We start from the raw sequence: 58273 nt of genomic DNA on the forward strand, positions 1-58273 counted from the left end.
CTACCTTCTCCTCCGGAGGTGGATGTTTCTTTGCTTTCACCCCTTCAAAGAAGTTCCTCACTTGTTCTCGCGTGATCTCGGCGTTCTCCTCCGGGGTCCTCTCGTATGGTAACTTCTCTGGAGTCTTCAGAGAAGGACCGAATCTGTATTTCCTCCCGCCTCTGGCTGTACTGCTAGACGCCGGCAGAGCAAACGGAGCGGCTGCGGCTGTCTTCTTTCCTTGCTTACGAGGAGGAGGAGAAGGACTACGACGCGCCGGAGCAGCCGGAGCGGCGGCGGGTCTCTTCCGCCCTTGCTGACGAGGCGGAGAAGGAGGAGGCTGGCTGCTCGGGCGCGCCGGCGCAGGCGGAGAAGGAGGTGGAGTGCCGCCACGCGCCGGAGAAGGAGGCCGAGTGCCCTGATCGTCACTCTTCGGAGGAGGAGGCGGTGGAGGAGGTGGAGTGCCCTGACTCACCGGAGGAGGAGGAGGAGGCGGAGGCGTCCAGTTCAGAAGGTTGATGAGCTCCTTCCGCCATAGGCATGGAGTCTTCAGAGCAGAACCCAACCGAGTCTCCCCTTCGCCTGTAGGGTGGTCAAGCTGGAGGTCCTCAAATCCCTCCGTTATTTCATCCACCATCACCCTAGCATATCCTTCTGCAATTGGCCGGCAGTGAAAAGTTGCGCCGGGTTTAGTAGGAAAAACAGAGCCAACAGCCGCCTTGACCTTCAAATTCATCCATTGCGTCATAAGGTGGCAATTTTAAGACTCCGTGATAGCATCCATGGGATAGCTGGCAGGAGTCGTCAAGACATGCTCCGGCTGAAGCAGCTCGGTGGAAGCCACGCTGCTTCTCCGCTGAGATGGCGGGGTAGCTTCGGGGGAAGCTTCGGCAGTTCGTTTGCTGCGATTTGCTTCTCGTTCCTCTATCGCTTGCACCCTTGCGTGCAGCGCCTGCATTTGGGTCTGTTGCACTTTTTTCCTCCTCTCCTGGCATTTGTAACCGCCTGCGTCTAGAAAACCATCCTTCCACGGAACGGAGCCTGGCGTGCCTCGTGTCCGTCCAAGGTGCTCAGGATTCCCGAGGGCCATTGTGAGCTCGTCGTTCTCTCTGTTTGGAACGAACGTCACTTGCTGCGCTGCATTGATTTAGTGCTTTAGCTTCTTGACTGGTATGTTCATTTGCTCGTCCGTCCAAACGCATTTCCCTGATACAGGGTCCACGGTTCCGCCAGCCCCGAAGAACCAAGTCCGGCAATGGTCTGGCCAGTTCATTGTCTCTGGTTCGATCCCTTTATCAAGCAGATCATTCTCAGCCTTGGCCCACTTAGGCCGGGCTTTGAGGTAGCCACCTGACCCCGTGCGATGGTGAAGCTTCTTCTTTGCAGCATTTTTCTTGTTTGTCGCCGACATCTTCTTACTCTTTTCCGATGTCTTGTAGGCCAGAAATGCGGGCCAGTGATCTCTGATCTTCTCATATCTGCCGATGAATTCTGGTGTCTCTTCGTTGTCGACAAACATTTTCAGCTCATTCTTCCACCTCCTGAATAGCTCTGCCATCTTCTTAAGAGCATGAGACTTGATTAATTGCTCTTTAACTGGCTTCTCCGGATCCTCCTCTGGCAGTAGGGTGAAATTTGCCTTCAGCTCAGTCCAAAGATCATCTTTCTGCATATCATTGACATAAGACACCTCAGGGTCTTCGTTCTTAGGCTTATACCATTGCTGGATGCTGATCGGGATCTTGTCCCTAACAAGAACCCCGCACTGAGCAGAAAATGCTTCCTTTGTCCGGATGGGTTCAATTGGCATGCCATCGCACGTGATTTATGTGATCTCAAACCTTTCGTCCGAGCACAACTTTTTCTTTGGGCCTCATCTCTGTACCGAAGTTGTGCTCGATTCGGAGGGCTAGAAAAAAGAAGAATTAGACGAGAGTTAATTAATATGTTTACATACCAAAACAATGAATGCATCAATTAGCTAGTCATCACAGGCTTAACTAATATATTTACCTGGCCGGACTCTGTTCGGTCATCGGAGCCGTCATCATGGGCTCCTTCTTGCACCAGCATTGGATCACCGGAGCCATCATAATCATGCGTTTCATCCTCCATTCTTCGATCACCGTAGCCTGCTTCTTCTTCACCTTGTTCTGCTTCCAGACCATCATTGTCGTTAAGATATGACATGACATCACCTCCGGCTAAGATTATGTCCCCCAACACCAGTTCTTGTTCCTCGTCTCGTCCGAACTCCATTGTTTCTGCAAATATTACAACATGGCAATTATTACACAAACATGACAGCATGTGGATATATTAGTGGCAAACGTAGACCTAGCTTATTCCGGGTTTGGGGTGGCCTCGGCAACGCTTCAAGGGTAGGGGCGTGGCGGGAGGGGGTAGGAGACCGACATCGTTTTGGGTTTGGGTGTCCTCGAGAGTTTTGGTCGAGCGAGAGGGTCGGGGGGTGCTCCCGTGGTATAAGTTATCGGGGAGGGGGTAGGTCGAACCCCCCCCCCTCGTGTTGAAGTTATCGGGACACGGAGTATATCGACAACGACATATCCGATAAAAAATAAGAAGACGAAGAAGAAATAAAAATAGGAGAAGAAGATATTAATAGAGGAGAAGATCAAAGAAAAAAAAGAAGAAGAAAAAGAGGAGAAGAAGAAAGAAATAGAGGAGAAGAAGAGAAAATAGAATATTCTATTTTCTCTTCTTCTCCTCTATTCCTTTCTTCTTCTCCTCTTCTTTTTCTTCTTTTTTCTTCTTCTTATTTATTTCTCCTCTTCTTCTCATTTCTTCCTCTTCTTATTTTCCTTTTTCCTCTCATTCTTTTTCTTCTTCTTCCTTTCCTAGCTAGATATATAAAACTTTTCTAAAAATGTAACTTTTGCATACATACATGGGAAAATAATATTATTGGGGAGGGGGTAGGTCGAACCCCCCCCCCCTCGTGTTGAAGTTACCGGGACACGGGGTATATCGACAACGACATATCCGATAAAAAAATAAGAAGACGAAGAAGAAATAAAAAGAGGAGAAGAAGATATTAATAGAGGAGAAGATCGAAGAAAAAATATAAGAAAAAAAAGAGGAGAAGAAGAAAGAAATAGAGGAGCAGAAGAGAAAATAGAATATTATATTTTCTCTTCTTCTCCTCTATTCCTTTCTGATACGTCTCCAACGTATCTATAATTTTTGATTGCTCCATGCTATATTATCTACTGTTTTGGGCAATATTGGGCTTTATTTTCCACTTTTATATTATTTTTGGGACTAACCTATTAACCGGAGGCCCAGCCCAAGTTTGTTGTTTTATGCCTATTTCAGTGTTTCGAAGAAAAGGAATATCAAACGGAGTCAAAACGGAATGAAATCCACTAGAGAAGTTATTTTTGGAACGAAAGCCACCGGATAGACTTGGACTCCACGTCAGGAGATACGGGAGGTGCTCACGAGGGTGGGGGCGCCCCCTCCTAGGGCGCGCCCCCTGCCTCGTGGGGCCCCCGTAGCTCCTCCGACGTACTTCCTGCACCCATATATATCGTCGTACCCTAAAACTGCCAGAACGGAGATTAGATCGGGAGTTCCGCTGCCAGAAGCCTCCGTAGCCACCGAAAACCAATCTAGACCCGTTCCGGCACCCTGCCGGAGGGGGAAATCCTTCTCCGGTGGCCATCTTCATCATCCCGGTGCTCTCCATGACGAGGAGGGAGTAGTTCTCCCTCGGGGCTGAGGGTATGTACCAGTAGCTATGTGTTTGATCTCTCTCTCTCTCGTGTTCTTGATTTGGCACGATCTTGATGTATCGCGAGATTTGCTATTATAGTTGGATCTTATGTTTCTCCTCCCCCTCTTCTCTCTTGTAATGAATTGAGTTTCCCCTTTGAAGTAATCTTATCGGATTGAGTCTTTAAAGATTTGAGAACACTTGATGTATGTCTTGCCGTGCGTATCTGTGGACAATGGGATATCACGTGATTCACTTGATGTATGTTTTGGTGATCAACTTGCGGGTTCCGCCCATGAACCTATGCATAGGGGTTGGCACACGTTTTCGTCGTGATTCTCCGGTAGAAACTTTGGGGCACTCTTTGAGGTTCTATGTGTTGGTTGAATAGATGAATCTGAGATTGTGTGATGCATATCGTATAATCATACCCACGGATACTTGAGGTGACATTGGAGTATCTAGGTGACATTAGGGTTTTGGTTGATTTGTGTCTTAAGGTGTTATTCTAGTACGAACTCTAGGGCTGTTTGTGACACTTATAGGAATAGCCCAACGGATTGATTGGAAAGAATAACTTTGAGGTGGTTTCATACCCTACCATAATCTCTTCGTTCGTTCTCCGCTATTAGTGACTTTGGAGTGACTCTTTGTTGCATGTTGAGGGATAGTTATGTGATCCAATTATGTTATTATCATTAAGGGAACTTACACTAGTGAAAGTCTGAACCCTAGGCCTTGTTTCCTAGCATTGCAATACCGTTTATGCTCACTTTTATCATTTGTTACCTTGCTGTTTTTATATTTTCAGATTACAAAAACTATTATCTACTATCCCTATTGCACTTGTATCACCATCTCTTCGCCGAACTAGTGCACCTATACAATTTACCATTGTATTGGGTGTGTTGGGGACACAAGAGACTCATTGTTATTTGGTTGCAGGGTTGCTTGAGAGAGACCATCTTCATCCTACGCCTCCTACGGATTGATAAACCTTAGGTCATCCACTTGAGGGAAATTTGCTACTGTCCTACAAACCTCTGCACTTGGAGGCCCAACAACGTCTACAAGAAGAAGGTTGTGTGGTAGACATCAAGCTCTTCTCTGGCGCCGTTGCCGGGGAGGTGAGTCCTTGAAGGTATATCTTTAGATCTTGCAATCGAGTCTTTTAGTTTGTTGTTTTAGCACTAGTTTAGTTTATAAAAGAAAACTACAAAAAAATGGAATTGAGTTTGTCTCATACGCTTCATCTTTTTAATATCTTTCGTGAGTATGATGGGAAGGAAAATTGTGCTCAAGTGCTAGAAGAAGAAATCTATAAAATGTTTGGCACTAAATATTTGAATGATGAGCATGATTGCAATGTTGTTAGTACGGATTCTTTGAATATCCATGACACTAATGATGATTGCACTAGTTATGATGAAAATGTCTCCTATAAACATGTCAATTTTTGTGGAGTGCATTGGGTTTGTAAGTACACACCAAATAGGAAAGATAGATATTGCAAGAGGCATAAGTACTTAGAAACTAAATTGTTGCAAGAAAGTCTTGATGATTGTGCTGAAAAATTCAATATTTTTCACGCCCCTTGTGAACTTTGCAATGAACATGGTCATTTAAATCTCCAATGCAAATTGTTTCATGACCGAATCGTATCCAAAAATTGTGATAATTTGATTACCCTTGAGCATCATAAAGTGCTTAGCCTTCTTTTGGGTTATGAAGAAATGAAACGTATAACTGAGGGTATTCCAAAGTTTAATCTTGATAGAGTTCTTGATTTTGATCTAGAGAATATTTATATGTATTGCGCGGTGAATTTCATTGAAAATCCTTATATTGCATATTACATAAAGAAAAGAAAAGAAATAGAAGATGAAGAGAATGCTAACGAAAGGGAAGAGACTTCCCAATATTCTCCTATTATTTCTTATGATGAATCAGGTAACGAAGAGGAGCCCTCTATTCAACCAATCTCATTAATAAGGAGCTCCAAAAAGAGGATTGAACCCACGCATGATGTGGTGAAGAAGAAGAAAAGAAAAAGGAAGAGAGGTAAAAAGATATCTCTCCCAAATAATGCTGCTCCTATTACTATTGTGCCTCATGAAAATATAATTGTGGAATATAATGATACTTCTTATGATCTTGAAAATCTTTTTGGCACTCGCTTGGAAGAATATGATAATTGCTATACTGTTGGTGATATCCATACTATTAATTATGAGAGTGATTATGCTTATGATATGAAAAGGCCCAAGCTTGGGGATGCTATGTTTAATGAAGATGATGTTTTTGAGAATATATTTGCTGCAATTAATGTTTGTCCCAAGCTTGGGGATGCTACGCTTAATGAAGATGATATTTTTAGTATCCCAAGTTTTAATATGCAAATTTATAATGATGATAGCATGCCTCCTACTTGTGATGATTATTGTGATGATATTTATGCTATAAAAAGTAGTGATTATATTTATAAAACTTGTCATGATTATGGTTACCTATTTTCTGAACATTACTCTTTTAATGTGGAAACAATTAATAGTATTCAAGTCTCTTATGATACTCCCAGTATTCCGAATGAGAAGATTTTTGCTTATGTGGAGAGTAATAAAATTTCTATGCTTGTAGATCATGAAAAGAATGCTTTAGGTGCTGGTTATATTGTTGAATTCATTCATGATGCTACTGAAAATTATTATGAGGGAGTAATATATGCTTGTAGGAATTGCAATAATATCAAGTTTCCTCTCTATGTGCTTAAAGTTTTGAAGTTATGTTTGTTTTACCTTCATATGCAAGTTGATTCTTGTTCCCAGAAGTTGTTTGCTCACAAAATCCCTATGCATAGGAAGTGGGTTAGACTTAAATATGCTAGTCATATTCTTCATGATGCTCTCTTTATGTTTCAATTCTTATCCTTTGTGTGAGCATCATTGAAATCATCATGCCTAGCTAGGGGCGTTAAACGATAGCGCTTGTTGGGAGGCAACCCAACTTTATTTTTATTCCTTGCTTTTTGTTCCTGTTAGTAATAAATAATTCATCTAGCCTCTGCTTAGATGGTTTTATGCTTTTAATTAGTGTTTGTGCCAAGTAGAACCTTTGGAAAGACTTTGGGAAAGTCTTGTTGATCATGCTGTAAAAAACAGAAACTTTAGCGCTCACGAGAATTGCTGCCATTTTTATTTGGAGAGTGTTATTTAGTTAATTCTTTTTGCAGGTGATTAATAGATAAATTAATCAGGTCCGTCAATTTATTTGAGAATTTTATGAGTTCCAGAAGTATAGGTTTTATTCAGATTACTACATACTGTTCTGTTTTTGACAGATTCTGTTTTTCATGTGTTGTTTACTTATTTTGATGAATCTATGGCTACTAAAATAGTTTATAAACCATAGAGAAGTTGGAATAAATTAGTTTTAACACCAATATAAATAAATAATGAGTTCATTACAGTACCTTGAAGTGGTGATTTACTTTCTTATACTAACGGAGCTTACGAGTTTTCTGTTAAGTTTTGTGTTGTGAAGTTTTCAAGTTTTGGGTAAAGATTCGATGGATTATGGAATAAGGAGTGGCAAGAGCCTAATATTGGGGATTCCCAAGGCACACCAAGGTAATATTCAAGGACAACCAAGAGCCTAAGCTTGGGGATGCCCCGGAAGGCATCCCCTCTTTCGTCTTCGTTCATCGGTAACTTTACTTGGAGCCATATTTTTATTCACCATGATATGTGCTTTGCTTGGAGCGTCAATTTATTTTGTTAAGATTTTCTTACTGTTATTTAGAGCAATGTTTTGAATCTTTTATTTCAATAAAAATGGCATTGATAGCCTTTACTATGCCTATTTTACTAGTATACATGTTGCTGTTTGAAAACAGAAAGTTTACCGTTGTTGCAATAATTCCCTAGAAAAGTCAGAATGTGATAAAATGTTGAAACCTTTTGCATATTAATATATGGTAAATTTACTACAGTGGGAATTTTCTTTCATAATTTTTGGATCTAGGGAAGTATGGATGTTGCTGCATTCTTTACAGACTGTCCTGTTTAGGCAGATTGCTGTTATGTTTGCATTGTTTGCATATGTTTGCTTCTTTAATGATTCTATTTGAGGATAGTACCATTAAATATGCAGAGGCATTTAGTATGAAATGTTGAATAATAATTTTAGTGATTTGCTACAGTAGAGTATGATAAGGTTTTGGCAATGGTTTATACTAACTTATCTCACGAGTCCTTGTTGAGTTTTGTGTGGATGAAGCTTTTGAGATTTAGGGAGACCGTGATATGAGAGGAATTAAGGAGACACAAAAGCTCAAGCTTGGGGATGCCCAAGGCACCCCAAGATAATATTTCAAGAAGTCTCAAGCGTCTAAGCTTGGGGATGCCCCGGTTGGCATCCCACCTTTCTTCTTCAACAACTATCGGTTAGCATCGGTTGATCCTAAGTTTTTGCTTCTTCACATGATGTTTGCTATTCTTAGAATGTCATTTTATTTTGTTTTGCTTGCTGCTTGAATAAAATACCAAGATCTGAAATTATTAAATGTTAGAGAGTCTTCACATAGTTGCATAATTATTCGACTACTCATTGATCTTCACTTATATCTTTCAGAGTAGTTTGTCATTTGCTCTAGTGCTTCACTTATATCTTTCAGAGCATGGTGGTAGTTTTATTTTGAAGAAATAGATGAACTCTCATGCTTCACTTAGATTATTTTGAGAGTCTTAAATAGCATGGTAATTTGCTTAAAATCCTAATATGCTAGGTATTCAAGAATAATAAAATTCTCTTATGAGTGTGTTGAATACTATGAGAAGTTTGATACTTGATAATTGTTTTGAGATATGGAGATGATGATATTAGAGTCATGCTAGTTGAGTGGTTATGAATTTGATAAATACTTGTGTTGAAGTTTGTGATTCCCGTAGCATGCACGTATGGTGAACCGTTATGTGATGAAGTCGGGGCATGATTTACTTATTGATTATCTTCCTTATGAGTGGCGGTCGGGGACGAGCGATGGTCTTTTCCTACCAATCTATCCCCCTAGGAGCATGCGTGTAATACTTTGCTTGGATAACTTGTAGATTTTTGCAATAAGTATATGAGTTCTTTATGGCTAATGTTGAGTCCATGGATTATACGCACCCTCACCCTTCCACCTTTGCTAGCCTCTCTAGTACCGCGCAACTTTCGCCGGTACCATAAACCCACCATATACCTTCCTCAAAACAGCCACCATACCTACCTATTATGGCATTTCCATAGCCATTCCGAGATATATTGCCACGCAACTTTCCACCGTTCCGTTATTATGACACGCTTCATCATTGTCATATTGCTTAGCATGATCATGTAGTTGACATTGTATTTGTGGCAAAGCCACCGTTCATAATTCTTTCATACATGTCACTCATGCATCAGTGCACATCCCGGTACACCGCCGGAGGCATTCATATAGAGTCATATCTTGTTCTAAGTATTGAGTTGTAATTCTTGAGTTGTAAGTAAAAAGAAGTGTGATGATCATCATTATTAGAGCATTGTCCCAGTGAGGAAAGGATGATGGAGACTATGATTCCCCCACAAGTCGGGATGAGACTCCGGATGAAAAATAAATAAAAGAGGCCAAAGAAGCCCAAATAAAAAAATAGAAAGAAAAGAGGCCATGAAAAAGAGAAAAGGCCCAAAAAATAAAAAAATGAGAGAAAAAGAGAGAAGGGGCAATGCTACTATCCTTTTACCACACTTATGCTTCAAAGTAGAACCATGATCTTCATGATAGAGAGCCTCCTATGTTGTCACTTTCATATACTAGTGGGAATATTTCATTATAGAACTTGGCTTGTATATTCCAATGATGGGCTTCCTCAAAATGCCCTAGGTCTTCGTGAGCAAGCAAGTTGGATGCACACCCACTAGTTTCTTTTGTTGAGCTTTCATACACTTATAGCTCTAGTGCATCCGTTGCATGGCAATCCCTACTCACTCACACTGATATCTATTGATGGGCATCTCCATAGCCCGTTGATACACCTAGTTGATGTGAGACTATCTTCTCCCTTTTTGTCTTCTCCACAACCACCATTCTATTCCACCTACAGTGCTATATCCATGGCTCATGCTCATATATTGCGTGAAGATTGAAAAAGTTTGAGAACATCAAAAGTATGAAACAATTGCTTGGCTTGTCATCGGGGTTGTGCATGATTTAAATATTTTGTGTGGTGAAGATGGAGCATAGCCAGACTATATGATTTTGTAGGGATAGCTCTCTTTGGCCATGTTATTTTGAGAAGACATGATTGCTTTGTTAGTATGGTTGAAGTATTATTATTTTTATGCCAATATGAACTTTTGTCTTGAATCTTATGGATCTGAATATTCATGCCACAATTAAGAAGAATTACATTGAAATTATGCCAACTAGCATTCCACATCAAAAATTATCTTTTTATCATTTACCTACTCGAGGACGAGCAGGAATTAAGCTTGGGGATGCTTGATACGTCTCCAACGTATCTATAATTTTTTATTGCTCCATGCTATATTATATACTGTTTTGGGCAATATTGGGCTTTATTTCCCACTTTTATATTATTTTTGGGACTAACCTATTAACCGGAGGCCCAGACCAGATTTGTTGTTTTATGCCTATTTCAGTGTTTCGAAGAAAAGGAATATCAAACGGAGTCGAAACGGCACGAAATCAACTGGAGAAGTTATTTTTGGAACGAAAGCCACCGGATAGACTTGGACTCCACGTCAGGAGATACGGGAGGTGCTCACGAGGGTGGGGGGCACGCCCCCTGCCTCATGGGGCCCCCGTAGCTCCTCCGACGTACTTCCTGCACCCATATATATCGTCGTACCCTAAAACTGCCAGAACGGAGATTAGATCGGGAGTTCCGCTGCCAGAAGCCTCCGTAGCCACCGAAAACCAATCTAGACCCGTTCCGGCACCCTGCCGGAGGGGGAAATCCTTCTCCGGTGGCCATCTTCATCATCCCGGTGCTCTCCATGACGAGGAGGGAGTAGTTCTCCCTCGGGGCTGAGGGTATGTACCAGTAGCTATGTGTTTGATCTCTCTCTCTCTCGTGTTCTTGATTTGGCACGATCTTGATGTATCGCGAGATTTGCTATTATAGTTGGATCTTATGTTTCTCCTCCCCCTCTTCTCTCTTGTAATGAATTGAGTTTCCCCTTTGAAGTAATCTTATCGGATTGAGTCTTTAAAGATTTGAGAACACTTGATGTATGTCTTGCCGTGCGTATCTGTGGAGACAATGGGATATCACGTGATTCACTTGATGTATGTTTGGGTGATCAACTTGCGGGTTCCGCCCATGAACCTATGCATAGGGGTTGGCACACGTTTTCGTCGTGATTCTCCGGTAGAACTTTGGGGCACTCTTTGAGGTTCTATGTGTTGGTTGAATAGATGAATCTGAGATTGTGTGATGCATATTGTATAATCATGCCCACGGATACTTGAGGTGACATTGGAGTATCTAGGTGACATTAGGGTTTTGGTTGATTTGTATCTTAAGGTGTTATTCTAGTACGAACTCTAGGGCTGTTTGTGACACTTATAGGAATAGCCCAACGGATTGATTGGAAAGAATAACTTTGAGGTGGTTTCATACCCTACCATAATCTCTTCGTTCGTTCTCCGCTATTAGTGACTTTGGAGTGACTCTTTGTTGCATGTTGAGGGATAGTTATGTGATCCAATTATGTTATTATCATTAAGGGAACTTACACTAGTGAAAGTCTGAACCCTAGGCCTTGTTTCCTAGCATTGCAATACCGTTTATGCTCACTTTTATCATTTGTTACCTTGCTGTTTTTATATTTTCAGATTACAAAAACTATTATCTACTATCCATATTGCACTTGTATCACCATCTCTTCGCCGAACTAGTGCACCTATACAATTTACCATTATATTGGGTGTGTTGGGGACACAAGAGACTCATTGTTATTTGGTTGCAGGGTTGCTTGAGAGAGACCATCTTCATCCTACGCCTCCTACGGATTGATAAACCTTAGGTCATCCACTTGAGGGAAATTTGCTACTGTCCTACAAACCTCTGCACTTGGAGGCCCAACAACGTCTACAAGAAGAAGGTTGTGTAGTAGACATCACGTTCTTCTTCTCCTCTTCTTTTTCTTCTTTTTTCTTCTCCTTATTTATTTCTCCTCTTCTTCCTCTCCTCTTCTTCTCGTTTCTTCCTCTTCTTATTTTCCTTTTTCCTCTCATTCTTTTTCTTCTTCTTCCTTTCCTAGCTAGATATATAAAACTTTTCTAAAAATGTAATTTTTGCATATATAAAACTTCTCCATGGATCATCATTTCTCATATATATATATATATATATCCATCTATAGCCACATACATATATAAATGGAAAAAATGCTATGAACAAAAATACATATATATCAATGCACACATCCATGGATCATCATTGCTCATACATCCATAGTCATATTTAAAAACTTTCTGTATATGAACAAAAAACTTTATATGAACAAAAAACTTTCTATGAACAAAAAAACATTTTTGACATATTTAGCACATTCTAAATTTTCCTAACTCTTTTACAACCACAAAAATTACTCCAACTTCATGACAGTACCCACACTCCATTTCACCAAAAACCTTCTTATCCATAGTTCAAAATTTTCAAATTTCATTCAAATGAAATTTTAACCAGATTCAAATTCCTTGCTGAAAACCTATTCTAAACCAATCCAAAAAATCTGAAATTTTGCCATCACCTTTGTCTTGCATCAGTACCTCACCACAAAAAATATCCTAAATTCTAAAAATGCCCAAAGCCATCTAGCATTTGATCAAACACCCTCTATATGCACTTTTCATATCTGAAAAAATCGGAAATTTCAAAGCCTGGAGCAGGGGCGTGTTGCTGCTGCTGCTCCACTCCTTCTCCTCTCCTCTCCTTCTCCTCTCCTTCTGCTCTTCAATGCGCCGGGGCCGGCGGCGACTGACGGGGACGGCACGGGGACAGGGACGGGGAGGGTGGGCTCGGGGATGGCACGCGGCGACAGGGACGACGAGGACGGCGGGCTCGAGGATGCCGGCGACGAGGACGGCGTGGGCTCGGGGTGGCGACGGCGTTGGCGGCGGCGGCGTAGACGGCGAGGTGGAGCAGCCTGGCGGCGTCGATGTGCTCGGCGTCGTCGGGGGCAACTGGTGTGATGAACTCTGCAAAATTTCCAAGTGCCACTTATATACCAAGAGCATTTGTCTCGGTTCGTGGCACAAACCGGGACCAATGCCCCCCTTTAGTCCCGGTTGGTGCCACCAACAAGGACCAAAGGTCTCTTTTCAGCAGCCCAAATGGCGGGAAGCGGAGGCCTTTGGTCCCGGTTGGTGCCACCAACCGGGACTAAAGGGGGGCATTGGTCCCGACTGGTGCCATGAACCGTGACCAATGCACCCCTTTAGTCGCGTGGTGGCACCAACCGGGACCAAAGGCCTTGTGCTGCCCCACGTCAAAAGTTTAGTACCACCTCGCTAGCTGAGAGAGCTCGAGAGTGGTTTATAAGCCCCACAATGCAGGCTTACGGGCCTAATCTCACACTATGCTGTCTGTGGGCCTATTAGGCCTTCTGCGGGCCTGAATCCTGGCCCAGGTTGGGTTTCTAGTCGTATTTAGGCCGTGGTGGCCCAATAGGTGGCAGTTTTTTTTATTTTTTTCCAGTTTTTTGTTTTGTTTTTTTCATTATTTATTTTTCTTTTGTTTCTTGCTTTATTTTTTTATTCTTTTTGCTTTTAGTTTTAGAAAAATTATAAACTTTCTGTTAGTGCCATTAGTTTTCAAATTTGAATAGTTAAAATTTGAATTCTTTGAAATTTATGTGAATCACAAGTTTGTGATTAACTTTACTAGAAAAACAGTTTTTTTCCAATTTTTTGTTTTGTTTTCTGCATTATTTACTTTCTTTTGTTTTTTTGCTTTAATTTTTAATTATTTTTGCTTTTAGGTCAGCAAAATTATAAACTTTCTGTTAGTGCCATTAGTTTTCAAATTTGAATAGTTAAAATTTGAATTCTTTGAAATTTATGTGAATCACAAGTTTGTGATTAACTTTACTAGAAAAATAGTTTTTTTCTAGTTTTTTTTGTTTTCTGCATTATTTATTTTCTTTTGTTTTTTGCTTTATTTTTTAATTCCTTTTGCTTTTAGGTCAGCAAAATTATAAACTTTCTGTTAGTGCCATTAGTTTTCAAATTTGAATAGTTAAAATTTGAATTCTTTGAAATTTATGTGAATCACAAGTTTGTGATTAACTTTACTAGAAAAATAGTTTTTTTCTAGTTTTTTTTGTTTTCTGCATTATTTATTTTCTTTTGTTTTTTGCTTTATTTTTTAATTCCTTTTGCTTTTAGGTCAGCAAAATTATAAACTTTCTGTTAGTGCCATTAGTTTTCAAATTTGAATAGTTAAAATTTGAATTCTTTGAAATTTATGTGAATCACAAGTTTGTGATTAACTTTACTAGAAAAATAGTTTTTTTCCTGTTTTTTTGTTTTGTTTTTTGCATTATTTATTTTCTTTTGTTTTTTGCTTTATTTTTAATTCTTTTTTCCTGTTTTTTTGTTTTGTTTTTTGCATTATTTATTTATTTTCTTTTTTGAGCTAGCTATGGACAGGGGTGCGTGGAAGCTTGCTATCCATGTACTGGAGCCATGAGTTGGTTGTGAGATCTTATGGGTTTCACCTCTAGCCTACCCCAACTTGTTTGGGACTAAAGGCTTTGTTGTTGTTGTTGTTGTTGTTTGCTTTTAGGTCAGCAAAATTATAAACTTTCTGTTAGTGCCATTAGTTTTCAAATTTGAATAATTAAAATTTGAATTCTTTGAAATTTGTGTGAATCACAAGTTTGTGATAACTTACTAAAAAAATGAGAATAGATGCGCTTATAGAGAAAATTCAACCTAAATTCATAGATTCAGAGAAATTCACTCTGAATTTAGGTTAAACTTTTCTCTATTAGGGCATCTATTTTCACTTCGAGAGGAGCTCAACAAGGCAGAGAGGGAAGGGCTTATAAACAGGTGTGAGCCCCCTTCGGTTGGCGAGGTGGGACTAAACTCTGCCCGCAACGAGGGCCAACCCTTTAGTCCCGGTTTGTGGCACAAACCGGGACTAATGGTCATGGGCCAGGGGCGAGGAGCATTGGTCCCGGTTGGTGCCATGAACCGAGACCAATGCCCCCTTTAGTACCGGTTGGTGGCACCAACCGGGACCAAAGGCCTTGCGCTGCCCGCGGCCAAAAGTTTAGTCCCACCTCGCTAGTTGAGAGGGGCTCGGAGTGGTTTATAAGCCCCACTGCGCTGCCCTCTCGAGCTCCTCTCAAATGCAGGCTTACGGGCCTAATCTCACACTATGCTGTCCGTGGGCCTATTGGGCCTACTGCGGGCCTGAATCCTGGCCCAGGTTGGATTTCTAGTCGTATTCACGCCGTGGTGGCCCAATAGGTGGCAGTTTTTTTTTGTTTTTTTCAGTTTTTTTGTTTTGTTTTTTGCATTATTTATTTTCTTTTGTTTCTTGCTTTATTTTTTAATTCTTTTTGCTTTTAGGTCAGAAAAATTGTAAACTTTCTGTTAGTGCCATTAGTTTTCAAATTTGAATAGTTAAAATTTGAATTCTTTTAAATTTGTGTGAATCACAAGTTTGTGATTAACTTTACTATAAAAATAGTTTTTTCCATTTTTTTTTGTTTTCTGCATTATTTATTTTCTTTTGTTTTTTGCTTTTTTTTTAATTTTTGCTTTTAGGTCAGCAAAATTATAAACTTTCTGTTAGTGCCATTAGTTTTCAAATTTGAATAGTTAAAATTTGAACTCTTTGAAATTTGTGTGAATCACAAGTTTGTGATTAACTTTACTTTTTCCAGTTTTTTCGTTTTGTTTTTTGCATTATTTATTTTCTTTTTTTTGCTTTTTTTAATTCTTTTTGCTTTTAGTTCAGCAAAATTATAAACTTTCTGTTAGTGCCATTAGTTTTCAAATTTGAATAGTTAAAATTGGAATTCTACGAAATTTGTGTGAATCACAAGTTTGTGATTAACTTTACTATAAAAATAGTTTTTTTTCCAGTTTTTTTGTTTTGTTTTTTGCATTATTTATTTTCTTTTGTTTTTTGCTTTATTTTTAAATTCTTTTTGCTTTTAGGTCAGGGAAATTATAAACTTTCTGTTAGTGCTATTAGTTTTAGAAAAAATTATAAACTTTCTGTTAGTGCCATTAGTTTTGAAATTTGAATAGTTAAAATTTGAATAATGGTATTACGAGGGTCGGCCCATAAGACATTAAAGCATTTCAAATGAAGTCTGAAAAAGTTGAAAGTTGGCATGGTATCATAATTTCACCCACATAGCATGTGCATGTACAAAACGGATAATGGTATCATACTCGTTTGTTACAAAGTTGGCATAGTATCATCATAATAGTTGCGGGAGAAAGTCTTCACTTTTTTTTCGCTTGTGTCATTTTCTTATTGCGCCGTAACTATGGATAATCTTCATCGTTTATCAGGATGCTTGGGTCAGCCTTGACTTTGAAGGGAGGAATTTCATGAAACTTCTCATAATCTTCAGACATGTCTGTCTTGCCCTCCACTCCCATGATGTCCCTTTTTCCTGAAAAAAACTATGTGGCGCTTTGGCTCATCGTATGATGTATTCGCTTCCTTATCTTTTCTTTTTCTCGGTTTGGTAGACATGTCCTTCACATAGATAACCTGTGCCACATCATTGGCTAGGAAACGGTTCGTCTGCATACGCAAGATTGTTGAGATCCACTATTGTCATTCCGTTCTATGGGTCTACCTGTACCCCGCCTCCTGACAGATTGACCCATTTACGCACTTAAACAAAGGGACCTTAAAATCATGTCCGTAGTCAAGTTCCCATATGTCCACTATGTAACCATAATATGTGTCCTTTCCCCTCTCGGTTGCTGCATCAAAGCGGACACCGCTGTTTTGGTTGGTGCTCTTTTGATCTTGGGCGATCGTGTAAAATGTATTCCCATTTATCTCGTATCCTTTGTAAGTCAATACAGTCAAAGATGGTCCCCTGGACAACAAGTACAACTCATCACAAACAGTGTTGTCACCTCTGAGACGTGTTTCCAACCAACTGCTGAAAGTCCTGATGTGTTCACATGTAATCCAGTCGTCGCACTGCTTCGGGTGTTTGGAGCGCAGACTGTTCTTGTGTTCATCGACATACGGGGTCACCAAGGTAAAGTTCTGTAGAACTGTGTAGTGTGCTTGAGACCAAGAATATCCATCCCTGCATATTATTGAGGCCCCTCCCAGCGTGCCTTTTCCAGTCAGTCTCCCCTCATACCGCGATTTAGGGAGACTTATCTTCTTTAGGCCAGATGAAGTCAACACAAAACCCAATGACATCCTCTGTTTGATGGCCCATGGAGATGCTTCCTTCTGGTCTAGCGCGGTTATGGACATATTTCTTTAGGACTCCCATGAACCTTTCAAAGGGGAACATATTGTGTAGAAATACGGGCCCCAGAATGACAATCTCGTCGACTAGATGAACTAGGACGTGCGTCATGATATTGAAGAAGGATGGTGGGAACACCAGATCGAAACTGACAAGACATTGCACCACATCACTCCTTAGCCTTGGTATGATTTTTGGATTGATCACCTTCTGAGATATTGCATTGAGGAATGCACATAGCTTCACAATGGCTAATCGGACGTTTTCCGGTAGAAGCCCCCTCAATGCAACCGGAAGCAATTGCGTCATAATCACGTGGCAGTCATGAGACTTTAGGTTCTGGAACTTTTTCTTTGGCATATTTATTATTCCCTTTATATTCGACGAGAAGCCAGTCGTGACCTTCATACTGAGCAGGCACTCAAAGAAGATTTCTTTCTCTTCTTTCGTAAGAGCGTAGCTGGCAGGACCTTTATACTGCTTCGGAGGCATGCCGTCTTTTTCGTGCAAACGTTGCAGGTCCTCCCGTGCCTCAGGTGTATCTTTTGTCTTCCCATACACGCCCAAGAAGCCTAGCAGGTTCACGCAAAGGTTCTTCGTCATGTGCATCACGTCGATTGAAGAGCGGACCTCTAGGTATTTCCAATAGGGTAGGTCCCAAAATATAGATTTCTTATTCCACATGGGTGCGTGTCCCTCAGCGTCATTCGGAACAGCTAGTCCGCCGTGACCCTTTCCAAAGATTACGTGTAAATCCTTGACCATAGCAAGTACGTGATCACCGGTACGCATGGCGGGCTTCTTCCGGTGATCTGCCTCGCCTTTGAAATGCTTGCCTTTCTTTCGACATTGATGGTTGGTCGGAAGAAATCGACGATGGCCCAGGTACACATTCTTCCTACATTTGTCCAGGTATATACTTTCAGTTTCTTCTAAACAGTGCGTGCATGCGTGGTATCCCTTGTTTGTCTGTCCTGAAAGGTTACTGAGAGCGGGCCAATCGTTGATGGTTACAAACAGCAACGCGTGCAGGTTAAATTCCTCCTGTTTGTGCTCATCCCACGTACGTACACCGTTTTCATTCCACAGCTGTAAAAGTTCTTCAACTAATGGCCTTAGGAACACATCAATGTCGTTGCCGGGTTGCTTAGGGCCTTGGATGAGAATTGGCATCATAATGAACTTCCGCTTCATGCACATCCAAGGAGGAAGGTTATACATACATAGAGTCACGGGCCAGGTGTTGTGATTGCTGCTCTGCTCCCCGAAAGGATTAATGCCATCTGCGCTTAAACCAAACCATACGTTCCTTGGGTCACTTGCAAACTCATGCCAGTACTTTCTCTCGATTTTTCTCCACTACGACCCGTCAGCGGGTGCTCTTAACTTCTCGTCTTTCTTACGGTCCTCACTGTGCCATCGCATCAACTTGGCATGCTCTTCGTTTCTGAACAGACGTTTCAACCATGGTATTATAGGAGCATACCACATCACCTTCGCAGGAATCCTCTTCCTGGGGGGCTCGTCGTCAACATCACCAGGGTCATCTCGTCTGATCTTATACCGCAATGCACCGCATACCGGGCATGCGTTCAGATCCTTGTATGCACCGCGGTAGAGGATGCAGTCATTAGGGCATGCATGTATCTTCTGCACCTCCAATCCTAGAGGGCATACGGCCTTCTTTGCTGCGTATGTGCTGTCGGGCAATTCGTTATCCTTTGAAAGCTTCTTCTTCAATATTTTCAGTAGCTTCTCAAATCCTTTGTCAGACACAGCATTTTCTGCCTTCCACTGCAGCAATTCCAGTACGGTACCGAGCTTTGTGTTGCCATCTTCGCAATTGGGGTACAACCCTTTTTTGTGATCCTCTAACATGCGATCGAATTTCAGCTTCTCCTTTTGACTTTCGCATTGCGTCCTTGCATCGACAATGACCCGGTGGAGATCATCATCATCGGGCACATCGTCTGGTTCCTCATGATCCTCAGCAGCTTTCCCCGTTGCAGCATCATTGGGCACATCGTCTGGTTCCTCTTGATCTTCAGCAGCTTCCCCTGTTGCAGCATCACCGTATTCAGGGGGCACATAATTGTCATCGTCCTCTTCTTCTTCACCGTTTTCCATCATAACCCCTATTTCTCCGTGCCTCGTCCAAACATTATAGTGTGGCATGAAACCATTGTAAAGCAGGTGGGTGTGAAGGATTTTTCGGTCAGAGTAAGACTTCGTATTCCCACATTTAGGGCATGGACAACACATAAAACTATTCTGCTTGTTTGCCTCAGCCACTTCGAGAAAATCATGCACGCCCTTAATGTACTCGGAGGTGTGTCTGTCACCATACATCCATTGCCGGAGGTGTGTGTCAAAAACCATTACAGAACATCATGAATAGATAATTAAGTGAACAAATTAATAGAAGTTCATCATCACATTAAAACCAAAGTACATACATAGTTCTCATCTAACAACATATAGCTCTCCACAGCATCTAATTAATTAAACCATACATTGAAACTATGTAAAACATTTCAATGCGAAAACAAATGCGATCATAATCGCAACCAAGGTAACAGTTGATCCAATAGCATAATGATACCAAGCCTCGGTATGAATGGCATGTTTTCTAATCTTTCTCATCTTCAACCGCACTGCATCCATCTTGATCTTGTGATCATCGACGACATCCGCAACATGCAACTCCAATATCATCTTCTCCTCCTCAATTTTTTTATTTTTTCCTTCAAGTAATTGTTTTCTTCTTCAACTAAATTTAACCTCTCGACAATAGGGTCGGTAGGAATTTCCGGTTCAACTACCTCCTAGATAAATAAAATCTATGTCACGTTGGTCGGCATAATTGTCATAAACAATAAATGAACCAAATAGTTATAAAAAGATAATATATACCACATCCGAATCATAGCCAGGACGAGGGCCGACAGGGGCGGATACCAAAACCATTGCACTATATAATAACAAGCAATAATAAAAGTAAGAAAATTAGACAAGTATCTATCTAGCTAAAGTAAGAATTTTTTTTCTTTCAGAAAGAAGATAAGAACAAGAGGCTCACCACGGTGGTGCCGGCGACGAGATCGGTGCGGGCGATCCACGGCGGTGAAGACGGGAGTGGGACGTGACGGGCCGCTAAACCTAGACAAATCTCGAGGAAAATGGAGCTTTGAGGTCGAGCTTCGAGAGGAGAAAGCTTAACTACTGTGGCTCGGGCATTTTATCGAACACCTCATGTGCATAGGAGGTGAGCTAGAGCACCACAAAGCTCTCCCCTCGCCGGCCAGAAAAAATAGAGCAGTGTGGAGTGCTCTGCTCGCCGGCGGGGGGGTATATATAACCACCTCATTGGTCCCGGTTCATGGCATGAACCGGGACTAAAGGTAAGCCTGTGGTCCCGGTTCAAGCCACCAACCGGGACCAATGGTGGTGGGCCAGGAGCGAGGCCCATTGGTCCCGATTCGTCCCACCAACCGGGACCAAAGGGGCATGACGAACCGGGACCAATGCCCCCACGAGGCCCGGCAGGCCCGTGGCCTCATGAACCGGGACAGATGGCCCCATGGGTCCCGGTTCTGGATTGAACCGGGACTAATGGGCCACCTCGGCCTAGACCAAAGCCCTGTTTTCTACTAGCGTGGGTTGATTACCGCATGGGAGGTATCTTATCATTTGATGTGTTCAAAGGAAATGTCTCTTACCTTGATTTACCTAATCAAGGTCGCTCTCGCCATCCACCGGGGGATACTGTTAATATGTGCAGAGGATACTTGCGAATGTACCGCGGGGTGTCAGTCACCGATGAAGGCCGTCGGCTCAAGTTTGTTCATGTCGACCGTGATGACGGAAAGCTTTCCGGCGCATCCGATTCTGGCTACACCATAACCTCCCACAGTTTGAAGATAACAGAGAACGGAGGCATGCAGTGGGTCATGGATGCTTTTATGCGATCAGATCAAGTGTTGCCTTCTCTTCGTACTGACTATGACTTCAATATTCTGAAATTCCCTCTTGTGAGTATGGAGGAGCCACATGTGATGCATTTTTTGTACTCTGACTCTGAGCGCACGAATGGTGGCTATGACAAGTTTTCGGTGGTTACTGTTGATATGAATGCCAAGGCACTGCTGTCAACTCATCCGTATATGAGACGTGAAGACCTTTTCGGAGAAGACGCCGACATGTATGAAGTCAAGTGTTGTAATCTCACGAGTTTTCTTGCCGTCAAGCTCCCCATGTGTGTCTCCAGGTATTTGCATCTCACCTAATTATTTGTCCTGTGCTCATTGAAATGATTTAGACTATTAACATATCTGGTTACTTTGATAAAAAGGAAATCAACATGTTAGTGAAGTGGAGACTTGGGGTTGCCTCCACCTTGCATACTTTGTTCTGCATTTAAATTGAAGTAGAATCTCATGGTACCACCTTGCATACTATTATTCCTTTCTGCATTTAAATTGAAGTAAAAACTTACTTCTGATGGTCGTTGATGTGTTGGACATTCAAATCCATGAACTGTTCGTTCAGATGGCACTACCAAAATAAACTTATTAACTTTGATGTACTTTGTTTGATGATCGCCTTTATTTCCCCACCGGACTGGTATGTGTATGTCAGGTATTGCAGAATAAACAAAAAGTGCAAAACAGCCGATATATTATGGGAAAAAAAGAGTGTACATCGTTAATAAAGGAATAGGTTGAACGGTAGGTCATGATCCAGTTTTAGTGATAGTGCCTGCTATGAGCAATAATTCCTAATTAATTATAGCACGATAGTCAAACGCATCCACTGTTTCATGTGGCACCTTTGTCTTGCTAATAATGGAGTCCACGAACCAGAGAAGTTCTAAATTGAAGACAAATCAGAAACCATGTAGTGCAGCACAGCTCCATTCCTACATAAAGGTTGCCACAACTCACAACTCTACTCGCTTATGTTACTGTAGTAACTTAGTATCAATCATTCACGTATTTAGGAGTATTGATAAGTGTATTAGTTTGGGAGCTGTGGGGCATCAGCAATTATGTTGTGTGTTTATCTTTTGCTAGAATACACTACGTTTTCAAATCTTTTGAGTAACTTTGCACTTGCATTTGTGTATATGGTTCTAATATGCGGTCAAGATGCTGGGGAAGGTGTGGGGAATGGCAATAACACTGATTTCTGGGGGAATCGAACCCGTGACCTCAAGGTTATGAGCCTCGTGAGCTACCAAACTGCTCTAAGGGTGTCTTCAGCAGTTAGAGAAAGCAACCCACTTAGAGACGAAACCATATTATACAATGAGCTACCATTAGAAAACTTGTGACTAACAGAAGGCATATGATTCGATGGAGAAAATAGCGATTCCTTTACACACTAAGGGTATCATCTCTTAGCTAAGAGAAGGAACTCTTCCTTTTCCTTCTCCACAAAAAACCAAGAGAAGGCCAATGCCACCCTATTGCAAATACCTTATAGGTTAATTTCTATCTCTTTCTGCATCCCAGCGAATGCACATGTCGATTGTATTTTTTTTGCAGCATTTGTAATTACCTGAAATGTACATATTTTTTTCTTGCACACCTAAGTTTTTTTTGTTGATTCATTATGTTTTCTGGAAAAATGATTGATATGGTAATATTTTTTGTGCTAATCATATCAAGTTCATATAATGATACAAACTATATATGCAGGAAGAGGAAGATCCTTGATGATGATTCCTATTAATTGAGACAAAGGATTCTGTTAAGCTTGCCAAGAGTTGTAAAGAGAGATCTTAGTTGGTGGTTTACGTATTCAAAATGTTCGTGGTTTAGTAGCAAGTACCATGTTTCTTTTGTGCTGTTTTTGCTGTAGCTGCAACAGTTTGATACTACCATCCAACCCTTTATGGCCTTATGTAAGATGAAAATGCTAGCAAAACTTTGGCTACCTCTGGTCCACTGGCTTCTTGATGATGAATCTGAAAGGCAGAAATTGGCTTGTTGAATGTTTGGAAGTATTTTTTTCTGGCACTATTAGAAATGGTCTCAGATCTGTATATAGTGACAGATGCGACTCATTTTAGTGTAATGATCCCTTTTAGTGCTAACAGAAAGGTTAATCTCTGCATTGTTGTACACTGTAGGTACAGACGGTACCTACTTAAGCTTTGGGAGTGATGTTTTTTTCGTTGGTTTTCCTATGAAATTGCAGAGATGCTTTTCCCCCTTCTTTTCTCAAATGTTTACCAACACATTATGCCTCGATCTTGTTTGTATTTGTGGTGTAGAATCTTTGTAGCTGTTCGATTGTGTATTTATGTGGAAAGTCTAGGCTGGCTTTTTAAAAATTTGTGTAGCTCTGAACTGTCAGGTTGTGTTTAGTGCGTGGGCACCCTGCAGCGCAAATTCACCAGGTGCATTTTACAAAAAAAAAAAGAAAAAAAAGAACGAGCAATGCTGTATATTAATCCAACATCAGCAAGACAACCATAACTGAAGTTGCACATATTAGCAAGATAACTGGATATATATCACTCGAATATCTTCGATAAAAAGCAAATCAAGAGCTTAATGTGAAGTATGTTTAGTGGTGAATTGGAAGGCATTAAAACACAAAGATAAATAAATACAACAAGTTTGAACTACAAAACTCCTAGCAGTGGCATCGAATGGAGCACACTCCGTTTTAACCAACATTTCTCAAACGGTATGGAGGCAAATGAATGACAGAGACCAAAAAATATAGATCAAAATACTACTACCTTTGATCCATATTAATTGTCGCTGATTTAGTACAAAATTAATATGGATCGGAGAGATTTGTTCATTGCACTTGCAAACGCACACCAAATACATACACCAGCAACAGGTTCAGCCAACAATGTGCTCCCTCCGTCCCATAATGTTACCTTTTCTGACACTAGTGTAGTGTCAGAAAACGTTTTAACATTATGGGACGGAGGGAGTAGAAGATAATGAAAAGGGAAAGTTGATGACAGCTATATAAGAGTTTTACCAAAAATATACGAGCTACAGTTCAAGCCAACAATGTTGACTATAATGCGATAAAAAAAAAGAGCATCGTGAAACAAAAGATAATCACTGGAATGATTGCTGAAGTAATTTAAACAATATTAGTATAACAGTGTAACAAACAAACAAACTGAATACACACCAAATCAAAGATATCTGAAAAAATAATAATAATGCAAACTGGCAGTGACAAGTAGCTAAAGTAAATACCAGACCAAGGAAAATGTGATCTGCATATACGATGGTCATAAGTAAAGAGGCACAATTGCCTGAATTTTCTTCTTTCAGTCCATTTTAAAGTCAATCCAACCGCTCTGCTTGACCGTCCTCCTCCAGCCTAACCCCCTAACCTCTCCGACCCAAAAGGCAAACCTGCTTCCTCCTCGAGCAGCGACAACACCACAGCAAGCCGCATCATCCCACCTCCGGTGAGATCCTGGCTCTCCCTCGCAGGCGTTACCGGGCCTGTCTCAAACTCAGACTACATCTAATTGGAGCGGCATCAAATTCTATTTGAAGTTTTGAACTGGGGGACACTATTCCCGGTTGCAAATCGACTGACACAAATTATGTTATGACTTATGAGGCAACTGAGAAATATCAAATGTGACGTGACTAGCAAAATGCCCATGCGTTGCACGGAAGATCAAGATACATTTGTATGAGTAGTTTATCTTGTGGGAGAAAAAGAATGAACGAGGAAATGCCTTATTTGCAAATATGAAGAGAGATATGGGTATTCTTTTGCAAAATTACCATAGTTTCCTTTCTATCCGTCGGATATAAATCAGATGGCCTATATTGCAGGATGACAGGTACACCATCATCACCAACTCTGTTTTTATAAGAAAAATGTGATGATATATAGAAAGCAGCCACAACAAGTCCAGATCGGTTTTGCTCAGTCATTTGGAAGTATCTATCTAGAATTATAACATATGATGCTCATCTTATTTTTCATCTTAGCAGGTATACAAATACTTAACTTAATCATCAATAGGTTTAGAGTCTATGTGGTGACATTATCAAAATAATGTTTTTGAAATTCCAAAAAGTGCACCCAACAGTTTTGAAACCATGCTGGAGGAAATCTAACATCGGCAGGCTTATCCCCAGAACATTTTGGGGATATTCTTGCCATAACATTTGCGACTTTGATGCTTCTTGCAAGTTGCAACAGCATTACGTAAGACGCAAAAATTTCGCTACATCATTTCCACATCAATATCAATATGTAAATAGTACATTCCGTATGAGTTAACAATCTGACATGACCCTGTGCCTAAGCTTCAGCAGGTGATCCATACAGCGATTCACTTGGACCAGCGAAGCGAAGAACAGCCCCCTATATGGACAATTAATTAAACAAATGAGTGGACAACTGGTGTAAACAAAGCACCTGGCTTCGCCGGTTGTCTCTATCCTGAGCTGAGACAAAGGACGAAGGATTCAACAACATTGCCAGTACATGCAATTGTAGAGATTTCAGTAACTGCCAAAATTTTCCAAACAATACTACAATTTACGGTTACAAGATTGTCGTTGCTTCATTTGAGGTAAGTGCTCCCCAGAAACAAGAAAACATATGCAACCAAGGAGGTAAGAAGCTCAAGCGACCATGTAGGTGGGATGATAAATGTTGGGATAAGAGGGACCAACATAGAACCAACAATCCAGCCACCAACAAGTACTCCAAACCTGGAAGAACACATGCGTGAGCAAACATGCTATGGATAAAAAGTCAAGGCATTCGCTAAGAAATTTCGCTAACCCAGTAGTTGATGCTCTCAGAAGGTTCTTCATCTTGTCATTAAGGAAGTATATGCACGAGAAGAGTGATATTGCAAGCTGCAGAGAAGGTAAACTACATGTCAATACAGTGATCCCTAAGCTGGGAAGCTCTTCTAACTTATAATAAGTAAATATCCAAGTCTAGGACTTATCAGGTCTTGCATTCCCATTGCTATTGAATTCTCAGCTGTCATACAGAAATAAGGGTAGACAGACGCACAGGGCAAGCATTGTGGATTGTGAGTTTATAGCTGGTGATTGGTTAGAACTTAATGGCACTCAACTTGGTCCTTGTGAAATCAACAAGTTATGTGTCATGTTTTTTAGGTTAATCTCCACAGGCAACCACAGGACTGAAACATGTCACCAAACAAGAAAAGACAGACCTTTCAAAGGTCAGGATAATCAAAGCATATACCTGGAATGCAGGTCCATTCTCAGCAGAAGTTGCTATGCTCCACCCAGCGATGAAAGCAAAAAAGAATAATCTTTTGGAAATAATATCCATTGATGGCACCTCAAAGTATCCAAGAAATGCCTTTACCCATGACGGGGATTCCTCGACTCGCTTTAAAAGCTTGGTTTTCAGATTAATTTTCGTTTTCTTCCTATGCTGGTAGCTCTTCATTATTATCTTTTCATAAGCACCTTCAATAGCTTCTTCACTTGCTTCGTGACCAGCATACTGTTGAACTAGGAAGTCTTTTGCACTTCTGATCTCTTCTTCAGATGCATCACGGTCAACACCAAGAAGCTTGTAGGGATCCCGCTCACGGTATCTTCGGAAGACCGGAGCATACTCTGCAGAGATACACATACACTTTGCTCATAAGGTCCTTAGATAAACACAAAGGATGGAGCATATGACTCTGGGCATTCTTATCAATGAGAATAACAACTGAGAGTTGCAAGAAGAAGAACTGTGGAAACAGATAAATACAAATCGACACAAGCTATAACAGCTAAACGAATGAAAATTTTCTACCTACAAATTTGCTTTTCATGTCAACATTCAAGAAGAAAATATTACTTGTGAGCAGAGCTGCAGACTGTATTTAGTTTTGTTACTGATGATAATTATAAAACAGGTTTATCGGGGCTTCATAAATTGTAATAAATCCCAAGTCTGTGGTTGCTGACAGTATGTAATTATGTATAGTTGTATACGGCAGCAAGTCAACAATGAAATAGAAACAAATCATTTTAGTTCTCTGTAACTAGAATACTAACTACTATTTCAGCCAACTGCACACTGCGAGAAAAACATGGTCCATTAGTTTGATCGATCCACAGGATAACAAAGATATAGTACTGAACCAGCAACTGCATTCTGTGTTCGTCACTGATGCTCTTTCCTTATGACTCTAAATTGTCCCCATAATGCATATGAATCTCTCCTCTCTAAATTATGTAGTGAAAAGCTTCTAATAATCAATAAACATTCCTCTAAATCTGCATCTTTTGCACACATTGTTGCAACTCCAAGCTTCCTCACGATCACAATGCAACTTATGCGCAGGACACCACCAATTAACATTATCAGGTACTAACCAACAGAAAGACAACTCAATTGTGCACAGCCCACACATATTATTCCTTGCCTCGTGCACCAGCAACGCAAAGGCCACCTACAGTACCATGGCATCCTCTCTTTTTTTCTGTGCAGATACCTACAGTACCATCCAATCCTATATCCTCCGAAAATAAATCAGCGAAGGCATTCATATGGGAGCTAGGGTTCGAATAGCTATCTTACGGTAGCTGAATCCGCTGTCTCCGATGTCGCTCGAACCGGCGCCGATAGAGAGGCTCATAGAGCACCGTACCGCCCGCAGCCGCGGCGGCAGCGGCGAGACGCCTCCGCGCACCGCCACCGCCCCATACGCGCTCCTGCCAATGCTGCACCCAACAGAATCACAGGCACAGGGCCTAGTCAGAACGCCAGAAAAGAAAGAGACCTGGATCAAGGAGTCAGGGGGTTTAAGGCTGTGCTCACCGACGGGGACACGGGAGGGGGCGGGCGAGGAAGGATGCGGCCGTCGCCTGCATCTCCGACGCCGGCGGTGGTTGAGAGGGATACGGCGGCGAGGTGGTCGCGGGCGAAGCAGACCGCCGTAGGAGGGAAGGAGATGGGATTGGATAGAAAGACGAGACGGAGAAGGGGAGGGGGTAGGCAGGCAGGTGATGGGCCTGTGAGGCTGGCTTTGCTGCCTACGGACTTTAGTGGGCCGGGCTTTGTTCACTTCCTTTTCCATTTTTGAGTTGATTTGGGTTTTCTCAAAAAAAAAAGTTGATTTGGGTTGTTTTTAAGGATATTCCATTGGTGAAGTTGTTGGTGGTCCTACATCCATTGGTGAAGGCGTGAAGCATCCCTCATTAACTCAATCAAATCAAATCAAATCTTTTGTTGGTGGATGTAAAATAATTGCATTAACTCAATCCAAACAAAGCAAATCATACTACTCATAAAAAATATATCAAATCATACTAGCTATACGTCGGACAAATGCAATCAAATCCAGTCAAATTGTTTGCATTTACTCGATCAAATAAAATAAAGTCACTTGTTGCATTAGAATATGGTGGTTGTAAGGGATACTCCCTTCGTCCGGTGAAGAGTGTACATCTAGAAATTTTAGGACAAATTATGATATTAAGTAAAAAAAATACATTGGAAAGGTGCAAGCTACTATCTTTTTCCTCTTTAATTACCTAACCCTCAATGAGCTAAGTGCATGTAGAAATTAAGAAGACCATGTGTAAATTGTCATTGGTATTGATTACCTTGTGATGAGAGAGAAATATTTTTTTCTACTTTAATGTGCATTGGGAAGCTAGAAGTACACTCTTTTGTGAGCAAATTTTAAAGTCAAAAGTACACTCTTTAACGGACGGAGGGAGTATGCCAGACACGATTTGTGTCATTAGAATATGTATGCCCTCATTGGAAAACGCACGAGCAATCAGCTAGTTTCTTTAAGGTAAGAGTAGTAATTTTCATTGATGCTGGAATAGATTTTGAATTTGTGCAACTTAAAAAAAACCTTTACAAATCAGATATCCACAAAAGAAACATGGACTCTTAGGCATGTGAATCTGAAATAAGTCCTCCCAAAATGTCATTGGACATCTCACACTTTTTCTTCAAAATGCTTGTTTCTTGAAATCTTGAATCCATAGGGTGGAGGCGACAAAGACATCGTGACAATAGAGGGGAGATGGTCAATGGTGTGTTTGGCCATCCTCTAAAAAACATACAAACTCTAGGAGAAGGAAAGGATGTCTTGCCCTTGTATGTCTCAGGGTGAGGTTGCTGGATTTTGTGGCAGTATTTATTTCTCCATGGTAGTTTATTTTGTGTAGGATTAATTTAAGAGTGTCTTTGAATTGCAGGAAATAGAAAATATGTGGAAAAATAAATCACGAGATGAGATGTACTACAGGATTTTGAAACCCATGAGTTTTTTGTAGCAGTGCCTTGTGGATGGTTCACAGCAAATGAAGACAAATAAGTTAGAGATATGAGGAGAGAGTAAACGGAGATAAAAAAAAGTGCATTTGACTTGAATAAAAAGAACAAGGTATGAGCTCATGTTAGACTTCCTACGAGATTAAGGTCCAAGAGGTGTATTCTATGGGACTTTGATAACTATAGTTTTGGATATGTCTAGATGGTGCCTAAAGCTCACCCTACCCAAAAAAATCCATGACCAAAACTTCAGGGCTCCATTGATTAAAAGGATTTTCATAGGAATTTTAGAAGGTTAGAATCCTTGGGAATTTCTCCTTTGTTGGTTGTTTAATTCATAGGATTGAATCATATAGGAATTGTTCCTAAGGATTTCTTTGTACTACTCTCGATAGGATTTCTAGAATCCACTCGAACCTCTTTGAAAGAATCCTTTTGTTTTTTCTACTATGCATGCAAACAACCAAAAATCTTGTATGGTTGAGATGAGCATGGCATTTTTCATATTCCCGCATTTTTAGAATTGTGTGAATCAAAGAGGCCCGTCGGTGTTAGTTTCGATATAGTTGCCGATGCTTTTTCAAGCCAATGCCCGTATGCCCATAGTTCATTTTACTTGCTAATCTTGGCTAACTCATGGGCTAGCAAAAGTTTGACCAATTTTCTGGCTAGGAAAATAGGGTAGGCTAATCTTGGGGTAAATTTCCTTAATAATCGAGTATCCCCAAAGTTTCTACAGAAATCCTGCAATCCAAACGGGATAGGCCCTCAATTTGTTGTTTAAAGCTCATACTTTGCTGCAACAATTATTGTCAATTTCTGCATCAGAACACTGTTGCTGCGCCGTGAGTTGCAGCATAGCCTGTACGTTCATTTGTAGCGCGGCCTGTTTACCTTTTTGCACCATTTAATACTGTTCATCTTCCAATAACAAAAAACTATATGAAATCTTAGAAATGAAGGCGAACAAAGCTCATCCTACCAAAAGAATCGTCCATGACCAAAATTTCGGTGTTTGTTTCGATATAGTTGCCAATGTTTTGGCATGCCAATCTGTTTGTCCACTTTCGTTCATTTTTCTTGATAATTACACCCTGTTCGAAATCGCTCCGCTCCACAACTCCGCTCCCGAAGCGGGCGGAGCTGCAGTTTCCTCGCTCCATTAATTCCGAGAGTCGATGGATTGCCGAACAAGGCGTTAACGTTCGCCAACTCATGGACTAGAAAAAGTTTGACCAAAATTTGGCATGGTAATCCTGGGGCAAAATTAATTAAGAATTGAGTATGTCCCTAAAGTTTCAACAGAAATCCTGCAGTCCAAACGGGATATACCCTCAATTTGTTGTTCTAGAGCTCATACTTTGCTGCAACAATTATTGACAATTTCCGCATCATAACACTGTTGCTGCGCCATGAGTCGCAGCACAGCCGTACGTTTTCTTGTAGCGCAGCCTGTTTACCTTTCTGCACCATTTAATACTGTTCATCTTCCAATAACAAAATACAGTATATGAAATCTCAGAGATGAAGGCGAACAACATACAGATATACGGAGTATATGTCAGCGCTCAGAGAACAAGACATGCATGGATTACATCTTAATCTTAGAGGAGATAGTCATATTTGCAGTACATGATGATCAACTGCAGGCAGGGAGCTAATCGAGCAACTAATGAATCATCACACGGGGGGACAAGAGTACAAGACCGGGGATTGATCGATCTTGCTTGCCACAAGGATACATCGATCGAGAGACGGAGGTCCCGATTCCGGTGGGTCAGAAGGCGAAGAAGCGCTTCTTGGCCTTCTTGGCGCCGCCGTGGCCGATGGAGTCGGCGGCGGCGAGGTTCTTGGCGATGAGCTCCTGCGCGCGGCGGCTCCTGATCTCCACCCGCATGCTCTCCGTCTTGCCCACCTTGTCGTAGCACGCCGCCGCCGCCGCCTCCTGGTCCTCCCCCTGCTTCTTCCTGGTCAGCCTCCTCTTGATGCCGTCCACGAGCCTCGCCAGCTTCCCCATCGCCGCCGCCTCCAAGTTGCGTGGGAAATCTACGGGGAAGACGATGGTATGGATGGATGGATAGATGGAGAGCGGCGCTCAGGTTAGGATGTATATATCCGTTTCAATGCGCTCGCTGATTACCGGGGGAGCAGTTTGCTTTGGGCGGAAGAGACGGCGGTGGTGGTGGGTTGGGACTCGTATGGATGGATGGATGGATGGATGCGTGCATGGGCTGCGCTGGGCGCCGTTACTCTCCTCCGCCGGGGGTCACGTTGGCCAACACTGTTCATTTCCGGTAGGGAGCGCGTGGAAGCCACCGGAGCCGGCCGGAGGCCGCTGCTGGGCTGGCTGACAAGTGTCCCCACCTGTGGGGCTCGCCCTCGCGGTGACAGGTGTCCATAAGTAGTCTTTATTAATTGCACATTTATCTCTCTCAACTTTTACCAAATTATTCGCCTTGCATGCATGCATCCTGACCTGGCTTTGTCTTTGTGCACTGGATGGTTGGTTACTGCCAAGTCTAGGTCGTTGCTTGAGGCGGCAATGGTGTCCATCGTTGGAGATGGGCACCGGAGCACTTTTTGGATTGACATTGGATGGATGGACTAAGAATTTTCCATAAGTAGTCTTTAATTGCACATTTATCTCTCTCAACATTTACCAAATAATTCCCCTTGCATGCATCCTGACCTGGCTTTGTCTTTGTGCACTGCATGGTTTGGTTATGGGCTATGGCTCAAGCGCCGGATCTCTACAAGCCTTGGAGAGGGGCGGCAATGGTGGCCGTCGTTGGAGATGGATGGTCCAAGAAATTTTCCTAACCTCTTCCAGTGCATCTCCTCTAGGACCAAGATGAAGCACATCATGGCCAAGGTTCTTAAATGACGGCTATTGGATCTCCAACATTGGGCCAAACTTGAGCATCGGCGCGCGATGCATGACTTTATGATGCTTAAGTCATCATGTCAAAAGGTGTCCCCGATTGGAAGAGGGGAGGAATGGCGTCTACTCATCGAGAATGGCACATCATGAATTTTTCATTTGCAGTTGACGCTCCGGTGTATGAGACAACATGCAACTCTCGTGTGTCACTGGGTTGTCACTTCTTCATGTGGCTTGTGTCGCGGAACAAATGTTAAACTTCTGATAGACTGGCACGATCTGGACTTTCTCATCAACCGATGTGCACCTTTTGTGATCCGCATGATGAAAGCACTGATCATCATATGATAGGAGGTGTCCTGGCACGCATGGTGTAGCACCATGCGGAAAGCAGATTAGTACCTGCCCGAGGCTCCTCGGTCTTGGAAAGGTAGTGCATGAGATCTTCTAATCCAGGGCGGCGACGGAATCTCCACACAATATTCACGCATGTTTTTTTGGAGCTATGGCGACACGAGAATGATGTCATCTTTGACATGGCTTCACCCTCGTCGAGAACTTGAGATAGCTTCTTTGTTGTATTCATAGGAGGGAGCCCAAGGCAAGTCTTTTACATACACGGGGAGAAGTCTGGATCAGGGCAAAACTTCTACATTTTAAACTAGAGACTTTTCTTTGATCATTGAGTAGGTGGATTTTGGATGATTAGTTTTTTTTGCGCATTTCCATTTCAAGGAGGTACACGTTTATCGGGTCATTTAGGTGGATTTTAGACCATTGATTTCATAATAATGACTGTCCATTTTTCTTTTATATAAGATGAGTTTTTTTTACCTTATGCATTTACTCTAACAGAACCATAATGGCCTTCCAAGTTTTAACAAGACCGGATAATGAGTTGGAGTAAGTCTTGCCTTTTTTTAGAAATACAAGGCCCGAGGCCCGGTGTTAAACTAATAATGACACCCTCAGATAGACAAGAACAACACCACACCACACCACATAGCACAACAACAAAAATGAAAACAACATGAGTGTGCTGAGGAACAACACATAACAACGAACGGACAAAAATAGAGAAGAGAAGCATTGCTTGGAATCATCAAACCCTCGCAGCAAAGAGAGAGAGAGGCCATCTCGACAGGGAGACTAGCCGTCAAGGTAGGCCATGCCATCGCCATCACCTGCGTCAGGTACAACAACGCTAGCCAGTTACATCAGCACCCTCGAGCGGTGAAAACGCTCACCCTAGGCCCTAGATGAAAACTACCGTCAGGACCCGTCAGGTACATCAACGCCATCCAGTGAAAACGCTCACTCTAGGGCCTGGATGGAAACTGCCGCTAGGACCCCAAAAGAAGGCACTGGAATGGCCATAGGGCCTGCTTCTTCTATTGGGCCTGGGAGCACAACACCTCGTCGTACCTAGCTCACCTTGAGAGCACCACCGTCAAGGGCTTGGAACCATCATCGCAAAGAGAGGGAGCTGTTGGCCAAGTGGAAGGAGACATGCGCCACTCGGACCATGTTGCCCATCCACCACCACCGTCCACACCCTGCGGATCATCACCGCCCACAACCTCACCTACGCTTCCAAGATAATGTCTCCAAGAAGAAGAGATCACCATATCCAAAGGCGCAAGGCCAGATAATATAACAAACCCTGATAGGCTAAATTCCGCCGAATGATAATTTCTTTATTATGAAAACAAAACAGTACTAGTACATGATAGCAATCATGCTTTATTGGTACCTTATCTGCAATGTCAGATCAATGTGAATTAGCCTCGCTGTACAAATGTGTGTGTGATAATACACCTGAATTTCTGAAGACATGAGCCGGCACGTACATATATTCACAGTTTGCTGTGCGATTCCCTGAAATTTTAATAGGCGCAGAATACACTTCCTAACGTCTACTAGATTTTAGAGTGCTTTGCCTGGGTGAACTCCTTGCGCAGGACTCTCCTCATGACCTTGTTTGAGGCGGTTCGAGGGAGCGATGGCACCACAACCACCGATGAAACCTGCATACAAACGGGATCAGGAAGGAACAGAGTAGCAAGTGATTTCACTGTAGGCAAAGTACAACATGATATTATATCAAAAAATTCCTATTAAAGTAAGTTATCAATGAGCAGTTCAGCAGAACAATCGAAGCACCTTGAAAAGAGGATTCAATTTCTTCAGAGCAGAGTTGAACATTAGTTTCAGTTGATTCAAATCTTCTGCTTGCGGACTTTGATCTTTGAATACGACGGCTATGGTCAACTGTTCGGGGCCGCCCCCTACAGGTGGAACCCCAATAGCCGCCGTTTCAAGAATGGCATCATTCACCCTGTTGCAGATCCTCTCAATCTCGATGGAACTGACCTGAAACCGATGATACAAAATCAGTAGATGGACCAACTAAAGCTGTGATTTGGCAGATGAGTTGTGTGTTACAATATTGTTACCTTAATGCCACCAAGGTTCATTGTATCATCTGCACGCCCATGAGCCCTGTAATATCCTTCTGTGGTACGTTCAAATTCATCGCCATGCCTCCGGAGGACCTGCACATGCACAGTCACGCGGTTAGTGCCTCAACCTTTGAGGATCATACAAGCAGCCAAGGACACATGATACATACTTTCGCATTCCATTCTGGCATTCCACTGAAGTACACCTCATGATGATCAGCATTTAGCAGTGTCGTTGATGACCCAAATAATGTTGGATCAAGCGCAAGTTCTCCAATACCAGCAGAATCCTGTGGCTGTAAAGTTTGAAGAAACACACTGACATTAGGCCGAGAGAAGTTAATAATGGACGGCTAGAGTCTAAGCAAATAATGAAAGAATGTGCAAGTGGTAGGAAAGTAGCATTTGGTGGCAACATGAAACTGATGTATGAGTTGCTATGTATATTGGTAGGGAAAATGTGATCATCAATTCTTAATGGACCCAAAATGCTTCAAAGAATTCCATGCTGACACTTACCAAGGGATTCCCATTGCTGTCAAGAATAAACAGGTTACAACCCATGGCAGGTGTACTGAATGCTGACAGTGCTTGAGGTTGCAACAGGGATCCAGTAATAAACCCACCACCAATTTCTGTGCCACCACAGTACTCGATTACTGGTTTGTAGCAAGCTCTTCCCATCAGCCACAAATAATCATCCACACTTGATGCCTCCCCAGTTGAGCTAAAGCATCTGCATAGATGAATGGTGCCAGTGACAAACTAGATGGCATCAGCATACTATTTCCCTTATGCAAGTTACAACAGAAAAAAAGGCATAGAGGGTCAACTAATCCAGAAATTACCTGATGTTTGACCAATCAAATCCTGCAGTACCATCCGTATTTTTCCATGTACGAACAATGCTGGGTACCACTCCGAGCATTGTCACCTTAGCATCCTACAAGTCAATAAAATAAACAGTAAGGAGCAGAACGGATATAAATCATTACTTTAATTAACAACAGACGGTGCAGATCAATATTGCCCAGTGCAACAGAAAACACAAGAAGTTACGTATGCATAACAATCCTCTTCCATGAAGGACTGAATTTTCCTAATAAGGCATGAGTGCATAAGTAATGTTAAACAGCTGTTACTGTGTGTACTGAGCACCCAAATGTATTAAGATATTAGTACTGAGTTCCCAAATGAACATAACTGAGATAATAAAATACACATACGGCTTTTCAACACTCTGCGAAATTGAATCGTCAACTATGTATGTAACTATCTTTACCTGTACAAACTTCGCAAAACCTGAACTATTCGGGGAGCCATTATACAGCGCCATAGATGCTCCATTCAATAGCGAGGCATAGACAAGCCATGGACCCATCATCCAACCAAGGTTTGTAGGCCACGCAACAACATCACCTTTACGAATATCCATGTGACACCATCCATCAGCAGCTGCCTTAAGAGGGGTCAAATGCGTCCAAGGAATCGCCTTTGGCTCACCTGAACACGAGGAGCTGTCAGAAGTTTGAATAGAAACTGAATCAACTCATAATCCATTAATAGGTGGTGAGGATATAATGCTGCATGTTAATGCAAATAATAGACATGACGGTAGTTGTACATAGAAAATTTATACTAGGACTGATAAACAAATCACTACATATCAAATTAAAGGTCACCTGTGGTCCCTGATGAAAATAGGATATTACTGAACTGGTAGGCAGGTTGCTCGACTGCGGTATAAATACCAGCCCTGCAATTTTGGTCATATTAGCGCAATCTAGTTACAGACGGGGGTGGGGGCATCATTCAGCAGAATGAACACTGGCCAGTTAGAATAGGAAAGGTATAGTGAGAAAGTAACATCATACTTGGTATGGTCAGCCCTTCCAAGAAAATCTTCCCATGAAAGGTCATCAGTACGGAGTCCTTTTATCGGTGTGGATCCCCGTGCAGGGATCACGATAGCCATAGGGGCTTTGGCCTCCACAACTCTACTGTAGAACAAAAACTGATGTATGAGAAATAAATTCTGATTGTGAATTTAAGATCAATGCTCTCTGCACTTGAATAACGCACCTATACAATGGCAGCTCCTTGTCATCACGAAGGATGCAATCCTGGCAAGCAAAAGACTATCAATATTGCCAGAACATCGCCTTTGTATATTGAAGCACAAACACATTTCAGAAAGTAGGCATAATATTAGACGATTACACAGCATGTACAGATTAACTAAATACCTGGGTGAAAATTGCTTTTGCCTCTGATATCTTTAGCCTCGTCGATATTGCAGGTGCAGCAAAGCTGTCTGCAATCGAGACAACAATGTATCCCGCTAACACAATCGTGAGGTAGATAACAACGGCATTCACATTCATAGGCATGTCAATTGCAATAGCAGACCCCTTTGCCAGATTAAGTGCATCGAGCGCATTTGCCACGAGGCTACTCTAGACAGAAGTGAGAAGAAGCACTTCTGGAGTTAGATTTCAATGAAGCAAGCAAAGTTATATGATCAGAACTAGTCATCTTTAGAACAGTACTATATCATTACCAAACTTTTGTCCTCAATTCCTCCACAGTCACAAAGTTGAGGGGCTCGGAATCCTTCCCCTCATCCCTCCACACAATGGCAACGTCGCTGGAAGTCCTTCCGGGTTTAGCAGTCAGGCAATTCGCAGCAGCATTCAGCACAGCCCCTGGCAACCACTCGCCACCGGGGTTCGCATCACTGTCACGCAAGATGCAAGATGGCTCCACGCTGAATGTGATGCCCATCTCCTCAAAGACCATCTTCCAATATGCCTGTACTTGAAACACAAAAACCAAACTGAAGATGTAAGTCCACTTCTGGAAGCTTAGCAGGTACAGTGATATCATGGGGGAGAAGTAAAATCTCTGGTCACCTCTGGATTCTCGTTGGAGTACTTGTGGAAGTCCCGGAAGCTGGTGATTGGATCCTTGTACGCTTCGCCGATGATTTCATTCCCGCGCGCCTCCAGGACGCGGCCAACATTGGTCAGGGCCGCCTCCTCGCTGCAGAAACCCCAGCACGTTAGAGCAAGCAAGCGAGTGAGCCTCGGCACGGTATTCGATCGGGGAGGCGGGAGCTCTCACGGGTCGGGCGTCCAGGCGGGCGGCGTGGTGGACGGGGACCCGGCGTAGCAGCCGTAGTAGAGCATCCGGTGGACGGCGAAGGGCACCCCCGGGCGAAGCACGCCCCGCGAGAGCTCCCCCCACACCGCGGCGGGCCCGCGGCCGCTGGCGGCGCCGAGCGCGCCGCGGACCGCCGAGTGGAGCGCGGCGGGCTCCGGCGCCCCCGCCGCGGCGAGGTCGTCGGCGGTGATCGCGGCCAGGGGCTTGTGCGCCGCCGCGGCCATGCCTGGCGCGCGCTCGAGCTGCTGCTACTGGTTGGTGCTTCCCGCTAGATGCGTGGAGAGGAGGGAAATCGCGGGCGTGGCGTGGCGGGGCGGGGCGGGTGTACCGAACGGGCGAGCGACCTACCGACGGGGACGGGGCGAGGGGAGATGAGATGGGATGACACGGAGGTGTGTGCTAGCTTGTCGGGCTATCTGCTGTGATATCTTTTTGTTTTGTAAAGCAGCGCGAGTGCACGATGATGGAGGAGTTTGGTCTGATCTGGACATGTGTTCTGCCTTTCGATTGCAGGCTCCCTTTCAACAATCCTTGTGCGCGGGCTCTCCTGTTTCTTCTACTCTGGCAATTCTCAAATCTTTCAGCTATATTTTCACATCTAGTGCAAAATCACAATTTAATTAACAACATTTCAAATGTTATTTTTCACGTTCTGTGAGCTCAAACCATATTGCGCAAGAGTTCCATAAAAATGTCATTGAAAATAGTTTATCATCGTATTAGATGTATCATCAAAGAGCAAGAACACATAGCGTAAAACAAAGTGCATCCATAAACGCGCGTTGTCACTCCTACTACCTCCACCGAGGTGTCCTCCCATGGCACCTCGGAAGCCAAGATCTCTCCACAACCACGAGTCCACGAGAGTTTGTGATGCGCTCTTGTATTTCATTCACCTCGTCTGTGTCCATGAACATGCGCATTGCCTCTTGCTCCTTCCTCTTATTTTGTTCTCTACTTTGACCCTCAACATGTCCTTCTCATGAGCAAGCCTACGCTCTTGGGTCTTCATCTTCTGCTCATCAATATTTTACGTGCACATCTCATAGCTTCACCTTGACCCTCAACCTATCATGTATCATCCTCGATCTCCTTGAGCTCATTCCACCTTAATGCATTGTCTTGCTTACGGTTGGTCTCCAACTCTACTCTTTTAGATATAATCTCATGAAGGTCTTCTTGACATTCCTCCTATTAGGCCTCTTTGTCTTGGAGTGAGACCTCTCTCTCTCTCTCTCTCTCTCTCTCTATATATATATATATATATATATATATATATATATATATCTCATTATTAACCTCAAGGTCTTCATCACCATCAAGATCCATTGGAAGTGGACATTGCTTAATCCTGCCCTTTGGTGTAGTTTGGTCTGATCTGGACATGTGTTCTGTCTTTCGATTTCAGGCTCCTTTTTCAACAAATTTTTGGTCTTATGCACGGACTCTCCTATTCCTTCTACTCTGGCAAATTCTCAAACCTTTCAACTATGTTTTCACATCTAGTGCAAAATCACTATTTAATTAACAACATTTCAAATGTTAAATTTTATGTTTCAAATGTAAACTCAAACCATATCGCGCAAGAGTTCCGTGAGAATATCATCGAAAATAGTTCATCGTCATATTACATATAGGTACAATCTCGTGAAGGTATTCGTTGTGCACTCCTCCTATTAGGGCTCTTTGTCTTGAGTGAGACTTCTATCTCTCTCATCATCATTATCAACCTCAAGCTACCCCACACAAAAAAACTCAAGCTCTTCATCACCATCAAGATCAAATGGAAAAGGACATGCTTAGTCCGGCCCTTTGGTGTAATTTTCAATTCCGTCTCGCCCAATTCTCATTACCCAACAATGCAACAAAGTAAAGAGATTGTTGCCATTCTTCCCATTTTTGTTTGTGTAGTGCTTGGATGTAGTTGGAATGCTCCCCTACTGGCACTCCACTCGGAGGGGCATTCAATCAGATCAACACAACCACACAACTAGTTGCAACAGTTTAGAATTGTACTATGAAAACCTCGGATTGAACCTTGTGTTCGGTTGGAGAGAAACTTCACATTGCGTTGAAAATGCTCATCAATCCGCCTCCAAAAGGTGTCCTTAGTTTGATCGGTGCAACTACATGCATCAAGAGAGGCACTAATCCATGCCAAACACAATGTATCATCGTTTTCTAGCTTGTAATTGGATGCTCCAACTGTTGGGGAACGTAGCATGCAATTTCAAAAAAAATCCTACGATCACGCAAGATCTATCTAGGAGATGCATAGCAATGAGAGGGGAAGAGTGTGTCCACGTACCCTCGTAGACCGAAAGCGGAAGCGTTAGGTTAATGCGGTTGATGTAGTCGAACGTCTTCACGATCCAACCGGTCCAATTACCGAACGTACGACACCTCCGTGTTCAACACATGTTCAGCTCGATGACGTCCCTCGATCTCTTGATCCAGTAGAGGGTCGAGGGAGAGTTCCGACAACACAACGGCGTGGTGACGGTGATGATGATGTGATCCGCGCAGGGCTTCACCTAACCACTACGACGCCATGACCAGAGGAGTAAACTATGGAGGGGGGCACCGCACACAGCTAAGAGAAATCTTGGTGTGCCTTTGGGGTGCCCCTTGCCCACGTATATAAAGGAGGGGGAGAGAGGCCGGCGGCCAGGAGGGGCGTGCCATGGGAGGAGTCCTACTTGGACCCCTAGTCCAAGTAGGATTCCCCCCTCTTTTCCTTTCTCCACCGGAGGGAATATGAAGGAGAGGGAGAGGGAAAGGGAAGGGGGGCGCCGCCCCCTCCTCCTTGTCCTATTCGGACTCCCTAGGAGGGAGGCGCATGGCCAACCCCCGCGGGCTTCCCTCTCTCTCCCTTAGGCCCATGTTGGCCCAACACTTCCCCGAGGGGTTCCGGTAACCCCTCGGTACTCCGGAAAAATACCCGAATCACTCGAAACCATTCTGATGTCTGAATATAACCTTCCAATATATGAATCTTTACCTCTCGACCATTTCGAGACTCCTCATCATGTTCGTGATTCTCATCCGGGACTCCGAACAAACTTTGGTCACCAAAACACATAACTCATAATACAAATCGTCATTGAACGGTAAGCATGCGGACCCTACGGGCTCAAGAACTATGTAGACATGACCGAGACACATCTCCGGTCAATAACCAATAGCTGAACTTGGATGCTCATATTGGCTCCTACATATTCTATGAAAATCTTTATCGGTCAAACCGCATAACAACATACATCATTCCCTTTGTCATCGATATGTTACTTGCCCGAGATTCGATCGTTGGTATCATCATACCTAGTTCAATCTCGTTACCGGCAAGTCTCTTTACTCGTTCCTAATGCATCATCCCACAACTAACTTATTAGTCACATTGCTTGCAAGGCTTATAGTGATGTGCATTACCGAGAGGGCCCAAAGATACCTCTCTGATACACAGAGTGACAAATCCTAATCTCGATCTATGCCAACTCAACAGACACCTTTGGAGATAACTGTAGATCATCTTTATGCTCACCCAGTTATGTTGTGACGTTTGATAGCACACAAGGTATTCCTACGGTATCCGGGAGTTGCATGATTTCATAGTCGAAGGAATATGTATTTGACATTAAGAAAGCAATAGCAATAAACTGAACGATCATATGCTAAGCTAACGGATGGGTCTTGTCCATCACATCATTCTCTAATGATGTGATCCCGTTCATCAAATGACAACACATGTCTATGATCAGGAAACTTAACCATCTTTGATTAACGAGCTAGTCAAGTAGAGGCATACTAGGGACACTATGTTTTTCTATGTATTCACACATGTACTAAGTTTCTGGTGAATACAATTCTAGCATGAATAATAAACATTTATCATGATATAAGGAAATATAAATAACAACTTTATTATTGCCTCTAGAGGGGGCACCGCACACAGCTAAGAGAAATCTTGCCCTAGAGGCAATAATAAAGTTGTTATTTATATTTCCTTATATTGTGATAAATGTTTATTATTCATGCTAGAATTGTATTAACCGGAAACTTGATACATGTGTGGATACATAGACAAAACATAGTGTCCCTAATAAGCCTCTACTAGACTAGCTCGTTAATCAAAGATGGTTAAGTTTCCTAACCATAGACATGTGTTGTCATTTGATGAACGGGATCACATCATTAGGAGAATGATGTGACGAACAAGAACCATCCGTTAGCTTAGCATTATGACCATCTAGTTTTATTGCTATTACTTTCTTCATGACTTATACATATTCTCCTGACTATGGGATTATGCAACTCCAAATACAGAGGAACACCCTATGTGCTATCAACATCACAACATAACTGGGTGATTATAAAGATGCTCTTACAGGTGTCTCCGAAGGTGTTTGTTTGAGTTGGCATAGATCGAAGATTAGGATTTGTCACTCCGTGTATCGGAGAGGTATCTCTGGGCCCTCTCGGGAATGCACATCACTATAAGCCTTGCAAGCAATGTAACTAATGAGTTATTTGGGGGATGATGCATTATGGAACGAGTAAAGAGACTTGCGGTAACGAGATTGAACTAGGTTTGATGATACCGACGCTCGAATCTCGGGCAAGTAACATACCGATGACAAAGGGAATAACGTATGTTGTTATGTGGTTTGACCGATAAAGATCTTCGTAGAATATGTAGGAGCCAATATGAGCATCTAGGTTCCGCTATTGGTTATTGACCGGAGATATGTCTCGGTTATGTCTACATGGTTCTCGAACCCGTAGGGTCCGCATGCTTAACGTTCGATGACGATTTGTATTATGAGTTATGTGTTTTGGTGACCGAAGTTTGTTCGGAGTCCCGGATGAGATCACGGACATGACGAGGAGTCTCATAATGGCGAGAGGTAAAGATTCATATATTGGAAGGTTGTATTCGAACATCAGAATGGTTCCGAGTGATTCGAGGATTTTTCCGGAGTATCGAGGGGTTACCGGAACCCCCCGGGGGAATATTGGGCCTACATGGGCCATAGGGGAGAGGGGAGGCAGCCCACAAGGGGTAGCCACGCCCCCTCCCTATAGGGAGGGGCCCCCTTTCCTTCTCCTCTTCCTCCCCCTTCCCTCTTTCCCCCTCCGGAAAAGGAAAGGGAGTCCAACTGGGATTGGGAGTCCTAGTTGGACCCCCCCTTTGGAGCGCCCCCTAGGCCGGCCGCCTCTGAGGGAGTCATGGACTAAGGGGTCCTCGGGCGTCCGGCCTGTTGGACATGGGCCGGACTAATGGGCTGTGAAGATTCAAGACCGAAGACTCTCTCCCGTGTCCGGATGGGATCCTCCTTGGCGTGGAAGGCAAGCTTGGCGACCAAATATGAAGATTCCTTTCTCTGTAACCGATGTTGTACAACCCTAGTCCCCTCCGTGTCTATATGAACCGGAGGGCTTAGTCCGGATCGAGATATAATCATAATCATAGTCATACGGGCTAGACTTCTAGGGTTTAGCCATTACGATCTCGTGGTAGATCAACTCTTGTAATACTCATATTCATCAAGATCAATCAAGCAGGAAGTAGGGTATTACCTCCATAGAGAGGGTCCGAACCTGGGTAAATATTGTGTCCCCTGTCTCCTATTACCATCGACCTTAGACGCGCAGTTTGGGACCCCCTACCCGAGATCCGTCGGTTTTGACACCGACATTGGTGCTTTCATTGAGAGTTCCACTGTGTCGTCCTCAAAAGGTTTGATGTCTCCTTCAATCATCTACAACGATGTTGTCCAAGGGGAAGTCTTCCTCCCCGGACAGATCTTTGTGTTCGGCGGCTTCGCACTACGGGCCAACTCGCTTGGCCATGTGGAGCAGATCGACAGCTACGCCCCTGGCCGTCAGGTCAGATTTGGGAGCTTGAACTACGTCACGGATATCTGCGGAGACTTGATCTTCGACGGATTCGAGACCACGGCAGTCGCTCCCCGTCGCCTCGATGGACATGAGTTAGATCTGTCATCGGGCCATACCCAGGAAATTGCACCTGTAACCGCTCTGGCCTTAGATCCGGAGCAGGTCGCGCCATCTGAGGACAGGAAGCTCAACCCCGCCACGGAAGCCGCAGACTCCACGGCATTGGAGCTGTACACAGACCTAACCTCCGGTAATTCCTGTGTCTCCGGAACCTCGGACTCGTTTCCGGTTATAAGTTTCGAACTATGTGCGTCCGCGCATGTCGAGCATGATCGGTTATCGATCGCTGAATTCAGTGCCGCGGACATCTTCCGGCACTCACCTTTGGGCGATGTGCTGAACTCATTAAAAAATCTATCCTTAGCGGGGGATTCACAGCCGAACTATATCCGGTTCGAACTAGAAGCTGATGACGGGGAATTTCACTCCCCACCCACCACCCACTTTATAGACACTGTCGAAGACTTAACAGACATGCTCGATTACGGCTCCGAAGACATCGACGGTATGGATGACGATGCAGACAAGGAGCATGGCCAAAACCCGCCGTTTACCCGACGCTGGACGGCCACTTCTTCGTACGATGTATACGTGGTGGATACGCCTAAAGAATCTAACGACGATGACAAAGAAGATCCAGTCGAGGACAAACCTCCTGGGACACAGCCTAAGCGCCGACATCAGTGGCGCCGCTCTAAGTCACGTCATGCACAAGATAGCAATACCGACATAGGAGAAGATAATACTCCTGACGGTGCCGATGATAATGAAGACCCCGTTGAAGCAACTTTCAAACAAGAAGAACGGGAAGATGGGCAAGTTAGCCCTGGCGAACAAGCCATAAACGAAGACTCGGAGGACAGTAATTATCTTCCACTCTCCGAGGATGAGGTGAGCCTCGGCAACGAGGATTTCATTGTGCCTGAAGAACCTCTAGAGCAGGAGCGCTTCAAGCGCCAGCTAATAGCCACTGCAAGAAGCCTGAAAAAGAAGCAGAACAACTTCAAGCTGATCAAGATCTGCTAAATGATAGATGGACTGATGTCCTGGCAGCCGAACAATACGGCCTTAAGCGCCCAGCCAAAAGTTACCCAAAGCGCAAATTTCTACCTCAGTTCGATGATGAGGCGCTGGAGCCCATACCATCATCACGCAATGGGGCTGACCGACTACCACATGGTTGGGATAAAGCGGCAACTCAAGCCGAACACCAACCCACCCCGCCTCGTTATAAAGGCAAAGATAAAACAGCTCGTGGTCATACATATGACCTCCGGCAGGACCTGAACAACAGAGCAAGGCATACCAGATCGATCTATGGATCGCGAGGACGTACCTCGACACGTGTCGACGGCTATCTATTCGGACGTGACAAGCCTAGTAATGCGCCTAGGTGGGCTTTGCCCACCTGGGACACCTCCTGTCTCTGTTTTTTCTACCATATACTTGTCCTGTAATATAAAAAGATCTATATATACTTCCCGAACCTGTTGATCACCGTATCGCGGAGAAATCCTCTGTTCTCTTTTTCCTTGTTGTTTTCTATCAGATCCCATCTACCATGGCCTCTTCAAGCTCCTACAAGGACAGAATATCTCCTTCACCACCAAAAGGAGAATTGAGTATCGGGTATGGGCACTCCCCTTGGCTTCCGCCAAGCTTGGGGGAGGTGCCCCGGTATCGTATCATCTCACTATCTTTTTCTTTTACTTATCTTAGTTCAATCTTTTGCTTCCAGATGAAATAAAGTTTAGTCTGATCCTTTCTTATTTTGAGAGTTTGCTTAGTGATCTATACTTATAATCGTGTGCAAGTTATATAATGAAGTTAGTTTTAGTTTTTGCTTTCTTTACTTTCATGCTGCAAATGAAGAAAAGAAATAAGGAAGAGAGAAAAAGAGAAAGGAAATAAATGAAGAAAGGAAATAAATAATGAAAAGATTATATACTAATCCTATGGTAGGTGATGGCACCACATAAGGAAAAGTATAGGTAGAAAATTTTATTAGAGATTGACAAACATAGCATTAGTCAATGATGCAACTCATGAAAGAATTAATATGGGAAGAGAAGATTCGCATATAGATATACTATCCTAGAATTTTTTTGTGATTGTGATCCCTCATCAAAATATCATATGCCAAAATTGTTGACGTTGGACAAGCAAGACAACTTAATGGTTTGTGTTTGTTTATATTCACATAGAAGTCATATTGTCATAGATCCTTTAACATGTGATGCTTGCCCCCTATCTTTGCCAGCCAAAAATTCCATAGTAAGTAGAGATACTACTTGTGCATCCAAAAACCCTTAAACCCAAATCTTTTTCAAGTGTCCACCTTACCTACCTAGGGATTGAGTAAGATCCCTCAAGTAAGTTGTCATCGGTGAAAAAAGGTAATAAAAATTGCTTCTAAAAGTGTGAGATCATTTAGGGTAATAGAAAATTGAGCGTTGTATGAACTTGGATGACAAAGAATAAAAGTGACAGACTGCATAATAAAGGTTGTCATCTTAAGGGGCAATACAAAGTGACATTCTCTTGCACTAAGGGATTGAGCATACAAACAAATAAACGCATGGCAACCTCTGCTTTCCTCTGCGAAGGGCCTATCTTTTACTTTTATGCAAAGAGTTGAAATTTTTCCCTCTATTCCTTTTATTTTTATCTTTTGGCAAGCATCATGTGGTGAGGAAAGATCTAGGCATATGTGTCCAGTTGAATATAGATAGCATGAGTTATTATTGTTGACATTACCCTTGAGGTGAGTATGTTGGGACGCAAAATCATAAGTCCCTATCTTTCTATGTGTCTGGTAGAAATGTTTTGTTCGTAGGTACAAGATGAGTGTTAGCAATCATAGAAGACTATATGATGGTTGAGTATGTGGACTTGCCTAAAGGCTCCGGCACGTGACTCTTCCTGAAAAGATGATGAATTGTAGTTGCGAAGTTGACTCAGAACATAGTTTGTTGGTTTCTGATAGAGTTTTTGCTTTATACTTCAATTATGTGATGAACGGTTACTTATTCATAGGAAGTATATGATGCAAGTTCCATGATAAAAGTCCTATGTTTAATTTTGTTGCGGCTATAATAATCAACATGATGCTTCTATGTCCATATTTTTTTTTATCGACACCTCTCTCTCAAAGCATGTGGACATGTTTTTCGATTTTGGGTTTTGCTTGAGGACAAGCGAGGTCTAAGCTTGGGGAGTTGATACATACATTTTGCATCATGTTTCCTTGCTGTTATTTATAATGATTTTATCCATAATAATTCTTTTGGAGTAATTATAATGCCTTTTCTCTCATAATTTACAGGGAACACACCAAGAGGGAGAATTATGGCAGCTGGAAATCTGGACCTGGAAAAGCTACGTCAGGACACCTATTTTGCACAACTCCAAATGAGCTGAAACTTTACGGAGAATTTTTATGAATTGTTTGAGGAATATTGGAGCTAATAAACACCATAGGGGGCCACCAGGTGGGCACAACCCACCTGCGCGCCAGGCCCCCCAGGCGCCCTCTGGTGGGTTGTGGCCTCCTCGGCCACCTCCGGTGCCCATCTTTTGGTATATAAGTGGTTTTGACCTAGAAAAAATAAAGAGAGGACTTTCGGGACGAAGTGCCGCTGCCTTGAGGCGGAACTTGGGCAGGAGAACTTTTGCCCTCCGGCGGAGCGGTTCTGCCGGGGGAACTTCCCTCCCGGAGGGGGAAATCATCGTCGTCATCATCACCAACAACTCTCCCATCTTGGGGAGGGCAATCTCCATCAACATATTCACCAGCACCATATCATCTCAAACCCTAGTTCATCTCTTGTATGCAATCTTGTTACCGGAACTATAGATTGTTGCTAGGGGGTGACTAGTAGTGTTGGTTACATCTTGTAGTCGATTACTATATGGTTTATTTGGTGAAAGTTTATATGTTCAGATCCAATATGCTATTTAATACCCCTCTGATCTTGAGCATGATTATTATTTATGAGTAGTTACTTTTGTTCTTTAGGTCACATGAGAAATCATGTTGCAAGTAATCATGTGAATTTGATATGTATTCGATATTTTGATAGTATGTATGTTGTGATTCCCTTAGCGGTGTCATGTGAACGTTGACTACATGAAACTTCACCATATTTGGGCCTAAGGGAATGCATTGTGGAGTAGTAAATAGATGGTGGGTTGCGAGAGTGACAGAAACTTAAACCCCAGTTTATGCACTATTCCGTAAGGGACCGATTGGATCCTAGAGTTTAATGCTATGGTTAGAATTTATTCTTAATACTTTTCTCGCAGTTGCGGATGCTTGCAGGGGGGTTAATCATAAGTAGGAGGTTTGTTCAAGTAAGAACAACACCTAAGCACCGGTCCACCCACATATCAAAGTAGCGAACACAAATCAAACCAACATGATGAAAGTGACTATATGAAATTCTTGTGTACCCTCAAGAACGCTTTGTTTATCATAAGAGACTGTTTTGACCTGTCCTTTGCCTCAAAAGGATCGGGCTACCTTGCTACACTTTTGTTACTATTATCGTTACTTGCTCGTTACAAATTATCTTGCTATCAAACTACTCGCTACTTACAATTTCAGCACTTGCAGACATTACCTTACTGAAAACTACTTGTCATTTCCTTCTGCTTCTCGTTGGGTTCGACACTCTTACTTATCGAAAAGAGCTACAATTGATCCCCTATACTTGTGGGTCATCAGTGTTGAACCTAAAATAAATGTTATTTGGTGTTTGCGTTGAGCATGAATATGATTGGATCATGTTTATTGCAATACGGTTATTCATTTAAGTCAAAGAATAATTGTTATTCTGTTTACATGAATAAAAACTTCTATGGTCATACACCCAAGGTGAATGGTTTATTGAATCTCGATCGTAGTGATACACATATTCATAATATTGATGCCAAAAGATGCAAAGTTGATAATGATAGTGCAACATACTAGTGGCACTGTCGTTTAGGTCATATTGGTGTAAAGCACATGAAGAAACTCTATGTGGATGGACTTTTGGAATCACTTGATTATAAACCATTTGATGCTTGCGAACCATGCCTCATGGGAAAGATGACTAAGACTCCGTTTTCCGGAACAATGGAGCGAGCCACTGACCTTCACAGATGATTTGAGCAGATATGGGTATATCTACTTAATGAAACACAAGTCTGAAACATTTGAAAAGTTCAAAGAATTTTAGAGTGAAGTTGAGAATCAACGTAACAAGAAAATAAAGTTTCTACGATCTAATCATGGAGGCAAATATTTAAGTTACGAGTTTGGCCTTCATTTAAAACAATGTGGAATAGTTTCACAACTCACGCCACCTGGAACACCACAGCGTAATGGTGTGTCCAAATGTCGTAAACGCACTTTATTAGATATGGTGCGATCTATGATGTCTATTACCAATTTACCACTATTGTTTTGGGGTTAAGCATTCGAGATAGCTGCATTCACGTTAAATAGGGCACCATCTAAATCCGTTGATACGACACCGTATGAACTGTGGTTTGGCAAGAAGCCTAAGTTGTTATTTCTTAAAGTTTGGAGTTGCGATGCTTATGTGAAAAAGTTTCAAAACTAATAAGCTCGAACCCAAATCGGAAAAGTGCGTCTTCATAGGATACCCAAAAGAAACTGTTGGGCACACCTTCTATCACAGATCCGAAGGCAAGATATTTGTTGCTAAAAATGGATCCTTTCTAGAGAAGGAGTTTCTCTCGAAAGAAGTGAGTGGGAGGGAAGTAGAACTTGACGAGGTAATTGTACCTTCTCCCAAATTGGAAAGAAGTTTATCACAGAAATTAGTTCCAGTGATTCCTACACCAATTAGTGAGGAAGCTGATGATGATGATCATGAAACTTCAGATCAAGTTACTGCCGAACCTCGTAGGTCAACCAGAGTACGGTCCGCACCAGAGTGGTACGGTAATCCTGTTATGGAAGTCATGTTACCAGACCATGACGAACCTACGAACTATGAGGAAGCGATGATGAGCCCAGATTACATGAAATGGCTTGCAGCCATGAAATCTGAGATGGGATCCATTATGAGAACAAAGTATGGACTTTGATCGACTTGCCCGATGATCGGCAAGCCATTGAGAATAAATGGATCTTCAAGAGGAAGACGGACGCTGATAGTAGTGTTTACTATCTACAAAGTTTGAATTGTCGCAAAAAGGTTTTCGACAAGTTCAAGGTGTTGACTACGATGAGATTTATACACTCGTATCAATACTTAAAGTCTGTCTGAATCATGTTAGCAATTGCTGCATTTTATGAAATCTGGAAAATGGATGTAAAATTTGTATTCCTTAATGGATTTATTAAAGAAGAGTTGTATATGATGCAACCAGAAGGTTTTGTCAATCCTAAAGGTGCTAACAAAGTGTGCAAGCTCCAGCGATCCATCTATGGACTGGTGCAAGCATCTCGGAGTTGGAATATATGCTTTGATGAGTTGATCAAAGCATATAGTTTTATACAGACTTGTGGTGAAGCCTGTATTTACAAGAAAGTGAGTGGGAGCACTATAGCTTTTCTGATAGGTATATGTGAATGACATATTGTTGATCGGAAATGATGTAGAATTTTATGGAAAGCATAAAGGAGTGTTTAAAAGGAGTTTTTTCAAAGAAAGACCTCGGTGAAGCTACTTACATATTGGGCATCAAGATCTATAAAGATAGATCAAGACGCTTGATAAGACTTTCGATGAGTACATACCTTGATAAGATTTTGAAGGAGTTCAAAATGGATTAGTCAAAGAAGGAGTTCTTGCTTGAGTTGTAGGTATGAAGTTGAGTGAGACTCAAAACCCAACACCGGTAGAAGATAGAGAGAGAATGAAAGTCATTCCCTATGCCTCAGCCATAAGTTCTATAAAGTATGCCATGTTGTATACCAAACCTATTGTGTACCTTGCCATGAGTTTGGCAAAGGGGTAGAATAGTGATCCAAGAGTAGATCACTTGACAACGGTCAAAATTATCCTTAGAGGAGTAAGGAAATATTTCTCGGTTATGGAGGTGATAAAGAGTTCATCGTAAAGAGTTATGTCAATGCAAGCTTTAACACTGATCTGGATGACTCCGAGTCTCAATATGGATACATATTAAAAGTGGGAGCAATTAGCTAGAGTAGCTCCATGCAGAGCATTGTAGACATAGAAATTGCAAAATACATACAGATATGAATGTGGCGGACTTGTTGACTAAACTTCTCTCACAAGCAAAACATGATCAAGCCTTAGTACTCTTTGGGTGTTAATCACATGGTGATGTGGACTAGATTATTGAGTCTAGTAAACCCTTTGGGTGTTGGTCACATGGTGATGTGAACTATTGGTGTTAAATCACATGGCGATATGAACTAGATAATTGACTCTAGTGCAAGTGGGAGACTGAAGGAAATATGCCCTAGAGGCAATAATAAAGTTGTTATTTATATTTCCTTACATCATGATAAATGTTTATTATTCATGCTAGAATTGTATTAACCGGAAACTTGATACATGTGTGGATACATAGACAAAACACGGTGTCCCTAATAAGCCTCTACTAGACTAGCTCGTTAATCAAAGATGGTTAAGTTTCCTAACATAGACATGTGTTGTCATTTGATGAAAGGGATCACATATTAGGAGAATGATGTGATGGACAAGTCCCATCCGTTAGCTTAGCATTATGATCGTCTAGTTTTATTGCTATTGCTTTCTTCATGACTTATACATATTCCTCTGACTATGAGATTATGCAACTCCTGAATACCGGAGGAACACCTTGTGTGCTATCAAACATCACAACGTAACTGGGTGATTATAAAGATGCTCTACACGTGTCTCCGAAGGTGTTTGTTGAGTTGGTATAGATCAAGATTAGGATTTGTCACTCCGTGTATCGGAGAGGTATCTGATACGTCCATTTTGCATCATGCTTTTATATCGACATTTATTGCATTATGGGTTGTTAGTACACATCATGTCACAATACTTATGCCTATTCTCTTATTTTACAAGGTTTACATGAAGAGGGAGAATGCCGACAACTGGGATTTTAGGCTGGAAAAGGAGCAAATATTACAGACCTATTCTGCACAGCTCCAAAAGTCCTGAAACTTCACAGAATTTATTTCGAGAATATATAAAAAATATTGGGCGAAAGAAGTTCCAGAGTGGGCCCACACCCTGGCCACGAGGGTGGGGGGCGCGCCCCCTGCCTCGTGGGCTCCCTGGTGGCCCTCCGATGCCCATCTTCTGCTATATGAGGTCTTTCGTCCGAGAAAAAATCATAAGCAAGATTTGGGGAAGAAACTCCGCCGCCACGAGGCAAAACCTTGGCGGAACCAATCTAGGGCTCCGGCAGAGCTGTTCTGCCGGGGAAACTTCCCTCCGGGAGGGGGAAATCATCACCGTCGTCATCACCAACGATCCTCTCATCGGGAGGGGGTCAATCTCCATCAACATCTTCACCAGCACCATCTCATCTCAAACCCTAGTTCATCTCTTGTATCCAATCTTTGTATCCAAACTTCATATTGGTACCTGTGGGTTGCTAGTAGTGTTGATTACTCCTTGTAGTTGATGCTAGTTGGTTTATTTGGTGGAAGATCATATGTTCAGATCCATTATGCATATTAATACCCCTCTGATTATGAACATGAATATGCTTTGTGAGTAGTTACGTTTGTTCCTGAGGACATGGGAGAAGTCTTGCTATAAGTAGTCATGTGAATTTGGTATTCGTTCAATATTTTGATGAGATGTATGTTGTCATCCCTCTAGTGGTGTCATGTGAACGTCGACTACATGACACTTCACCATTGTTTGGGCCTAGAGGGAGGCATTGGGAAGTAATAATTAGATGATGGGTTGCTAGAGTGATAGAAGCTTAAACCCTAGTTTATGCGTTGCTTCGTAAGGGGCTGATTTGGATCCATATGTTTCATGCTATGGTTAGGTTTACCTTAATACTTCTGTTGTAGTTGCGGATGCTTGCAATGGGGGTTAATCATAAGTGGGATGCTTGTCCAAGTAAGGATATATAGTACCCAAGCACCAGTCCACCCACATATCAAATTATCAAAGTACCGAACGCGAATCATATGATCGTGATGAAAACTAGCTTGACGATAATTCCCATGTGTCCTCGGGAGCGCTTTCCTTCATATAAGAGTTTGTCCAGACTTGTCCTTTGCTACAAAAAGGATTGGTCTATCTTGATGCACCTTATTTACTTTTATTACTTGCTATTCATTACAAATTATCTTATCACAAAACTATCTGTTACCGACAATTTCAGTGCTTGCAGAGAGTACCTTGCTGAAAACTGCTTATCATTTCCTTCTGCTCCTCGTTGGGTTCGACACTCTTACTTATCGAAAGGACTACGATAGATCCCCTATACTTGTGGGTCATCAAGACTCTTTTTTGGCGCCGTTGCCGGGGAGTGAAGCACCTTTTGTAGGTGGAATTAATTTGGTAAGGAAAATTTATATATTGTGCTGAAATTTACTATCACTTGTTACTATGGAAAGTAATTCTCTGAGGGGCTTGTTCGGGGTATCTTCACCCCGTCCAGTAGAGCAAAGAGTTGCTCCTCAACCTACTGAACCTATTGAAAATGAAACTGCTTTTATATTTCCTTCGGGTATAATGGAAAAACTGCTAGCTAATCCTTTTACAGGAGATGGAACAAAGCATCCTGATGAGCACTTAATATATGTGGATGAAGTTTGTGGATTATTTAAGCTTGCAGGTATACCCGATGATGTTGCTAAGAAGAAGGTCTTCCCTTTATCTTTGAAGGGAGACGCATTGATATGGTATAGGCTATGTGATGATATGAGATCGTGGGACTATAAAAGATTGAAGCTGGAATTTCATCAAAAGTATTACCCTATGCATATTGTTCATCGTGATCGCAATTATATATATAATTTCTGGCCTCGCGAAGGAGAAAGCATCGCTCAAGCTTGGGGGAGGCTTAAATCAATGTTATATTCATGCCCCAATCATGAGCTCCAGAGAGAAATAATTATACAAATTTTATGCTCGGCTTTCTGAAAACAATCGCACATGCTCGATACTTCTTGTGCTGGCTCTTTTATGATGAAGACTATTGAATTCAGATGGAATTTATTGGATAGAATTAAACGAAACTCTGAAGATTGGGACCTCGACGAAGGTAAGGAGTCAGGTATGACACCTAAGTTTGATTGTGTTAAATCTTTTATGGATACCGATATTTTCTGTAAGTTTAGCACTAAATATGGACTTGATTCTGAGATAGTAGCTTCTTTCTGTGAATCTTTTGCTACCTATGTTGATATCCCTAAGGAGAAGTGGTTTAAATATCATCCTCCCATAGAAGTAAAAGTAGCTGCACCTATTAAAGTTGAAGAGAAGACTGTCACTTATAATGATCCTATTGTTCCTACTTCTTATATTGAGAAACCACCTTTCCCTGTTAGAATAAAGGATCATGCTAAAGCTTCAACTGTTGTTCGTAAAAGCAATATTAGAACTTATACACCTCCTGAGCAAGTTAAAGTAGAACCTAATATTGTTATTGTTAAAGATCTCTTGTCTGGTAATATTGATGGGCATGTTATTCAGTTCGAAGGTGAAACTGCTAGAATTGCTAAACTGTGTGATAAGGATAAACATAGACCTGTGGTAGGCGTGCCTGTTATTTCTGTTAAAATAGGAGATCATTGTTATCATGGCTTATGTGATATGGGTGCTAGTGCTAGTGTTATACCTCATGACTTATACAAAGAAATTAAGAATGAAATTGCACCTGTTGAGTTAGAAGATATTGATGTTACTATTAAACTTGCTAATAGAGATACTATTGCACCAATTGAAATTGTTAGAGATGTTGAAGTCTTGTGTGGGAAAACTAAATATCCTGCTGATTTTCTTGTTCTTACTTCTCCACAAGATAGCTTTTTTCCCATTATATTTGGTAGACCCTTCTTAAATACCGTCAATGCTACCATAGACTGCACTAAGAATATTGTTACTGTTGGTTTGGATGATATGGTTCATGAGTTTAATTTCTCTAAATTTAGTAAACAACATCATGAGGAAGAATTACCTAGTAAGGATGAAATTATTGGTCTTGCTTCTATTGCCGTACCTCCTAGTGATCCTTTAGAACACTATTTGCTAGACCATGAAAATGATATGTTCATGAATGAAAGAAGGGAAATAGATGAAGTATTCTTTAAATAGGAACCTATTCTGCAACACAATTTGCCTGTTGAAATTTTAGGAGATCCTCCTCCACCCAAGGGTGATCCCGTGTTGGAGCTTAAACCGTTGCCTGATAATCTTAAATATGCTTATCTTGATGAAAAGAAGATATATCCTGTTATTATTAGTGCTAACCTTTCAGAGCATGAAAAAGAAAGATTATTTAAAACTCTGAAGAAGCATCGTGCTGCTATTGGATATACTCTTGATGATCATAAGGGCATTAGTCCCACTCTATGTCAACATAAAATAAATTTGGAAGCAGATGCCAAACCAGTTCGTGATCCTCAACAACGTCTGAATCCTAAAATGAAAGAAGTGGTAAGAAAAGAAATACTTAAGCTTCTGGAGGCAGGTATAATTTATCCCGTTGCTCATAGTAAGTGGGTAAGTCCTGTCCATTGTGTCCCTAAGAAGGGAGGTATTACTGTTGTTCCTAATGATAAAGATGAATTGATTCCACAAAGAATTATCACAGGTTATAGGATGGTAATTGATTTCCGCGAATTAAATAAAGCTACTAAGAAAGATCATTACCCCTTACCTTTTATTGATCAAATGCTAGAAAGATTATGCAAACATACACATTATTGCTTTCTAGATGGTTATTATGGTTTCTCTCAAATACCTGTGTCGGCTAGAGATCAATCAAAGACTACTTTTACATGCCCTTTTGGTACTTTTGCTTATAGATGTATGCCTTTTGGTTTATGTAATGCACCTGCTACCTTTCAAAGATGCATGATGGCTATATTCTCTGACTTTTGTGAAAAGATTTGTGAGGTTTTCATGGATGACTTTTCCGTCTATGGTTCCTCCTTTGATGATTGCTTGAGCAATCTTGATCGAGTTTTGCAGAGATGTGAAGAAACTAATCTTGTCATGAATTGGGAAAAGTGCCACTTTATGGTTAATGAAGGTATTGTCTTGGGGCACAAAGTTTCTGAAAGAGGTATTGAAGTTGATAAAGCCAAGGTTGATGATATTGAAAAGATGCCATGTCCCAAGGACGTCAAAGGTATAAGAAGTTTCCTTGGTCACGCTGGATTTTATAGGAGGTTCATTAAGGACTTCTCAAAAATTTCTCGGCCTCTGACTAATTTATTGCAAAAAGATATACCATTTGTCTTTGATGATGATTGTGTAGAAGCATTTGAAATACTTAAGAAAGCATTAGTCTCTCCACCTGTTGTTCAGCCACCTGATTGGAATTTACCCTTTGAAATTATGTGTGATGCTAGTGATTATGTTGTAGGTGCTGTTTTAGGGCAAAGAGTTGATAAGAAATTAAAGTTATCCATTATGCTAGTAAGACTCTAGATAATGCTCAAAGAAATTATGCTACTACTGAAGAAGAACTTTTAGCAGTTGTATTTGCTTGTGATAAGTTCAGACCTTATATTGTTGATTCTAAAGTAACTATTCACACTGATCATGCTGCTATTAAATACCTTATGGAAAAGAAAGATGCTAAACCTAGACTTATTAGATGGGTTCTCTTGCTACAAGAATTTGATTTGCATATTGTTGATAGAAAGGGAGCTGAGAACCCCGTTGCAGACAACTTATCTAGGTTAGAAAATATTCTTGATGACCCACTACCTATTAACGATGACTTTCCCGATGAACAATTAAATGTTATAAGTACTTCTCGTAGTACTCCATGGTATGCTGATTATGCTAATTATATTGTTGCTAAGTTTATACCACCTAGCTTCACATACCAGCAAAAGAAAAAATTCTTCTATGACTTGAGACATTACTTTTGGGATGACCCACATCTTTATAAAGAAGGAGTAGATGGTGTTATTATACGTTGTGTACCTGAGCATGAACAGGAACAGATCCTATGCAAGTGTCATTCCGAGTCTTATGGAGGACACCACGCTGGAGATAGAACTGCACATAAGGTATTGCAATCTGGTTTTTATTGGCCTACTCTCTTCAAGGATGCCCGTAAGTTTGTCTTGTCATGTGATGAATGTCAAATAATTGGTAATATTAGTAGACGTCAAGAAATGCATATGAATTATTCTCTTGTTATTGAACCGTTTGATGTTTGGGGCTTTGATTATATGGGACCTTTTCCTGCCTCTAATGGATATACACATATTTTAGTTGCTGTTGATTACGTTACTAAGTGGGTAGAAGCTATTCCAACTAGTAGTGCTGATCATAACACTTCTATCAAAATGCTTAAGGAAGTTATTTTTCCGAGGTTTGGTGTCCCCAGATATTTAATGACTGATGGTGGTTCACACTTTATTCATGGTGCTTTCCGTAAAATTCTTGCTAAATATGATGTTAATCATAGAATTGCATCTCCTTATCACCCACAATCTAGTGGTCAAGTAGAGTTGAGAAATAGAGAGCTCAAATTAATTTTGCAAAAGACTGTTAATAGGTCTAGAAAGAATTGGTCCAAGAAACTTGATGATGCATTATGGGCATATAGAACTGCATACAAAAATCCTATGGGTATGTCTCCATATAAAATGTATATGGAAAAGCATGTCACTTACCTCTCGAACTAGAACATAAGGCATATTGGGCTATTAAAGAGCTCAACTATGATTTCAAACTTGCCGGTGAGAAGAGGTTATTTGATATTAGCTCACTTGATGAATGGAGAACCCAAGCATATGAAAATGCCAAGTTATTTAAAGAAAAAGTTAAAAGATGGCATGACAAAAGGATACAAAAGCATGAGTTTAATGTAGGTGATTATGTATTGCTATACAACTCTCGTTTAAGATTTTTTGCAGGAAAACTTCTCTCTAAATGGGAAGGCCCCTATGTTATCGAGGAGGTCTATCGTTCCGGTGCAATAAAAATCAACAACTTCGAAGGCACAAATCCGAAGGTGGTAAACGGTCAAAGAATCAAACATTATATCTCAGGTAATCCCATAAATGTTGAAACCAATATTATTGAAACTGTAACCCCGGAGGAATACATAAGGGACACTTTCCGGAACGTTTCAGACTCCGAAAGGGAATAGGTATGTGGT

At 41.9% G+C, this 58273-nt stretch overlaps 3 protein-coding genes across 3 annotated transcripts; all 3 read right to left on the reverse strand.

Moving 5' to 3' along the window:
- Positions 1-25442: 25442 nt before the first annotated feature.
- On the reverse strand, positions 25443-28235 carry LOC125509218 (protein CHAPERONE-LIKE PROTEIN OF POR1, chloroplastic). The gene is made up of 5 exons (XM_048674132.1): positions 28043-28235; positions 27803-27945; positions 26465-26847; positions 26027-26103; positions 25443-25953 (listed from the first exon to the last, which is right to left on the reverse strand). The coding sequence occupies exons 1-5, from the start codon at positions 28093-28095 to the stop codon at positions 25803-25805; spliced, it is 807 nt and encodes a 268-aa protein (XP_048530089.1). The 5' UTR covers positions 28096-28235; the 3' UTR covers positions 25443-25802.
- Positions 28236-31043: 2808 nt separating this feature from the next.
- LOC125556054 lies at positions 31044-31766 on the reverse strand. Its single transcript, XM_048718856.1, has one exon. It carries the CDS (start codon positions 31530-31532, stop codon positions 31293-31295), a length of 240 nt encoding a protein of 79 aa, XP_048574813.1. The 5' UTR covers positions 31533-31766; the 3' UTR covers positions 31044-31292.
- A 2306-nt stretch (positions 31767-34072) lies between these two features.
- On the reverse strand, positions 34073-38403 carry LOC125509219 (probable acyl-activating enzyme 17, peroxisomal). Its single transcript, XM_048674133.1, has 14 exons — positions 37982-38403; positions 37771-37900; positions 37419-37669; positions 37105-37309; positions 36941-36981; positions 36733-36858; positions 36541-36614; positions 36141-36361; positions 35707-35801; positions 35378-35594; positions 35029-35154; positions 34853-34951; positions 34560-34769; positions 34073-34423 (listed from the first exon to the last, which is right to left on the reverse strand). Exons 1-14 carry the CDS (start codon positions 38242-38244, stop codon positions 34316-34318), a joined length of 2166 nt encoding a protein of 721 aa, XP_048530090.1. The 5' UTR covers positions 38245-38403; the 3' UTR covers positions 34073-34315.
- Positions 38404-58273: the final 19870 nt, after the last annotated feature.

The sequence above is a fragment of the Triticum urartu genome, chromosome 5 (assembly GCF_003073215.2).
Source record: "Triticum urartu cultivar G1812 chromosome 5, Tu2.1, whole genome shotgun sequence".
In the NCBI taxonomy this organism is placed as follows: Eukaryota; Viridiplantae; Streptophyta; class Magnoliopsida; order Poales; family Poaceae; genus Triticum; species Triticum urartu.

Bases quoted from the DNA above. Each gene is read 5' to 3' on its own strand.
- LOC125509218 (XM_048674132.1), bottom strand. From the start codon at position 28,095: ATGCAGGCGACGGCCGCATCCTTCCTCGCCCGCCCCCTCCCGTGTCCC. The intron at 27,946-28,042 runs GTGAGCACAGCC...TGTTGGGTGCAG, and splicing joins CCCCTCCCGTGTCCCCGTCG to CATTGGCAGGAGCGCGTATG. The intron at 26,104-26,464 runs GTATATGCTTTG...CCTTCTCTGCAG, and splicing joins AGAATGGACCTGCATTCCAG to CTTGCAATATCACTCTTCTC.
- LOC125556054 (XM_048718856.1), bottom strand. From the start codon at position 31,532: ATGGGGAAGCTGGCGAGGCTCGTGGACGGCATCAAGAGGAGGCTGACC.
- LOC125509219 (XM_048674133.1), bottom strand. From the start codon at position 38,244: ATGGCCGCGGCGGCGCACAAGCCCCTGGCCGCGATCACCGCCGACGAC. The intron at 37,310-37,418 runs GTAATGATATAG...TGTCTAGAGTAG, and splicing joins GAATTGAGGACAAAAGTTTG to CCTCGTGGCAAATGCGCTCG. The intron at 36,859-36,940 runs GTGCGTTATTCA...TTTGTTCTACAG, and splicing joins AAGGAGCTGCCATTGTATAG to TAGAGTTGTGGAGGCCAAAG.